Here is a 70,125-nt window from a genome sequence, read left to right on the forward strand (position 1 = left end):
TTTCTTTATACAGTATTTTCAGACCACCAAGTCATGGGAGGTGACAGCTGTAGTAAATCTCGTGAGCTCTTTGGTCTGCAGCCACATCTTAATGGAAAGGACTATTTCTGACTTTCAGTTCACTGCAGTTACAAATGTCAAAGGCAGACCTTTTCCCTCCTCCCAGGCTCCCTTCTGCCTCTGCTGTCTTTAGTCCCACCTTCCTGTCCTGGGGTTTGCTTCCTTGTAGATAAGTGACTGCTGATGAGGTGTAACTGCGGGGCACTGAAAAGTCCCTGACCTAAAATATCTTCCTCTGCCCGCCAGGGTGGGGCGTTTCATTGTGCTCTGAGGTTGGAGCAAAGGGGCTTGCCCTCCAAATCCAGGACTATAAATATGCCTTTGGGTTAGGACTGTGAGTCAACACCAGTCCCTGGATAAACCACCCCTCCTGGGAGTGGGGGATTAACCCATTATCTTCCCAAACTCTTTGGGAATACAGGACAAAGACTGAGGATTTTTTTTTTTTTTTTTTTGCGAGGAGATCAGCCCTGTGCTAACATCTGGCAATCCTCTTTTTTCGCTGAGGAAGACTGGCCCTGGGCTAACATCTGTGCCCATCTTCCTCCACTTTATATGGGACACCGCCACAGCATGGCTTGCCACGCAGTGCGGTGCGCGCCCGGGATCCGAACCGGTAAACCCTGGGCTGCCGCAGTGGAGCGTGCGCACTTAACCGCTTGCGCCACCGGGCTGGTCCCCAGACTGGGGATGTTTTAAGGAGAGGCAAAAATGAGAAGCCTGCAGGCAAATCTGACCAACAGTTATGTTTTGTGGGGTGTATGTTGTGTCTTAAAGTTGTTTTTTGAGTGACTTATCAATATTTTAAAACCAGGGTATTTTATAACTTCTCTTGAAAAACAAAAACATTGAAATACAATGATGTATACCTGAAATTTATATGCTGTTATAAACCAATGTTACCACAATAAAAAATAAATAAATAAATAAAATTTAAAAACTTAGATGAATAAAACAAAAACAAAAACACAAAAATAGAAGCTCTAGCAACATTTTCTTCAACCCCACAAAATAACAGCTGTCTAAGGTGTCCCCAGCCAGCTTACCCCCCTGCCCATGGGCCTCTCAGCTTGGGTGGAAAAGTCGGGAGAGCAGGCCTGGGCACCTGGGATGCATTTGTTCTATCACATTCTAATTAAAATATTTCTTTTAACCCTACCAATACAAAAAACAAAACACAAATACAAAATATTAAAAAATATAGCTGATACAAAGTAGCATAAATAGTCCTTGCCTTGAAAGAACTTAGGGATTTATTTATTTATTTATTGTGTGTGTGTGTGTGTGTGTGTGTGTGTGTGTGTGTGTGTGTGTGTGTAAGATTAGCCTCGAGCTAACATCCGTTGCCAATTCTCTTTTTGCTGAGGAATACTGACCCTGGGGTAACATCCATGCCCATCTTCCTCTACTTGATAAAGGACGCCACCACAGCGTGGCTTGACAAGCGGTGCCTCGGTGTGCGCCGGGGATCAGAGCCTGTGAACCTGGGCCCGCGAAACAGAGAGGGCGAAATTAACCACTACGCCACCAGGCCAGCCCCAGGGATTTATTGAGAAAACAAAAGATGCATATTAAACTTCAAATAAGGATACAATTCTTATGTTTTAAAAGCATTTATATTTTCACTTCCCTCATCTCTTAGAGATAACAGTTGCTTCTGTTGAGTCCAATACTTACCTCCCTGTGGCTGTCTCCAACTGGACCCAATTCCTTGAGGCTGGAGACTGTCTTCTAACTGTGCCCCCAGCACGAAGTGCAAAAGGTGCTTGAGAAATGTTAGGTGGGAGCATCTGAGACCCTGCTATTCTGTGGGGATGCAGAACACTGTTGCTAGAGCTTCTATGTTTATGTTTTTGTTTTTCAAGAGAAAATGTAAAGTATCCTGGTTTTAAAATATTGACAAGTTACTGAAAAAAACAAAAGCTTTAAAATACTGAGTAGATCCAACAATACATGACTGTGGTTCATGAGTAAATGGCAAAAAAAAATTAAAAATAGTAGTGACCATTTATTGTCTACTCATGTCAGCCATTTGATATACATTATTTATTTTTTAACATAACTGATAACACAGATAACGCTTTTGGTTAAAAATTCAAACAACATATAAGCATATAGAGTAAAAAGTGAAAGCCTGTTTTTCCCTCCCCCAGCCCCACACCCCTCTCCAGGTGTCACCACCAATTCCGAGTTTGGGTTGCATTCTTCCAGACATAAATAAATAGAGAGACATATCTCCAGACCCATCATATCTATCAGATTGGCCCCATTTTACAGATGAGGAAACTGCAGCACAGAAAGGTTGAAGTATTCATCCAAGACCATAGAGCTGGCAAGTACTCGAACTGAGATTCAAATCTAGATCGTCTGACTCTTAAGTCAGCGCATTCCTTTCGCTACGTTCCCGGTGTACAATTTTATGGATGAAGAAAGCGAGGCTCACAGACGTCCCCGAGCAGTCAGAACCATGTGGTTCACAGCCCAACTTGGGAGAGGCAGCGATGTCTGGGCTTGCATAAGAGGCTGCGTGGAGGAGAGGGCCTCGACCGACGCGGATCTGGGGTCGGGCGGGACCGTCTCGGGACAGAGCGCAGCCCCATCTGGGGCCCGGCGCTCAGCCACGCCGCTCGGGTACAGGCGCCACCCAGCCCCTTGGTGCCCCTCGCGGCCGCCCCGCCTCGGCCCGCGCAGCGCTCGCACCGCCCACTCGGAGCCGGTCGGAGGGCCGGGGTCCCGGAGTCCCGAGCGCCGATCCGGCCCAGCGCACCGGCCCAGGGACAGTGCCCGGGAGCGACGGCTGCCTCCGAACCGGGCTGGGACCCCTCGAGCCATCGGCGGGCGCCCGGCACGCAGGGGTGGCCAGGCCCGCAGCCCCGGCGTGGGTGGCCCTGGGAGCAGGGGGTTTGGGGTGGGCCGCCCCCACCGAGGGCCGCCGAGGGCGCGGGCTGGGCGCGTGGCGGGCGGGCAGACAGGCGGGCGGGGCGGGGGCGGGGCGCCGGGGCGGAGCCGGGCCGGAGGCGGCCGTGTCCGGAGCCCGGCTCAGGGGCCGCGGTGGCCGCCGCGGAGCAAGGCTGCCTCCAGAGAGCGCCCGGGCGCAGAAGGGTTAACGGGCCGCCGGGGCCGCGCAGAGCAGGTACAGACCCTCCCTGGGACCCCCGGCCCCGGCCGCCCCCTCTCCCCGCCCGGTTAGACCACCCGCCCCGCGCGCCCGCGCCGCCGCCGCTCCCTGCGCCCTGCGCCCCGAGGTCGGCCCCCAGCCACGACCCCGGCCCCAGCTCTTACAGCCTCGGAAGATCTTCCAGTCCCTGGGGTCGAATTCCTGGGGAGGGGGTTCTGATCCCTTGGAACTCTGGCCCCATCACCCAGGCGGAGAATCAGCCAAAATTCCTACTAAGTCACATAGTAAAAGTTGGCAAACATACTACTCAGGACCTTCCTGCACGCGCCTCCTGCGCTCCTCTAAGGATGTGTGCCCCCCGGGACCCCCTTCAGTCCTGGAGTTGGGGGACGGGCGCTTGGAGGGATGCAGGTGGGTGCCCTTGATCTAGCTCAGACTGATAACTAGAAAGGATGGACACCTGTTGGGATAGTCCTCCAGGACCCAGGAGTGGAGCACACTGTGAGGAACAAGGAGTTCTGACCCAGGATGGGGACTCCATGCCAGCCCTGAAACATGCTGTCCAGTCTCCTCCCTTGCAGCAGCGACCCATTTCCCAGAAGGAGGTCCCTCTGGGGGTGAAAGGTTAGCCCTGCCCAGGTCTCCTCCTTGATCCTCAGTGGCCAGTGTGGAGGTATGGCCAGGAGGGGCACAGGTTTGTCTAGACCAGTGTCCAGCCTGGCACCAGAGTAACCACTTCTGATCTCTCCTTCCCTCACCAAGGGCAGTGAGACACACCAGATGAGGGACATGAAAAGGGGTGAAAGCACAAACGTGTGTCTGTTTGGGCAGTGGGGGGGGTGTCGGCCCCCTGCCTAGCTGCGCAGGAGGGAGGTGGGACTGTTCCAGAGAGGGAGCCAGGCCTGGCTGCGGCCTCAGGAGCTCACGTCACCCCCATCCCCCACCCCTCACTTCTCCAGGGAACTGCCAAAGCCAAACCCAGCTCAGGATGGGATTATGTGTACTGGGTAGACCCATAGGAGAGACAGCAAGATATAGACCTGGGGGAGCGGAGAGAAGCAGAGGCAGAGAGGCAGTGGAGAGAGGACCCAGCAGCAGAGAAGGGTCAGACAGTGACCATCACCCCCATCTCTCCTTCCCTTCAACCTCAACTAACAGTCAGGCAGAGAGCTGAAGGTTTGGGTGGAAGGTTGGCTCTTCTCTGGAGCCCCTACCCTCCACCCCCTCCATCAGGGCAGAGTTGCTGACCTCAGTAGCCAGCCCAGCGAGAGGAAGGAGCAGCCATCAGCAGCCCCCTTCCCAACCCGAAGCAGCTGAGGTGACCCTGTGGGCTCAGGCTCAACCACTGTGATCCCTCCCTCAAATTCTCAAGTCCCCGGGTCTCGGGTCTCGGGGTGTGGGTTGCTACCCCCAAGCACATTCCTGCCCCTCTCTCTGTCATTTTTCTGCCCCTGAGCTGGCCCACCTCCGCATTAGCTCCTTGGATTCCTCTCCTGGGTGCCTTTCAGATCCAACAGAAACATTTTTTTTTTTTCCTGGAAAGCAGAACCAAGAGCGAGATGAAGGGTGGGGGTGGGAAGAGCTCATAGTGAGCAGGAAGGGGCTGGAGGGCAATGGAGGGTGGTGGGGAGAGTCAGGCTTTGAGACCAGGGGAGAGTTCCAAGCTCCACTTCCCCAATTATCAAAGCTGGACTTCAGGATGGACTTCCCGGGGACCCACGACGGGCAGCTCTAGCTGCAACTCTGCTTCCCAGGTTCCCCCAGCCCATCGTAGTCACGCCTGAAATAAGCCCTCATTGAACCAGTGCCGGACGCTGGCCCCTAGAGGGAGGTTAAATCGCAGTGGGAAAATCACCTACTTCTTTAAAGATTAAACCATCAACCCACTTAGTTTATCCCTTGGCTAAAAGTGTTTGAGGCAGGCAGAGATGTGCCTGAGTGTTCCAGAAGGAACTTAGCTGAGAAGGGAAGAAAAAGCTGGGAGCAAGTAGGAAACAGAAAGCCCAAGGGACTTCTTTTAACTCCTCAGAGGGGCTGTTTGGCATGTTGTCACCGGAGCCTCCCCCTTCAACTTTCCAGGACCTCTGGGAGGGCAGGAGGGGGAGTCAGATGCAAACCATCTTAAGAAGGATGCGTGTGTGCCTGAGCTGGCCTACAAACAGTCCCTAGCTGGGACTAGGGAGGAGCTGAGAAGTTCCTAAATTGAGGGGAGGGGCCAGAGCCTGAGTTGGGAGGCTGAGGTCAGACCCCCACCCTCTAGCCTCAGCAGATGGACAAGGGCAGCATTCCTTCTTGCTCTCACCCTTAGGATCTTAAAGGGGTGGAGCAGTCTTCCCCCACCCCTCCAGCCTCAGTCTGAGATGTCCTTCTGAGGAGTCATCCCTCCCAACCCCCAGCTTTCTGGAGACTGGAGAGGTAACCACCAGGCTTCTGTCCCTGCAGAGTGCACCCCCTCCACGCCCAGATGCCTGAGTAGTGTGTTTACTTCCGGTCCCCTCCTCCCTTGCCCCATGGCAACCAAGGGAGGAGCCATGAAGGAGTGGGCGGGCAGGTAAGAGGTGGGGCTGGTGGGTTGGGGGGAGGGATAGCTCTGTCCCTGGAAGTGAGGGAAAGGAGATCACTGCGAGGGGCTGGTGGAAGTGATAACTTCTGCTTTCTGAGAAGTTATCATCAGGATGTGGGGAGCCTGCTAGGGGTGAGGGGTGGTGTCATAACACTTCCTCTGGTTCCCATCTGACACTCACACTCCTGCCTTTGGTTTGCAGGCCCCAGTTGTATCTGATGCTGCTTCTGTCCCTCCCTCAGCTCTGCCTAGATCAGGAGGTGAGCCAGGGACAAGAGGCTATGATCCTTCTCCCTCCACCCCTGATCCCACTTCTCCATTTTCCACAGCCTCGGATGAGCCATGGCCTCTTTCTCTCACACTTGGCCCTCCCAGCACCACCCCCCCAACTCCCTAACTCCTTGTAAGATAACATCTAATCCCACCTCTGCTACTGAATGTGACCTTAGGCCAGTAACAACCGCCTCGAGCATTGGACTAGATACTCTGTACAGTTCCCTCGAAAATCATTCTAATTTTGTCTGACCTTTTTGTCCACATAGGTGTTATCTGGATACTCTCTTCAGACACCCCCTGAGGAGGGCCAGGGCCCTGAGGGCGTCTGGGGTCCTTGGGACCAGTGGGCCTCTTGCTCCCAGCCCTGTGGGGTGGGAGTGCAGCACAGGATCCGGATGTGTCAGTTCCCTACAGCTCAACTCCACCAGGGCCTGCCCCTCCCACCCCGGCCCCCAAGACATCCAGAAGCCCTGCTCCCCCGGGGTCAGGGCCCCAGACCCCAGCCTTCCCGAGAAACCCTCCCCCTGTACAGGCCAGAGCCTCGGGGAACAGGTGGCCCACTTGGAGGTCCTGTTTCCCAATTAGGGAGAGAGGAGGCCCAGGAGACTCAAGGAGCCAGGAGGTGAGGGGTGGGGCTTTGAGGGAAGGGGCGGGGCTTGGGATGAAGGAAAGGGGAACAAAGGACACATGGCTTGGGAGGCTTGTTTTTAGTGCTAGGAAGTGGGCTGGGGAGGCAGGGTCAGAGATGCTAGAGCTGTGACCCCATGTCTGCAACACCTTCTCAGGTCCCGGGTTCGAGACCCCATCAAGCCAGGAATGTTTGGTTATGGCCGAGTGCCCTTTGCTTTGCCACTCCATCGGAACCGCAGGCACCCCCGGAGGCCATCCAGATCTGAGCTCTCCCAGGCCTCAGATCTTCCATCCCTGACTCCAAGGGCAGAGCCATCCTCTCCAAACCATACCCCTCAAACTCACCTCCCTCCTACAGAACTGTCTGCCCACACCTTGTCCTCCCCAGCAGAACCCACAAGCCCCGAAACTGCTCAGACAGAGGTGCCCTCTAGAACCAGGCCTGATCCCACACGGCCCCACCCCAGAGCCCAGGCCTCTGGCACAGAGCCTCCCTCGTCCATCTTTTCCCCAGGAGAAAGTAGCTCCTTCCACGTGTCCCCTCAGCCAAGAATGCCAAGTTCCCAGAGTTGGGCCAGTCCCCGGGTGGCAGAGAGACACCCTAATCCTTTCCTTTCTGTCCCTCGGGGCCGAGGCCAGCAGAGCCGGGAGCACTGGAGACCTGGGGGGAATCTTCACGGGTCCCTCACAGAGTCTGCCCCGTACCACCCAGATGGCTGGCTGCCTCTGCTGAGTGCTGGCCCCCACTCCAGCTCCCTCTGGAGCCTCTTTGCTCCCGGTAGCATTGTCCCAAGATGTTCTGGGGAGAGTGAGCAGCTGAGAGCCTGCATCCAAGCGGTGAGTTCTTAGACTGCCCCCCACCCCCCGTCTTCCAATTCTGCTTCCCTGACCCTGAGTCTGGGTCCTCAGCTTGTCAGATCTGGACCTGAGGGAGAAGGGCCTTGGCATCTGACCGCCTCAGGGTAGGGCCTTGGAGCTCTTCCATAGACCTGACCTTCCCTCCTACCCCCCACATCCAGCCCTGACCCACACCCCCATTTTCCTCCCCAGCTTTGACTCCTCTGTATCCCCCCACCTCAGCCCTGCCCCCCTGAGCAGCCAGACCCCCGGGCCCTGCAGTGTGCAGCCTTTGACTCCCAGGAGTTCATGGGCCAGCTCTACCAGTGGGAGCCCTTCACAGAAGGTGAGGTTTCTAGCCCACTCCCTGGACAGAGGGGCTTGAGATTGGGGGATGATGGGGAAAGGGAGACACCCAGCCCCTCTGTTTCTCTTTTGTAGGGAAGAATTTGTATTTCTTCTCTGGGTCATATTTTCTTTTTTATTCCCCAGGGTTGTGGTGAAGAGAGAGCACAGGCCTGGCAAGGGGGAGGGGGTTTCAGACAGGGCTCCAGCTGTCAGATGGTGGTGGATGGTCAGTAGAAGGGTCAGGCCAGGAGAAGGATGTGTCCATAGGTGCCCCTTGACTGACTTCCTCTGGGAAGAAGTCCATCCCAGGAGGTGGGGTGGACATGACAGAGGGGCACGGTCACAGGGATCCTGTCCAGTGGTGACAGCAGGGCGGGGTGTGCCATGGATCCTGGGTAGTCTTACATCACTTGCTTCCAAGTTACCATCCACTTGATTTTAGGCCTATGTCAACTTGATGCCAAGACAACCCCTCATGAGCTCTGAACTCACTTAATCATGGTTTCAAGTATCTCTCCTTTCTCAGAGTTCACAATCCCTTTGCTGGTCTCAGTGACCTCAATTGACCTTACTCAACTTTTGTGTGACCCTCAAACCAACCTTTTTTTTTTAAATTTTTTTATTGATGTTTTAATAGTTTATAACATTGTGAAATTTTGGGTTGTGCATTTTTGTTTGTCCATCACGATATATATGTCTCCCTTCACCCCTTGTGCCCACCCCCCACCCCCACTGCCCCTGGTAACCACAATACAATTTTCTCTGTCCATGTGTTGGACAAACCAACCTTTTAGAGTACGGAATTGTCATGTTCCCTTCATCACAGTGACCTGGGAAACCTCAGGATGCCCCATGGCTAATATAAGCCAAGCTGCTGTCTGGGCCCTGGGGTCTTTCCCAGTTAACCTCCCGGCAGGGACCCGAGCTAATCACCCTTTGACCCTGTCTCTTAGTTCAGGGCTCTCAACGCTGTGAACTGAACTGCCGCCCCCGTGGCTTCCGCTTCTATGTCCGTCACACCGAAAAGGTCCAGGATGGGACCCTGTGTCAGCCTGGAGCCCCAGACATCTGTGTGGCTGGACGCTGTCTGGTGAGGGAGGATGGGGTGCGCACACGCACATACACACAGTCTCCTCTTCATCATCACAACAAAACACCAGACTAAGTTTGCAAAGAGGAAAGTTCTCACCTGCCAGGCTGGGCTGAGTAGAGCCAAGAGGTGAACTGAAGAAGGATCCCTTCAGGCACATCCAGGCGTCCCTGAGGCTGGCTGGGGTTCGGGGGGCTGACAGAGAAACACATTCTCACTTGTAGTACAGGATCCCAGGAGGACCAGGCTGGGGTGTGAGGCGATGCCTGGCTTCGAGCTGCCCCTGCCTCCCCACTTTCTCCCAGAGCCCCGGCTGTGATGGGATCCTTGGCTCTGGCAGGCGTCCAGATGGCTGTGGAGTCTGTGGGGGTGATGATTCCACCTGTCGCCTCGTCTCGGGGAACCTCACTGACCGGGGGGGCCCTCTGGGCTATCAGAAAATCCTGTTGATACCTGCTGGAGCCTCCCAGCTCCAGATTGCCCAGCTCCGGCCCAGCTCCAACTACCTTGGTGAGCTCCACGGATTCCCTGAGTCTTGAGTCCCCATGCCATTCCTGGTCTCTTGGTTCTGCCCTCCACGCCCCCATTCAGCACAGCAAACAAACCAAGCAGGGAGAAGTCAGGGGCTCCCCCTCCCTCCCTCATGGAGGCAGTGAGGAAGCCGAGAGCATGGTTTGTCTGGGGCTCCGTGCGTTTAAGGAAGTGGTGGGATATGAGGACAGTATGACTAACCTTGTGTCCTGATCGCCCACCTGCAGCACTTCGAGGCCCTGGGGGCCGGTCCATCATCAACGGAAACTGGGCTGTGGATCCCCCTGGGTCCTACACGGCCGGTGGGACCATCTTCCGGTACAACTGTCCTCCTCGAGAGGAGGGCACGGGGGAAACTCTGTCAGCCGAAGGCCCCACGACCCAGCCTGTGGATGTCTACGTGAGCTTGGGGCTTGGGGAGGCTGGGCTGCTGGGGAGGGAGGCCTTTCCCTCTGAGAACAAAGCTGTGGGTCTCAAGATGGGGGAGAGGGCTAGTGGTATGCCCCCCAGGCCACCCCCAAATATTCATTACCTTCTCTTTTTCTCCCCAGATGATCTTTCAGGAGGAAAATCCAGGTGTTTTTTATCAGTATGTCATCTCTTCACCTCCTCCAAACCCTGAGAACCCCACCTCAGAGCCCCGTATCCCCCAACTCCAGCCTGGTGAGATTTTGATCCCTAGATCTAGAAAGAGGGGGAGAGGCTGAACAGGGAGCTCCGAGGCAGTGGGGATGCCTCTGATTTGCCTACTCCACTCTCCCTGCACAGAGATGTTCAGGGTAGAGCCCCCACCCGCTTCAGCACCCCGCCCTGCCCGGACCCCAGGCACCCTCCAGCGTCAGGTGCGGATCCCCCAGATGCCTGCCCCGCCCCGTCTCAGGACACCCCTGGGCTCTCCAACTGGATACTGGAAACGAGTGGGGTACTCTGAGTGCTCGGCATCCTGTGGAAAAGGTGAGACTTCACGCACCAGTCTGTGTTCCAGGCACTAGCCCAAATCCCCAACTTGGCGCTCTTGATCTCATACCCTGGATCATGGGTCCACACCTCGACGCTGTGCCAAATCAGACTCCAGTGCCTGGGACCCCACTGACCATCCCGCCTCCCCTGGCTTCCCTCTCATCCCCTTCAGGTGTTTGGCGCCCCATCTTCCACTGCATTTCTCGTGAGTCAGGAGAGGAACTGGATGAACGCAGCTGTGCCATGGGCGCCAGGCCCTCAGCCTCCCTAGAACCCTGCCACGGTCCCCCGTGCCCCCCATAGTGAGTATGACCCACAGGGAGGGTTAGGGTCCTCAGTTGCCCTGGGCAAACACATCCTTGCTTCCCATAGAATATCACCTGGACTCGACACTCAACACAAGATCTCCTGGCTGCAGAGAGACAGTATTCGATTAGAAAGGCTGACATTCCATAGATAGCAAGAAAACTCTGGCAGCCTGAGCCCCACAAGGGAACCCAGGCTCCAAATGCTAACTATGCCCACTCTCCTCTGAGGGGTCCCCACCCCGAGTCTGTCATCCTTCTCCCTGCACATGGCAGCCCCACACATCTTCTCTTTTTCGCCATCTGTGTCTCTCTTCTCCCCGCCCTGCCCATGCCCACAGCTGGGAGGCCGGCGAGTGGACGTCCTGCAGCCGCTCCTGTGGCCCTGGCACCCAGCACCGCCAGCTACGCTGCCGGCAGGAGTTTGGGGGAGGCGGCTCCTCAGTGCCTCCGGAGCGCTGTGGACATCTGCCCCGTCCCAACATCACCCAGCCCTGTCAGCTGCGCCTCTGTGGCCATTGGGAGGTTCGTTCCCCCTGGAGCCAGGTGAGTGGGACCAGGCAAGGAGTCTCTCAGAGTGGGGAGGACCCTAGAGGAGGGGGCACAAGTGAGCTAGAGCAATGATTTTTCAAACTTCTTTTTTTTTTTTTTTTTGTGAGGAAGATCAGCCCTGGGCTAATATCCGTGCTAATCCTCCTCTTTTTGCTGAGGAAGACCGGCTCTGAGCTAACATCTGTTGCCAATCCTCCTCCTTTTTTTTTTGTCCCCAAAGCCCCAGTAGATAGTTGTATGTCTTAGTTGCACATCCTTCTAGTTGTTGTATGTGGGATGCGGCCTCAGTGTGGCCGGAGAAGCGGTGCATCGGTGCGCGCCAGGGATCAGAACCCAGGCCGCCAGTAGCGGAGCGCGTGCACTCAACCACTAAGCCCCGGGGCCAGCCCTCCAACTTCTTTTTATTTATTTATTTTTTTGTGAGGAAGATCAGCCCTGAGCTAACATCCATGCCAATCCTTCCTCTTTTTTTTTTTTTTTTTTTTTTGCTGAGGAAGACTGGCCGTGAGCTAACATCCATGCCCATCTTCCTCCACTTTATACGGGACACTGTCACAGCATGGCCTGACAAGCGGTGCATCGGTGCGCGCTCGGGATCCGAACCTGGGCCGCCAGCAGTGGAGCGCATGCACTTAACCGCTAAGCCATGGGGCAGCCCCTCCAACTTCTTTTTAATCAGCAGAAACTTTTTATAAACAAGATCTCATATGGAACCCCAATCTATCAGTCAGCTAAGAGACTGAACGAGGACTAGCGGGCCCTGAGCCCCAGGCTCAGCCTGCTCGTCAGGCCACAAAGCCATGTAACCCCTGAGCCAGGGATCAAAGGCAGATCTGGTTCAAAAGCCATAGAGCTGGAGGCTGGTGAGGAAACCTGGGAAGCCCAGCTCCTTGGATCCCCCTCCTCTCCTCAGTGCTCTGTGCGGTGCGGGCGCGGCCAGAGGAGCCGGCAGGTTCGTTGTGTTGGAAACAACGGTGATGAAGTGAGCGAACGAGAGTGCGCATCAGGCCCCCCGAGGCCCCCCAGCAGAGAGGCCTGTGACATGGGGCCCTGCATCACGGCCTGGTTCCACAGTGACTGGAGCTCCAAGGTGGGCCCCACACCCCCTTAGCCAAGTCCCACGTCTCTGGTGCCCCACACCCAGGATACCCCCTCAGAGCCTTTCCAACACAATTGAATAAACACTTATTGAGCAAGCACCTACTGTGTGCTAGACACTGCTTGCTGGGAACTCAGAGATAAGTGAGAAAAACTTACATTAGGGTTCTGGACCCCAGGCAAAGGTTCCCCTTATCTGGCTGGTACCCGTGGGGCATTCCCTAACTCCTGGGATTGAGATCCAGGACGTGCCTGTCCTCAGCCCCCTGCTCTTACCCTGTTTGTCACCAGCAGCCTCCCTTCACTCAGCCTGCTCTGCTTCTCAACAGTGTTCAGCTGAGTGTGGGACAGGAATCCAGCGACGTTCTGTGGTCTGCCTTGGGAGTGGGGAGGCCCATGGGGTGGGCCAGGAGGAAGTGGGAGCAGGAACCAGTGAGCAGAGCTGTGCACCAGGAAGCCGCCCCCCTGACATGCGTGCCTGCAGCTTGAGGCCCTGTGAGATGACATGGTGCTGGTACATGGGGCCCTGGACTGAGGTGAGCTAAGAGCCTGGGAGGGGGGTGCCCTTCAGTGGGATTCCATGTGGGCAACTGGGAGATCCCTGTTCTCCCCCTTACACACCCTACCCTTCCCTACGTCAGTGCTCCTCAGAATGTGGCTCTGGCACACAGCGTAGAGACATCATCTGTGTGTCCAAACTGGGGGCTGAGTTCAATGTGACATCTCCTAGCAACTGTGCCCACCTGCCCAGGCCCCCTGCCCTGCAGCCCTGTCAGGGGCAGGACTGCCAGGACCGATGGTTTTCCACACCCTGGAGTCCGGTGAGTGCCTAGCTCCCTTGCCCTGCTCAGTGTGGACTTGAGGGAAGGGGAGGCTTCTCTCACTGTACCCCCTTCTATGCCCCAGGATAAGGCCAGCTGCGGTTTAATATTGTCCCACTTCCTGTAGACTTGGAGGACAGGTGGCCCCTCTCCATGTGGGATTTCCTAATGCTCCACACACACTCCTTTCAGAGGAGAAGACCTAGGATTCAGGAGGAGCCTGGGGCACAGCAAAGGTCTGATATGAAAGCTGGGGTCTCCCCAGTGTTCTCGTTCCTGCCAGGGGGGCATGCAGACAAGGGAGGTCCAGTGCCTGACCGCCAACCAGACCCTTGGCATCCGATGCCCTCCTCACCTGCGGCCCTCCAGGAGACGACCCTGTAACAGCCAACCCTGCAGCCAGCGCCCTGGTAAAGAGCTCCTTCTCCCCAACCCCCAATAGAGTGAAGTTAGCTGAAGTGTGGGTGGAGATGAGAAAAGACCAGTGAGAGTGGGCAACACTCCTCCAGAGGGATGGGTCTTGTTGAACATCTTGTGCCCACTGGCCTCCTCTGTCCCCAGATGATCAATGCAAGGACAGCTCTCCACATTGCCCCCTGGTGGTACAGGCCCGGCTCTGCGTCTATCCCTACTACACAGCCACCTGTTGCCGCTCTTGTGCCCATGTCCTGGAGCGGTCTCCCCCGGAGCCCGCCTGAAATGGGTCCAGGAGACCCTCTCCTCATGGTTTTCTCATGCTACCATCAGTCACTCATCAATCAGCTCACTCTGTACCCTCTGGTTCTCCAGCCTGTCCTAGTCTCACCAGAGATGTCCCCCAGGATGGTTGAAGGTGGCAAGGTGACTGACAGTGACTATCAAGACATGTGGTTGGGTCTGTGTGGTGGTGTGATGGTGTGTGTGCACATATGCCCCCAAATGTGTATCTGGGCCTCCACGGATGTGTGTGCACTCATATGTGTGTATCACTTCTCAAAAGGAAGTTAAACAGACTGAGAAGGAATGGAGAGGGGACAATGCCTGTGTCCCTGAGACTTTTCAGGGCTGAGAGGAAAGCAAGTTTGCAGCTCCTCAGTAATCTGAGCTGCTTAGCGACTGGCTTCTGCATCAATCCTAACTTTGTGCCCTAAACTTCATTTCTCATGTTCAGGCCTCGTATCTTCTAAACCACCCTTTTGTCCTCTGACCCATCTCCCCTTACCTAGTCTCTCTGTCCCTACCTTTCATAATTAGCTAGGGATGGGGGGTCAGCCACTGCCAATCCTGCCTTACCCCAGGAAGAGAGCCTACCTCCTGAGAGCAGGAACCAGCTGGGCAGAGGAAGGAAAAGAGAAAAGTTAGAATAAGATACCCTAACCCCTGCTCCACTCCCCACCTCCTAAAACGGTTCCCACCCCAGAACTAATTTATTTTTTATTAAAGATGATTATGACAAATGAGAAACAGGCTGTTTACTGTCCTCATGGGAACCCAGCCATACGGGCCACCTAAGCAAGCAATGTGAGGTCAGAATGAAGGGTGGGAAGGGGAACAGCACTCAGAGCCCAGGCGGAGAAGTTTGGGCCCAGAAAGGCAAATGAGTGAGCCCCAGTCACCGCCTTGGTTAGAGGGACAGGATCCTGGCTGACCCTGGCCCTGCAGGTTGGTCATTGACCACTAGAGGTCACCACTTCTCCCAGTTTAGGTATGGAGTTGGGAGCTTGGGTCCGGAGCCGAGGAAAAAACTGTGTGGTCTCTGGTGGGTTTCTCGGTAGGCTGAGGCTTTCTGTCAAGTCTCTTGGAATCTAGTAGCACTTCTTTCAATTTGTGGCTGAGCTGAACGGCAGCTGGCTTTTTAACTCTTTTTTCCTGTTCCCTTTATTTCGCCCTGCCTTCCTGCCTCCCCCATCCTTTCTGTTATTACCCATTTCCTTATTAAGCTCTTGGTTTATTGCTTTTCACTGGGTGAGGGGAAAGGAAGTGATTTCTGCCCCCCCCTTCTCTCAGCGGTAATCGCTGGAGAGGCGGGGCCTTGCCTGGCTCTCCGGGACTTGGGAGGGTGTAGTTGCGGGAGCAGCCGCGGCAGTACAGGATGTCCTGCCAAAGACACATTCTTCAGAGATGTTTCACCATAGTCTCCTCCCTCCCCACCCATTTCATCTCTCAAGGTAAATAGCTTGCTAGAGGTGGTGTGAGAACGGACAGCCTTTCCTATAATACACATCCTCTCCCTGACCCCTACAATTCTGAGGTCTGAACCCAGGTCTCCACTTCTGGAAGCCATACTTCCCAGGGGTCCCTGTGCCTAGGAAGGGGGGCAGTGCAACAGAACCAGACCAGCTTCCTTCCCCCCATTCCTGCACCTCCACAAGTCTGGCTGAGGAAGACCATTAATAAAGGCCTGCAGCAACAGTTGAACTGAGTGACTACTATTTCCTGAGCACACCCACACCCTGTGCAAGACACCAGAGTTGCCTGAGGAGACAAGACTTCTCTACGCTGGCAGCTCCCTCACATCATACTGTTGCCCAGGCTTTCCCTGGGTTGGAAGTGGCTGAGAAGGAAGACTTTGGACAACACCTTGGGAGGAGAGTGGTTAAGGAAGGAGGTAAAGGGAATGGAGGGAAAGGAAAATGAAACTGACTTTAGCCCAGAGAGAGGAAAGAGGGTACAAGGAAAGCCATCTCAGTGTCTCTGCCCAACCCAGAGGAGGTGTCAGACGTGTCCCTCTTTTTGGTGAACCTGTTAGGGGATCAAAGATGTGGGGAACAGGGAAGTGGGACCTGAGCCAGCCCTGTAGATACTGAGAACTGAAGGCGGAGTCCTAAAACTGAGGGAGGCCCTCCCCCAGCGATTCCTGGAAGCTTTGCTGGCTGGGGCGGTGGCCCCTCTCAGCTGACTTCCCCGAACAAAGTTCCGCCTCCCTCTTACAGAGCCTCTCAGGGCTGTTGCTGGGCAGGCTGGAGTTTGGCCTCAGCCTGAGAACCAATCACAGGTGTCGAAAGCAGCCACAGCCCCTCTTAGGGCTCCCCCAGCTGCAGCACCTCCTTTCTCTTTCTGATAGCCCCTGAGCTCCCTCCCGGCCTCCAGCCTCTGACTTTCAAGGAGGTGGGCTTTCATCTGGGGATTTGTCCCCTTTCCCCTCTCACTTTAAAGCTAAGGGCCAGTGCCACCCCTAAGGAGTCTTTCCTCTGGTCACTGAAGTCAGTATGGGGTCAATGTGGAAGTTCTCAGGAAGGGGAACCTGACCCCAAGCAACCCCTTTTCCTCCCTGGCTCCTTAGGGGGGAGTAGTGTGGCCATACACCTCTTTCTTGACCTCTGAAACCATCTGGAGGGCCTTGGGAGAGAGGAAGCTGCAACCCAAGGCCCAGGAGATGTGGTGGAGGGGCCCCTAGGTTTGGTGCACTGAGGGGAGTTTAGGGAAGGACTTAGAGGAACTGGACCCCTGAGAACTGAGGTGGGGGTGGGATGGTGATAGGAACAATCTTGATATGCACAAGAGAGATCAAGCGTGCAGAAGGCCAGCAAATTGCTGAGGGCTCCTCATTTCTGAGTGCTGGGGGAAGGGGATTGTGCTTCTCTATGAGTGTACTTAGGAGTGAACTTGTGAGGTCTCAGTTCAGCTGGGTCAGAATTCCTCTCCCCTCCCCCCTCCCAGCTTCCCCAGGGTAATTACCCACCCAATTAAGCAGCAGCCTTCAGACTAAATTTAGCTCCTAGACTTCCCCAACCCCAGGGCCTCCCTGCAAGCAGGTGCTCACAGCTGCAGGGCTGGGTCTGTGGAGACCTGTACTCTACTCACATAGATATGAGTCAAACTCTCTGGTATAGGACTGAAGCAGAGCACAGGAACCCAGTTGCCAGCCAATGGCATGAGTGTCTTGGCCTTAAGGCACCCTCTCTCAGGAGCCCTTTAGTGGCGCTAAGGTCAAGGATCTGGGTAGACCTCAAGCAGGAGGAGGGCAGAGGGATTAGAGTGAGAATAAAATGCAAGGAGACGCTCCCCTCAAGATTCTCTCCAACCAGAGCTTTCCCCTTCTCCCCAGTTTTACAAATAGAGACTTCGTTTTAATACCCTCCTCCACCAGAGTCAACTGAATCAGGGAGAACTCTTCTTTCCTTGACCCATGAAGAATCATGCTAGAGATTATAGCTTGGGGGGTGGGGTGAGGCTGGAGATTCCTACGTTCCCACCTTCTCTCCTACCAACATCCCTGCAATCTCTGGTGCTGGGAGGCAGCTGTGTGGGGATGTTAGAGAAGAGGGGGCTTATTTGTCACAGGCAGGTGATGAAGAGGTGTCAGCTTTAAAGGGTGGGAGGCACCTTCTACAGGAAGTAGTCTCAGGAAAGTACCTAAGTCTAAGTCTGTCAACAAGAGAGATAAACAATTTGGGTTAACCTCAAACTAGACAGCACAAATCCTGAATCTGAATTTGGGCTCCTTGACCCAGGAGACTGGGGAAAACTTTAGAGGAGGGTGTTTCAGGGCTGAGGTCTGAAGGTAGACAGGATCTGAGGGAAGAATGTGCATGACTTGTCCATAACAAGGTACGCATGAGCCATGGCAATCAGCCACATGAGCTGAAGGGGAGGTGCAGAGATGGCCAGGAACCAGACAGATGGAGCCTTTTCTCAGTGGGCCCCAGAGAACTGTGTATGAGTGGCCTGGGAAAGCACCTCAGTAGTTAGAAGAGGGATGAGTTCACTTTCAGGAAGGTCCCAGGGTGGGGTTAGGATGGGTGCTGTACTCCTCTGAGCCTTGCCTGAATCTCTTTAAGAGACAGCTCGACAGAACTTGGAGGAGGAAAAGAAACTGGGGGAAAGAGGGTGGGGCTACTCATAAAAAAGGAGCAGACTGTGTCCCTGGGATCCCTAGGCTAAAGGGCAAGGTGCCCTGCCCTTGATGGGAGGGGCAGTCAGTCTGCCCCTGGAACCAGAGTACCCCTTCTTTCATCTCTTCCCCTCTCCCCTCCCTTCTATCGATTCTTGGTTGCCTGCCTCTTTCATCACATAATAGGACTCCTTTTTAGCTCTAGCAGAGGAGCGGGCAACCTTTTTCTCTAAAGGACCAGAGAGTAAATATTTTCGGCTTTGCAGGTCGTAGAAGCTCTGTTGCAACTCCTCAGCCCTGCTGTTGTGGCACAAAAGCAGCCACAGACAATATGTAAACAAATGGGCGTGGCTGTGTTCCAGTCCAACTTTATGACACTGATATTATAATTTCATATAAATTTAACGTGTCACACGTTATTTTTTTCAACCATTTAAAAATGCAAAACCATTCTTATCTTGCGGGCCATACAAAACCGGTCGCTAGGGCAGGTTTGGCAGGCAGGTAGTTTACTGACCCTAGGAATTTTTTTTCCATCTGGCTGGACTTTTGCTCTGGCCAGCCATAGAAAATCCTGTTTGTGTCCCCTCTGAGCTTCAAAATACAGCTGGAGAACCTTTTAATTTAGCCTCGTATCTCCTGATGCCTGGTTCTTAGTGGCTTCTCCCAGGGAAGTCGTCGACTTGGAAATGGCTAATAGAGTAAACCTTGGAGGGAAATTCCTTACGTTTGTCTAGTGCTTTAAGGTAAAGCACTTGTCTATATCCTGTCTGTAAATCTTCACAATAATAAGACAGGGAAGACAGTACTGTTAAATCTAGTTTACAGGGGAGAAAATTAAGTCTTGAGACCTAGTCTAGCCTTTTCACTTTTAAAATTCTACCTAATTAGCTTTGTTCTTTTAGTCAACTTCACTCCCACAGGGCTCCTTCTATAAAATACTCAGAAACTGGGACCGCAGTGATCCAGACCTTGGATGGTTTTGTTTTTCTTATTGCTTTCAAATGTCTTTCATGACTTTTCAGCATTTTAGGAAAATCCTGTCTAAATTTTATTAATTAAAATAAACATACATACGTGGTCTTTGTTTAAGGTACACTGTCATGCAAACACAGGCTTATGTATTACTAATTGAGTCACAGGTTTTTTCCTAGGACAAACTATCACTCACAGTGGTGTGTTATGTTAATATATTCTGTACTTAAAAGCAATGCAGCTGCATTTCTTTTTTAAATAACCTATATCAGGGATTGCTTACCAAATCCTTATTCTGTATTAGAAGTTTTCCTTTCATATCCTTCATGGTTCACGCCGGAGAAAGGAAGACACAGAGACCCATATCCTGTTGGGACCTGACCCCAACTACCAAACTTTGTGGGGGAAAGAGGCAAGGAAGCAGGTGACCAACTGCTCCTCCCCACCGTTACCAAGCTCCTCTGTAGAGCTGTTGTTCCTTAAAACTGAAAACAAGCCACCTCATTTCAAAACACACACACACACACACACACACACACAAAACTTCATTACATTTCGACACGAAGTTGTTTCCCTCTTTCTGTTTCTCTACTTTGCCTCATGAGGGACTTCTGAGAAACAAAAAAATGTCACCTCCCACAGCCTCAGTCTGCAGTTTTGTTTTTATAAATGAGGAGGAGGAGAGGGTTAGAGGAAAGGAGTACACAGCTTAACATATACTATTAATCCAAAACCTCACAAAGAGAAATGCCCTTCCATAGCCCTTCAGCCAAGGTGGGCCCCACCTTGCCCTAGATCTGGGCTTTCAGCGCTAAGGAAATAAACAAGCTATCCTCCCAGGAAATTTCAGAAACAAAGCAGTGAACCTAACAGCTGCTCCTTGCAGCAGCCCAGCTGTCTCTCCTACGCCCCCATTCCCACCAAGCACAGGAGATAGGTGGGAACTGCTCCAGGCAACCTCAGGAATGGAGGTGTGAGCCGAGGATGGAATGCCTGAAAGATCTGGGCATCGAGATTCAGAAATAAAAAGCATATGAAAGGGATGTTTCCTAGGGAAAACCCCTACCTCCCCCCAAAATGAACACCTGAGAGTCATATCAGCCTAGGAGAAGACTTTGGAGACTGTGAAATGTATAGCAAAATTTTCAAAACTAGCTTCTCCTACTAGACAAGAAAATTAACCTTTTTTAGGGGCATAGAATTGAAGGCATTTCTTAATTAAAATAAAGTGGAAAATTCATCTAATCCAGGATGAAACCTAATGGTTAAACATTCTTGTCTGCTTCCTTGGCTCTTTCCCAGCACACCTTGTCCCAGGCTAACTTGAACAAACATACACATGTGACCACATGAGGGCAGGAAGAAAACCAAGTGGGGGTGGTGAAATTCTGAATGGAATGCAGCCCCAGCTAGTTAGGGGGCCTGGGCTGAGACCTCTGGCACTGTCTGTGGATTTATACAGGCAGAGAAGCCCAAACAATGAGCTCATGGCAAGAATGCAGCCCGTGGGGAAGTCTGGGCAGTCAGAGCAAACTGGTTTTTTGAACCAGGATGGGAACAGCTGTAATTGAGTCTCCCACGGGAACAGGATTAGGGAGAGTGGAGCCACCATTCAGTATCTTGGGGTCCAGTTAAATAACTTTTGGGGTCAAATTCAGAATAGAATTTGCAGAAAATTCTGTTCTGCAGGGAGCATAGGCACTGTCAGGTCCGTATTCAAAAACTTGGCTCCTTTCCCTGGTTATGTGAAGCTGGGTAGGTGAAGGATGAGATGGCTAGTAAGATGCGTGATAGAGCTATCCTAGGTGATGCTCTTAAGACAACTTTATTCAAAGCAGGTCTGCTAATGATAGCTCCACCACCAAGATTCAATGATGGCTATGATCCTGAGATTGTGTGTTCAGAGCCACCACTTTAACATGATAGAGGAAACAATCAATGGAGTCTATCTTCTTTACTTTCCAATACACACAATCCACCCAGCTGTGTGTCATTCACAACAAATTCAGACTTCTAAAACCAAAGAGAGATATTTTTTTTCTACCAGTGTTTTCCAATATTTTTCTATAAGCACCCAAATGGAAGAAACTGAAGAGATACTGTAGTCACTAGCCATGTACGGCGAAGAGGAAGGAAGGGGAGGTAAAAGGGAGGGAAGATGAAATGATAAGCAATTATCTACAAATCTCCCCCTTCCCCCTAGACCCCCAGAGGTTCTTTCCCAACTCCATGCTTTTGTGCACGTTTGTTTCCTACTCTTTTTGTGTGTGTGTGTGTGAGGAATATCAGCCCTGAGCTAACATCCATGCTAATCCTCCTCTTTTTGCTGAGGAAGACCGGCTCTGAGCTAACATCTATTGCCAATCCTCCTCCTTTATTTCCCAAGCCCCAGTAGATAGTTGTATGTCATAGTTGCACATCCTTCTAGTTGCCATATGTGGGACGCGGCCTCAGCATGGCCGGAGAAGCGGTGCGTCAGTGCGCGCCCGGGATCTGAACCCGGGCCACCAGTAGCGGAGCGCGCACACTTAACCACTAAGCCATGGGGCCGGCCCCCCTACTCATTCTTTAAAGTCCAACCTCAAATGTTTCTCTTGAAGCCTTCTTGACCACCTTCTGCTTTCAGAAGTTGTCACCCTGCTTTGTCCTATCCCTTATAATACCTTCATTATAGCACTTTATGCACTATATTCTAATTATTTTTGACAACGCTATCACTTCTACTAGATTCTAAGGTTTAATGTTTTGCCGAAATTGGTTTCTCATTCTATGGATTCATTATGCATAAATTCTGCAGCACGTACCTCCTAAGAACAAGGACATTATCTTGCATACCACAATATAATACACTCAAGAAACTTAACCTTGATACAGTACTACCATGTTAAAATTTCCCCAATTGTCCCCATTGTCTTTACAGCTCTTTTCATCCAGGATCCAATCAAAGATCACCCTGCATTTAGTTGTCATGTTTCTTTCCACTGTTCCCTAGTCTTTTTTGACAGTTTCTTAAGGGGAAGAATTATCCTCTTTATAATTCCAGCATCCAACAGTGCCTGGTACATAGTAAGGAGTCCACTGCCATGAAATGGATAAATGAAGAGACTTAACATCTGGCTGCCTAGAGCTCATTAAATGTCCCCGTTCATCGTAGTGTTGAAACATAAACTAAGGGACTCCCTGAACAGGGGTTGAGGAGAGAAGGCAAAGTGAAGAATAACAGACACAAGCTACGGTTATAGATACTTGGAAGGGGTAAAATCCAGACTAGTGTTCTTGGCCCCAATGCACTTCCCAACAGTCAGGAACTATTCTTCTATGCAGATAAAGAATGGTAAGGCAAAAGAGAAACCAGGTATAGTGTAGGAATAAAAGCCTGCCACGTGTGTTCTTTTTTTACCTCACAAGAATCATCATTAAAGAACACTTAATTCTCAGAGAGGTTGGTTACATCTGCCTGGAGGCAGATCGCCAACCCTCATGGTTCCACATGCTTCACATAACTAAGATAACATTGTAACAACTTTGAAACTAAAGAAGAGGGACAGAATTAAGTTTTCAAATCTTGAAACTGAGAAGTCTTTGAACAGTGTGGGAGACAAAGTTCTGTAATCAGTGAACAAGTGGAGCCAAAAAGAACTAGGATAAATTAAGAGACTCAGCTGATTGTCTTGAACTGCAAAATTTATGGCCCATGCTCTGGGCATCTGGTTGGAGCCATGCTACACAGCAGTTGCACAAGTTATTTCACTTTACAATAATTTTTGTAAAATCCTCCCTCCAGCTGTCACAACTGCTTTAAAGTTTTCTGAAAGGGAACGGTGCGAAGAGCTGGCTCTAAAGTTGCAAAACAGGAACTGAAAGAAAAAGTCTGGTTGAGTCAATTGAAGGGAAGTGTTGATTATTTTGACTCCCTCAGTGACTCATGTTACCTGGTTACCATCTGACCCGTTTTTAAGGTGTTAAAACTAAGGAACATTGCCACAGAAATGGCCTCACATCACATCAATGGGATTAACAGTACTGCGCAGAACTGGACTTGGGCCAAGATTTGGGCCCTTGTGTCCCGTGCTACCCTCCCTCCACCCTCTGCTTCGGAGTGCACTTGTACAAAACAGCTTTCTTTGTAATGATAATAGGTTGCTGTCTTCTGGTAGTTAGGCTTAAAGAAAAAAAGGGGCTTCTAAGCAGAAATGCGCTTTTAAATGCACAGACAAAACCTGAATGAGGGAAAGCAGAGTACTGTTTGCATGATTAGCATTTGGTGCTCAGGGCTTAAAACCAACATGCAAACCTCATATTTGCACATTTCCATGGTGATTCCGCTCCCTTTCAAAGCAGCTGAAAATAAAGACAGGATAGGGTTTCTGAAATTGACTTGCTTAATCTCACCTCCTTTTTGGGAGAGGAAAAGGTATAAGTACTGAAACATTAGCACCAAAAACCTATCAAAACTCGTTGGGTGTTAATTCTTCTAGCTCCTTCATCTCAAAAGGATGAGTGAGATGGGGAGATAGAATAACTGCTGTAATGAACCCTCTTAACTCAAAATTATACCAACATTTGGTGGCTACAAGAAAAATCAGGACAGGGATTTTGAATTTTGTATTAGAAAGTAGAGGAACTACTCAAAGTACAGCAGTAATACAATTTAATTAAAAACCTAACACCTCTAATTTGAATGAAAGGGGTTATTCTGAAGGTAACTGTCACTTGCTCTAAGGCAAATCAGCTTTTTGGGGCTTTTGTTTGTTAATTCACCTATACTTATTTGCTCAGCTGACTTCCCTAAAAGGCCTAAGAGGGGGAAGAAGACAGGCATTGATTAGAAAACACCCATATCACACCTTGTATTTGAAAAAGATTTATTATTCTCTTCTCAGGAAAAACAGGAAGTTAGGGAAACAAACTACATTTTACAGCCCACATTAATTTGTAGTTGGTCCTAACCCTTCCTGGCACAGCTGTCAACAGCATTAGCTGTTTAACTAGAACCAAGGTGTTCACCCCCAACAGAATGTACACAGACAACACTAGAGTACTGTATGTTTTTCCCTGAGAGAAGCATAAGACAGAAGTTGCTGAGAGAGCCATCTTTCCAAGCAGCCCCTCCCTTTCTATTTTGGAGGATTTGCCTGAACTATGCGCTAGTCAGCACTTAGAACACGTGCCTCCTCTCCCTATAAAACCACCCACTCTTCCCCAAAGCACTCGGGCTCCCTAAGCCCTCACCACCCGTGACCCAAAATATCAACTGAGGTCCTCATCCCCATTGCAGCAGTCACACCTAAGTCAATCGGGAAGTGAGGCTCCTAAAACTCCACCAGTTTACCTCTGTGTGCTTATTTCCACAACTGGATACGGGGAGACAGGCCTTTTAGTCACCTTAACCAGATCTTAAGATTAATTAAAAACTACATAAAGTGCTTTTAGGTCCTTAGAGATAGATATGATATAAATAAGTGGTTTATGATCAAGAACAATAAATACATGGGTAAAGTTAGCTCTAGCTAGATGACCTTATGGCTCTGAGATGGGCAGGCAGGGCAATTCTTCCCTATTACATTCTTAGTCATTTTATTCATGTTTATTTTTATCTGGAGTCCACAGACTAAAGATCACATTCTGAGGCTGAAGCTTTCAAATAACCCTAGTTTCACTATAGAAGCTTTCTTCAGTTTACCAGTAGCTTTTATATAACTACGAGGTTGAACAGAGCCCACCTGTTTCTATAATTTTAAATGATCATATTCAAATACAAAGGAACCTAGAGAAAGTCACACAAAATGTTGTACACTTCTCTGAAAATTCCTAAGGGGACTTTTGAAAACTTCCCCCCTAAAGACAGGATAAAGCAACAACCAAAAAGATACCAGTCCAAAGAAAAAGGACTCCTCCCATCTCATGACCGTTACTGTCACAGCACCCACTGTACTACCACTTCAAAGATGAAGGTCTGTGGACTCCTCTGGGGGTTACTTAAGGTTCCTAGTTGGGGTTCATAGTGCCAAAAACTAAAAGGCCTAGTAAGAGTTCAGGGATGGCAGGATAAAGACATGGGAACTGATATATCTGTAGAGGGAGCAGAACAAGCAGCAAATATTTCAAGGAAGGATAGGAAATAAACGCTAAGTTTGATAGAACATCAAGTCTGAAATCCAAAGGGATGCCAAGGCAAAAATCTGAAACAAAGTTTGGGAATCATTAATAGAAATGAAACAATATACATTTGTTTTATTGACATACTAGGCTCAGACTTGTGTTTAACAAGCCAGGCTAGTAATAGCACCATGGTTAAATTATGGCCTGCTTTTTTCAAGCCATCATTTTACAACTTATTAAGCAAACAAGGGATCAAATGTCTCTCATCCACCTGATGTGATCTTTTTATACATACTGCTAGTAAGTCCCACTTGGAACAGCTGAAAGTCTTTTAGCAAAAGCTTTGAAGATGAGCTCATAAACTCAGTTTAAATTTCACCAGTTAAATTAGGTCAAATGAAAGAAACTCAAAGGAGTAGCTGCCCAATCAGAGCCCATTATTTGTAACTCATCAGCCTGCATGTGCCCACCCTCCCTCCCAAAACCCTTTAAAACTCCACTTTGACCCAATTATTGAAAACCTACATGTAACGAAGTGAAAGGATTAATCTCCAGCCCTCAGTTTCTCAGTCCCAGGTTTAAAAATTAAAAAACCTAAGAAATACTTACCAAAATCAGATAGGAAAATTAAAGCCTGCAGTTATCAGAATTGTTCCACTACAACCAGGTTGCATACGATTACATCAATTGGTTCTGTATACAATCTAGAACTGGCCAAAACAAAGTTCAGAATAGAAAAACCATAAGAAATAGGTTCCTAAATACAGAAGTTGTAATTTTCAAATAGGTATGAAAAAACCAATGTAAATTCAAGATTCTTCTCCCTTTACATTTCAAAGAAAAAGGCTTTCTGTAAAAATATATACAATTTTTACAAATACATTTACAAGCTATTCCATATTTCGGTCATCATTGTGCCTTAAGTCAAGTACTCTTGGCCATTACTAGGCTAATAAACTAAGAATCACTCAAACCAAGAAAAAGTAGAACAGATATAAAAGTCCTGAGCACTTGGACTTTCTATTCTTCAAGAAGTATGCCTGGGAAAGCTAGAGAGAGAAAAAAAGCTTCCCTTCACGCTCTGTTGTACAGGACTCAGGCTTCTAGTCATAGTTCTATCCCTATAGCTTAAATCCATTTTACACAGACCACTGACATTGTTAGTGCTTCTCTTTTAACACTATAGGAAGTTAATTAATTCAGTGGGTGTAGTTAATGAACTCTATGACTAGCCTGGCTACTGGCCACTCTCCTGTTCTAGACAAGGAAATTAAGTCTCTCCACCCTACCATCTTGACTAAATCTAAAAGTCCTCCTCCATGGCCTCCCAAAGTTTGCCCGTTCCTGAAACTGAACTTTGCTTCTTTCACACAGTGACTCTTCAAGGGGAACTACTTTTCCCATGTATTTATTCCTGTTAGCCATAGTCCTTTTGCCATGTGCTTTTCTATGTTGCTCCAGTAGAACTCCTGACAGCCTGGACATCTTCAAGTCCAACTTCATAAATATATTTGATTTCACAGCAGACTGTATTGGTTTTGGGTGGCTGGAGTCAGTTAAGAGTCAATTATTGCACTTAAAAGACTATCTTATTAGATATGCCAAACCAGCTCCTACTCCAGCAACACCTGCACAAGCCAGCAGCACATTTCTGATGCTGCCTTCTAGGTCCTCTACACGGAAGAACTCCACAAACCCATCCTAAAAAACAAAAAAGAAAGGCATATTTTCAAGTATGGGTTTATACTGGCTTAAAAACACTATTCACAGAGAAAAGATGAATTAAAATATCTAAGGTTCCCCCCAAAATGCAATGATGAACCAACTATTATACACCCTCTGGGGCTGCAAGAGACACATTATTCAATTAAGGAGGAGGGAGGCGTGCTCAGCAATGTAGTTTACTATTATCCCCAGGTGATTCTTATATATGCATAATTTGAATCTACTAGTGTAAAGAGTACCCAGCTGAATTATAATAATATATCAAAAGCAAAAGACTCAGCAACCAGTAAAATAGCCTACAGGCTTTTTTAATGCAACAATTTAAGACAGTAATACCACTATCTCCATGGACCCACTACTTAAATCAACATCAAGCAACCAGAGGTCCATAAGTTAGAGCTTGAAAACTGAGCTGTGCATCACAAAAACCTTTAGATATCTCCACTTTATAAAATTCTCCATTCCATTTCCACTCTAAGGTCCCTCTTCAACCCGAAAACAAACTTACCCAGCCTCTTTGTTTGACTAGCCAGTCTCGTTTTGTCCTTACTAGGACATCTGTGATGCTTTCTGCTAATGGTTCGATGCAGCTTTCTTGGTTTATACTCTTCAAGTGTTTGGCCACAAAGGCACCAAAAGAAATAAGAGTCACAATCCTGCCCCAGTTTGTTACTCCGTCACTGAAAACGTGGACCATCACTCGAGAAATAGATTTGACATCGTCTTCATTTTTGATGTCCAGTTTCCGAAGCATGCCTGAGAGGGAGAAAAGCATGCAGGTTCTCACGGCCTCCTTTGTCTAAACCAGGCACGATTCGCCCGCCCACCCACGGCGGGGGAAATCGCTATTTGGGCTCTATAGAACTCAGGCCGACCCCACTGGAAAACTGACATCCCACCCTTTCCGGGCTTTGAACAGAGCTGCCATTTCCAAAAGAATCAAGATGGGCGGAAACAATGACTCAGGGCCAGAATATTCTGGTTTCAGAAATAGATGAGAATCGTTTCAACACTGACTCGTTTCGGTTTCCACCCACCCAAGACGGGTGAGTCCAGGGAGAGATGAAAAAAGGGCAGTGCGGCTTCGTGACTAACCCCCTTACCTTGGAAGGCCGTCTCGTGGTTGCGCTGCACTCCGTCCCCGACCCGTCGCAGGGTCTCTAACGCCTTCCGGCTGGCGGCCCCAGACCCGCCCATTGGCTTCGTGTCCTTGGCGCCGGTTGCCTGTTCCCGAAGGTACCGAGAGATGATCTCCAGCGATTGCCGGTACAACTCGTCCTCCTCCTCCTCCTCTGCTGAGGGCGGCGTCGAGGGGAGTGAGCCGTTCGTGCAGAGGCCATTGCTGGCTTCCCGGACCAACTGCCGCAAGGGCAGGACAGCCGGCCGCTTCCCCAGAGGCTCCGGCTCGTACCCATCCAGCTCCTCCTCGGGCGACATGATGGCGTCGGCGGCGGGGGCTTCCATTCCTTCAGGCGGCGACGCGCAGCGGGTGGGCGCGAAGAACAGCAGCCTCGCGGGGGGCGCGATGACGTCGGGGCCCTCGGCGCCAATGGGCGAGGGCCGCGCGACCTTCAGGGCGTCCGGCGCGAGAGTGGCCGGGGGGCTCGCGCCGGCTTCCCCTCCCCCTCCCTCTCGCCGGGCCGTGGCCTCCTTCCCCGCAGCCAAAAGCCGCCCTCCCGAAGAGGAGGCGCCGCCGCCGCTGCCGGCCGCCAACCCGGCGCCCCCACAGTAGAGGTTGAGTCCGATTACTGCGTTTCTTTTGAGGCCAAACATTGCAAGCCCCTGCAGTCTCCTTCGCCGCCGCTGCCTGGGTGAGAAAAACGGAGGAGGCTCTGACTCCTTGCTTGTAGGAAGCGGAAGTACCCAGTGAGAGAGGTGCTCCTAGATCACGGTTTTAGGGCCAGTCCTACGCGGTGGCGTCAGCAACTCGAGAAGAAAAAAAAAAAAACTCCCATAAAAGGGAAAGGGGCGGGAGCTTCCGGAGAATTGCGCACGGCGTCTAACCGCCGGGACAAGGCGGGGCCTAGGGCTGGGTGGCCTTCCGGCTCTCGGGCCTTCCTGCGGCCGCTTACGCAACGGCCGCTCGGGTGCCTGGGCGGTGGGCTCGAGCTTTTCACGTGGGCGGACCTGGGCCTGCTCACCGCTGCTTCGGTGCTTTTCTGAGTCCCGATTTGCGAGCCCCTGCTGTGGCTTTTGTGCCAAAGGTTTTTCCATAGCAAAGTCTTAACCATTGAATCACTCAGAGATTGAGGAAAGGGCATGAGGAAGTTCTGCCATGAATGGGGAACAACAGTCTTAGATAATATGGGTAAATAAGAGGGCACTGTTGGGGACCTGTAGTTATTTTGCACATCCTCGGCTCTTTACTCCTTCCAACAATGTTTGGAAATGGGAATGCTCCCTGGACTGCCCTACAGAATCATTTATATTTAAGTTGACTAAACGAAATTTGTTCTGCCCCAGCTAAATTTTATTCCAGTCTCCCTAGTTGCTTTCTCCCATTCCCATCTCTACTCCCCAGTCTCGGGTGCTGTTTACACTTAGGCCTTACTCTATTAGCACCTCTTCTGAGACTCCTGACACCATTTATTTTTGTATTGATAATAAGACACATTTGACTCTAGGGATAAACCTCTTGAGGACAAGGATCCTGTTATAATGCCATATATGTGAGCTAACATTAATTGAAGCAACCTCTTTTTGTTAAAAGATCTGTAAAAATAAATAGCTAAAATTCAAGAATAAGGCATTTGAGGGACATAAGCAGGAAAGGTGAGCAAGGTTCCTATTTCCGCAAATATCAATTTAATAAGGAGCTAGGGTGTCCACACCACACAATTATGTATTTGGACAGGACCTAGAACCACAGGGATTTATAATATGTGGCAGAGAGGATGGAGAGAAACATCTGTGGTTGTAGTGAATAAGAAATGGTTTCTCTATTTAAGGAACTTCTAATCTTGCACAGCATCCAACCATAATGTGAGATGGCATATATGCTCTATAGGAGGCATCAACAACTTAATATTAGAGTTGAGAGGTTGGAAAATTCACTTTGGGCTAGGAGAGCTAGAGGAAGACCTCATGGAGGAGGTAGCTTTTCTGCTGGGCTTTCTAGGATACGATTTTATCAGGTAGTCAAGGGGAGATTGAGAAAATAGCAAGTGCAAAGGCTTTTTCTTTTTCAGAGGCTGAAAAGGAAATGCACTGCAAGTTTCACTTTAAGTTTACAGCCAGAGATCTCAAGTGCTCAGCAATCCTGTTGCTTTTCCTTAATCAATTCACTGTCCTTTGATCCAAGATCACTATTACACACCTTCTCTTCTGTCCTCCAGTATTCCCTCCTCCCTTCCTTACTCTCAGCTGTTAACTTACTTCACTGAGAAAATGGAAGCAATCAGGAGAGAAAAACTTCATTTCTCACCACCAAATCTACTAATTTACTCCTTTCTGTTTCCATTCTGTCTTTCCTATGGTTAAAATAAATGAGCCTCCCCTGCCATCTCAGATCAGCCTCTTCACTTGTGCATTGGATCCCATCTCCTTTGCCTACTCAAGTACTTGCAGTTATCTTTTTACATCTTGCATCGTCAACTTCTCTCTCTCTATTGAACCATTCCCATCAGCATAGAAACCTGATGTTCTCTCATATCTTTAAAAAGCCTTCCCCAGAACTTAAATTCTTTGATGTTCCCCTTTATAGCAAAAATCTTCAAACTCCTTACCCCCATTTCTCTCTTGAACCCACTCTAATCAAGCTTTCATTCCCACCCATTCTTGTCAATGTCATCAATGACCTCGACGTGGCCAAGTTTCAGTGGTTAATTTGCAGTCCTCGTTTTACTTGGCCTCTCAGCAGTATTTGAGGTGGTTGATCATTCCCTTCTTTTTTTTTTTTTTTGTGAGGCGGATCAGCCCTGAGCTAACATCCATGCTAACCCTCTTTTTGCAGAGGAAGACCGGCCCTGAGCTAACATCTATTGCCAATCCTCTTCCTTTTTTTTTCCTTTTTCTCCCCAAAGCCCCAGTAGATAGTTGTATGTCACACATCCTGCTAGTTGCTGTATGTGGGACGCCGCCTCAGCATGGCCAGACAAGTGGTGTGTCGGTGTGTGCCCGGGATCTGAACCTAGGCCGCCAGTAGCAGAGCGCGTGCACTTCACCGTTAAGCCATGGGGCTGGCCCTGATCATTCCCTTCTTAAAACACTTTCTTCATGTGCCTTTTAGGGCACCACACTCTCCTGGTTTTCTTTCTTCCACATTGGTTACTCTTCAGTTTTATTCATCTCTTCCACTGGCTGTCCACTTGATGAGGACACTTATCCTGTTTCCCTTTGTAACTCTAGCCATGCCTGACCCATGGCAGACACCCCATTGTTTAATGGATGAATCTGAATGTTTACTAATATGTGATATATAAAGGCTAGAAAAGTGGGATGCGGTCATATTATTGAGGGCTTTGAAAGCCAGTCAAAGAGCTTTGAACTTTTTTAGGCAGTTGGGAACCACAGAGCACTAGAGTATATGCTCTAATTTAGGTTCATTACCCTAATTGTGGGTTTTAGAATGGATTGAGGAGAAAGGATTGGAAGCAAAGAAATAAATTAGGAGGGTACTGCAATATGATAGGCAAGAATTAATGGTGACCTATACTCAGGTGGTGGTAGTGGAAGGAGAAAAGATAACATGAAGAGACACTGTGGAAGCAGAGTCTATAGGGCTTGATGACTAAAAGGATGACAGAACAGAGTGTGACATTATCATAAATAAGGCGTCCATATTACATAAGATTAACAGGTAGTTCCAAACTCCCATGGACTGCCCTAGAGAACCACTACTCTCACTAGTAGGGGAAAGGGTCTGTGCAGCTTAGAGGCAAGGAGTCAGCATGTCTCCAGGATGTCTGGGAGGTCCTGTCCTCAGGGAATTTTAGTTTACTTAGGAGGTCTTTTGATCCTTAGTATTATTCAGAGTCACTGGAACCTCTGGATTTGTGCATACTACATATCAAGAATGGCTCTTGTTCTTAGGATGACTATATTGGCCACAGTCCTGAACCTCAAAAGAAAAGCATTGTTGACATCCCGACTGTGCCAGTCTTTCTTGTAGGCATGTATTGAATCCTTTGAAACTTCTCCAAACTGTGAGCACATTTCCTCCTCAAAATGTGCCTTTGTTTCAGAGAATTCATTTACATCATTTCTTTCAAAATAGAAAAAAAAAAAAAAAATTAGGTCCCAGTGTAGGAACTAAGATGTGCTATAATAGCCTTGTTCTCCAGTCTTTTGGGGCCTGAAGTTGGTCATACTTAATATCTCATGTTACCTGTCCCCTTCTCTAATTAAAAAACTCTTGCTCTTATCCTTACTGCCTCTCTTAATTATTCAACCCTTTTATTCCTCAGCCTAGTAAAGCAGTGTTTTGTTTGTTTGTTTTGTTTTGTTTTTAGGCCCTATATATAACTCGAATTTTGGGAGGCTCTCCACTTTGCTGGTAGAAAATTCCAGAACTACTGGAACACCCTGTTCTCTTTCTCTAAGCTGAGGCTAATCTTTTGCTTTTAAGCTCTAAGGCCTCTTCATATCATATTCTTTCTTTCCTTCCACATATCAAAATTTTATTTTCCTCAATAATGAAGGAATCAACAGAATGACAAAGCTAGTTCTGTGAAGATATGAGAAATTGGGATTTATATAGTCAATAGGAAAAGATGCTGACCAAAGATACTAAGGGACAAAAGCAGTTAATGTCCTATAAGGCAATAAACTATAACTTTTAGAGTTATCATCTTTAGTAGACTAGAAAAAAATTACTATACCTTATTAGTTTTCTACATATTTACCCTCTAACTTTTTAAGGGTTGTAAAACTTCTGGGTGCTAATCAAACAAAATTACATTCTCCAAGATAATCTGATGACCCTCAGTCAGACTTATTTGAAAATGGCTCTAGCAAGATATTAAAAGATCATGTAGTCATCTTTTTGCCTTGTTCCTAAATGTGCAAGATTTTTCCTAAACAATCCCCCCTGTGGCCATAAATAATCTCTAAAGATTATTTTGATCACATACTCTCATCTTTTTGTGTCAAAATCATTAATTGAACTTGTTGCTTAATTGGCTATTTTCTACACTTCTTACTGCATACCATACTCTTCCATACTCTTTTCATACTGTGCTTCCCATCACAATACCATAATTATCATTTCTGCCTACAAGATCATAATTTCAGGCCCTAGTCTCCACAGGTAACACTAGCATACAACTAGGGTTCAGTAGCCTTTCAGAAGTTGTTGACAGACATTGCTAGTTGCCTTATCTAATATTCATTCTTCTTCCTTTCAGATAGAACCCAGAGTTGGCATGGTGGTTCCATAATGATGAGGAACTCATATTCCTTCTATTATGTTCTGCTATCCTCATACATGCTTTTCTACCTTATGGTCCAAGATAACTAGCTTCATCCATGTTATCTGCATTCCAACCAGCAGGAAGGAGAAAAGGGAAGGCAAAGGGTATCTAGTTTCCTTTAATGATACTTCCCAGAAGTTACATACCCTTTTTGTTAATATCCTATTAGCTGGAAATTGGGTTACATGATCTCCTAGCTGCAAGAGAGGCTAGGAAATATAGTCTTTATTCTGAGTGTCTGAGTCTCCAGCTGAAAATTGGGGATTCTGTTACTATAGAAGAAAGGAAGCACAACCAGCAGTCACTATGTGCAAAACTATATGGAGAAAATTATAAAACTCTATTGAAATACATTCAAGAAAAACCCAAATAGAAACATACACCACGTTCACATATAGGAAGGCTCATAATTGTAAAAATGTCAGTTCTCCTGCAAACTGATACATAGATTGAATGTTGTTCCAAATAAGAAACTGGATAAGTTAATTCTAAAACTTACATGGAAGACCAAAGGGCCAAGACTAGCCAAGATACTCTTGAAAGAAAAAGAAAAAAAAAAGAACAACAACGAGGGGACTAGCCATGCTAGACATCAGGACATATAAGTCTACAGAAAAAAAAGACTGTGATATTAGCAGGGATAGACAAATGGATCAATGTAACAGAATAGAGAACCCACAGATAGACATATGTATATGGAAACTTGACAATAGAAGCAGCATTGCAGATCAGTAGGAAGAAGGTGGATTGCTCAATACGTGCAGCTAGGACAACTGGATATATATATGGAAAAAAAGAAAACTGGATCTCTACCTCATACCATACATAAAAAATAAATTCCAGGTGGGTTAAAAACTTAAAAAATCATATGTATATAATATTATATATATATATGTAGTTCATATATATATATGAACTATATATAATACATATTATATATGAACTCAGGGTAGGAAAGAGTTACTAAACAAGATATACCATAGAGGAAAAAATTGACAAATATGGCGGCATTAAAATGAAAACATGTTTGGTGCCAAAATTAGACTTATGAGCAAAATACATAAGCACATAGAGGAGGGAACAGTTAACTCTGCCTGGGGAGAAAGTGATTTTGAGGTGGGTATTCAACTGTGTTTGAGTGTTCACCAGGAGCACATGGGACAAAACGTTCTAAGCAGAGAGCAGAGCATATGCAAAGGTACAGAGCCGAAACAGTGTGGTGTATTCAAGGAACTACCATGGTGAAATATACAGTAGAGAGGGGCTGCATGAGAACACAGGCTTTCAAATCAAATCAATCCATCCCTACAAATTAGATCAACCCAGCCCTACCTATCACTTACCAGTTCAGTGACCTGGGCAAATTAGTTTTCTGAGTGTGTTTGCCCACCTGTAAAGAGAGTATTCCTACCTTAAGAATTGTAATGATCTAAGACAGCAGTTCTCAAAGTGGAGTCCACAGACTCCTAGAGTCCCTGAAACCTTTCTGAGGGGTCTGTGAGGTCAAAAATAGTTTCACAATACTAGGATGTTATTTGTCTTTTTCACTGTGTTGACAGTTGCACTGATCATGCAAAAGCAACGGGGGTAAAACTGCTGTCACCTTAGCATAAATCAAGGCAATGATACCAAACTGTACCAGTAGTCATGTATTCTTTACTGCCACACACTTGCAGTGAAAAGAAGGGCCAGTTTCATTTACAAAATCACCTTGACGAAGCAGTAAAAATTATTAATTTTATTAAACCTCAACCCTTGAGTACATGGCTTTTAATATTCTGTTTGACAAGATGAGAAGTAAACATAAAGTACTTCTGCTTTGTATCAAAGTATGATGGTTGTCTCCAGGAAAAGTATTTGTGAGTTATTTGAGTTAAGAGCTGAATTAGCTGCTTTTTTTAATGAATCACCATTTTAACTTGAAAGAATGACTGATAGTCAAACTATGGTTATTTAGACTTGAGTATTTTGCATTTTCTCAAAACTGAACAAAGTGAGCCTGTCACTTCAAGGAAAACAACTGACAGTATTTGTTGCCAATGATAAAATCTGAGATTTCAAGCTAGTCTTCTCCTGTCTTCACATGGTCTTTCCTTTAGGCATGTCTGTGTCCTGATCTACTTTTATAAGGACACTAGTCATATTGGATTAGGGCCCCACTCTCATGACCTCATTTAACCTTAATTACTTCTTTAAAGACTCCAAATACAGTCACATTCTAAGGTACTGGGGATTAGGACTTCAACATATGTATTTTAAGGGTACACAATTGAGCCCGTAACCCTCTTATGTTTTCAGGCATCCATTATTTTCCTTCACAGCATATATATCAATTTTAATTATGTCTGTTTTAATAATAATTTTAAATTATTTTAATTATTATCTTAAATTTCTAGAAATTGATTGTACCTTTTAAAATCTTGTCTTGTCATTTTTAATTTTATTTATTTATTTATTTTCCCCCAAGTAGCCCCAGTAGATAGTTGTATGTCATAGCTGCACTTCCTTCTAGTTGCTGTATGTGGGACGCCCCCTCAGCAGGGCCAGAGAAGCAGTGCATCAGTGCACGCCCGGGATCTGAACCCGGGCCGCCAGCAGCGGAGCATGCGCACTTAACCACTAAGCCACGGGGCCGGCCCCATGTCTTGTCATTTTTATAGTTTCTTATTCTTTAGTCATACTTTTATTACTTTTTTCCTTTAAATATATTAAACACACTTATTTATATGCTGTATTATAATTCCAGTATCCAAAGTCTGCTGTTTATAACTTCTGCTTATTCTCATTCATGGTGCCGTATTTCCTGTTGCCTTGTTTTGGGATTTCTATTTGTGAACTCATATTTGAAGGAACTTGATCTCTAGGGATTTTTTGAGGTCTGGATTGAAGGTGCCTTTCTCCAGAGAGGATTTGTGTGTGCTTCTCTCAAGTACCTGCAGATACTACCAACCTGTGACTACAGTACTTTAAAATAAATTCTGGGCTTAAAGTTTTTCTGTTTATTTGGGTATTGTGAATTCAGTCTATAAACTCATGAGAAGACTAGCTTGTGAATTCCCAGGGGAGATCTTTTTCCCCTGATTCAGAGCCAAGACTGAGATAGGGACATTCCTTGTTGTCTCTCTTATCAGGGTGGGTATTTTCTGGTTCACCCTTTCACTTAGGGTGGAGCCCACAGGAGTCCTAGCCTTATTCAGGGGGTTTCCAATCCAGCTGCTCTTTCTGCACAAGCCCTAGGCTTTGTGTACCGTCCCCTGGGAAACGATTAAGATAGAAGCTCTGACTGCCACTGGGGATTAGCATATGCCTCTAGAGTAGCCACCAATTTCAGCCTTATATTTTTGGATTTGTGCTTCTGCTTTTTATATTTGAGCTGGTGTTTTGTAGTAGAATAGTTGTCAGGGTATCTAGTCTGTTATATTGCTGGGAACGGAAGTCTGATTCTTTGTTGAATGTTTGTGCCCCCATACCCCCTCACTGTAAGTTCCATGAGAGCAGAGGCTTGGTCTATCTTCTCACTGCTATATTCCCAGCACCTAGCCCTGTGGCTGGCACACAGAAAGTGATCAATAAATATTTATTATAGACTGTATGAAGGTAGAAAGTTAGGAGTTCCCAGAAAGGCAGGAGAGGAAAACATTCAGGTAAGGACTGAAAATAGGGCATTGTACTTGGCAATTAGGTTGTTTTGAGAATGGATTTTATAAAATAATGAGGGCAAAAGCTGAATTTCACTGGGTTAAAGAGTAAATAGGAGTTGAAAATTTCATTTTCAAGAAATTTGAGAATGATGAGAAAGCAGAGGGTGGTTGGGTTAAAGAAAGAAGAAAGATTTTTTTTAGAATGAGGTATTCAAACATATTTGTAGGTTACAGAGAAGGATCTTATGGAATGAAAGAAATGATAAAGGAGAGAGAAGGGACAATTGATAGGGCACAGTATTCCTGAAGAGACAGATGGGAGGGCAAAGACTCAAGGTAAGGAGGATCTCTGTAAGGAGATCCTCTTCTTTAGCCAAGCAGGAAGATACCTCACAGGTCAGGTCAGAGGTCAAGAGGAGGAATGCTGGGGAATTTGGCACTTGTTTGTTGTCCTTTTGAGGTGGAATGCAAGGTGGTCTACAAAAGGCAGAGACTGGGACTATAGAGAGAGGTGCTTGAAGAGAGCAGCTGTGAGAAGTTCACAAGGCATCTGGCTTCCTGTGAGGACTGCCAAGTTAAGGCTGGAAACACACACTGGTACCAGTTCTAATGCTCTCCCATAAAGCAGCAGCCAACAACCAGAAGTAGAGTAAACACACCTCTATCCCCAGTACCTAGAACAACTCTTGGCACATCAGTAGGCACTTGATAAATATTTCTTGAATGAATAAATAAACATAAAGACTAGACTGATCTAGAACTGGGGAGTGGTGAGGTAGTTGGGACCAAAGAACAAAAGATAAAGGTAATCGAGGGTGTGGTAAAAGTGTCTGAAGATCATTATCCACGGAGCTTAAAGTGGACAGGGAAAGAAGTGAAGCCACAAAGGATCTGGTAGACTGCAACTGTAGCTGGCCCAAACTAAGTGATAAAAAATTGAAGAATAAATGACAATTTATAAGTTTTTAGAAAATCTGTGGGTTCTGAAATGGAAGAAGCAGATCCTTAAAAAAGCTGACCCAGATGACAGAAGCCCAGGAAAGGGGTAGCAAACTTGATTTACAACTCCATTTCTTTCTTTTTTTTGTTTTTTTTTGTGAGGAAGATCAGCCCTGAGCTAACATCCATGCCAATCCTCCTCTTTTTGCTGAGGAAGACCGGCCCTGAGCTAACATCTATTGCCAATCCTCCTCCTTTTTTTCCCCTTTTCTCCCCAAGGCCCCAGTAGATAGTTGTATGTCATAGTTGCACATCCTTCTAGTTGCTGTATGTGGGACGCCGCCTCAGCATAGCCAGACAAGCAGTGCGTCAGTGTGCACCCGGGATCAGAACCCGGGTTGCTAGTATCAGAGTGTGCACACTTAACTGCTAAGCCACAGGGCCGGCCCCCTACAACTCCATTTCAATTTTTCTCCTTTTGGCCTGGGACATGGAACTCAGACTTCTCTTCTGTGAAGTCTGACAATGGGGCCTGCAGCTGCAGGTTCCAATTGGACCAGGTTCCTAATTGCTATGGCTGAAAAGATAATGTGAGCAATACCCAGAATCCTATTAATTGATAATGTATTAATACCAAATTAGAGGTCTCTAGTACATACCACCAGGCTCTGACCTGGGTGCTATCCTGTTGAATGTTTGTACCAATGGTTTAGTTAACATTGGTGACAGATGATCACATCTATCGATATCAAGAATATGGGAGGGATGTGGCTTAGCAGTTAAGTGTACGTGTTCTGCTACTGGCGGCTCGGGGTTTGGATCCCAGGCCTGCACTGATGCACCCCTTCTCCAGCCATGCTGAGGTGGTGTCCCACATAACAGCAACTAGAAGGATGTGCCACTATGACATGCAACTATCTACTGGGGCTTTGGGGAAAAAGAGGAGGAGGATTGGCAATAGATGTTAGCTCAGAGCCTGTCTTCCTCCGCAAAAAGAAAAGGATTGGCATGAATGTTAGCTCAGGGCTGATCTTCCTCACAAAAAAAAAGGGGGGGGGGAGGGATAATGAATATGTTGGAGAGCAGAATCAAAATGCAAAGAGATTGTGGCAGGCTAGGCCAAATCTAACAAGATTTAGTTTAAATGGGTTAAATGTAAAGTCTAGCACAAAAGTTTAAAAAAAAAAGAAAGAAAACTATATGAATGACCTAGGAGATATGGTATAATATGTTTTGAAAATTACCTAGGAGACCCAACAGAAATATGGGCAAAGTAGGCAATTAAAATAGAGGACATACAGAGGCTGGCCCAGTGGCATAGTGGTTAAGTTCGCACGCTCTGCTTTGGCAGCCTGGGGACTTCGGGTTCGGATCCTGGGTGTGGACCTACACACCACTCATCAGCCATGCTGTGGTGGCGTCCCACATACAAAATAGAGGAAGATTGGCACAGATGTTAGCTCAGGGACAATCTTCCTCAAGCAAAAAGAGGAAGATTGGCAACAGAGATTAGCTCAGGGCCAATCTTCCTCACCAAAAAAAGAAAAAAAAATAGAAGACATACAAATGGCATGTACATACATACACACTTATACCTATAGATACATACACATGTATGTATGTATGTTATATATGAGATGACTTTTGTTCACCTTTCATATTGACAAAAATTTAAGATACAAAAAATTTGCTAATACCAAGTGTTAGCAAAGGTAGGGGAAATGGCTAGGGTATTCTCACAAGGTTGGTGGGAATATAAATCATTTTATGGCCATTTTTAAGTATATATTAAAATTTTATTTTATTTATTTATTTTTGTGAGGAATATCAGCCCTGAGCTAATATCCATGCCAATCCTCCTCTTTTTGCTGAGGAAGACTGGCCCTGGGCTAATATCTGTGCCTATCTTCCTCCACTTTATATGGGACCCTGCCACAGCATGGCCTGACAAGCGGTATGTCGGTGTGCGCCCAGGATCCGAACCCGGGCCACCAGCAGCGGAGCGTGCGCACTTAGCCGCTATGCCACGGGGCCGGCCCCTATATTAAAATGTTAAATGTGCATACCCTGTGACTCAGCAATTGAATCTCTCAATATTTATCCCAGAGAGATACTCCCATATAGCACTAAGAAGCATAAAGAATTTTCAATGAAACATTGTAATAGCAAAAAATTGGAAACAATCTATATGTCCAAAAACAGAATGGTTAGATAAACTGTGATATATTCATACTATGGGATACTATATAGCAGTTATAAAAAGTATGAGTTATATGTACTGATATGAAAAGTTCTCTGAAACATGTTAAGTGAAAAAAGATGTAGAATAATACAAACCATCTCATACCATTTATGTTTTATTTATTTATTTTAATAATTTTATTTATTTATTTTTACCCCAAAGCCCCGGTAGATAGTTGTATGTCATAGCTGCACATCCTTCTAGTTGCTGTATGTGGGACGCAGCCTCAGCATGGCCGGAGAAGCGGTGTGTCGGTGCGCGCCAGGGATCCGAACCCAGGCCGCCAGCAGCAGAGCGCGTGCACTTAACCGCTAAGCCACGGGGCCGGCCCCCATTTATGTTCTAAAAATCCCACACAACTACACATTTCTACATGTAAATATATATCCATGTAAAGACAGAAAAATGTCTGGAAGGATACATAACCAAAATGAAACAGTGTTTATCTCTGGAAGGAAAGCACCAGGATTTGGGATAATGGTCGAAGAAGACTTTGGCCTTGTCTGTAGTTGTTTTGAATGAAGATTTTAATCTCTATAATCTACAACCAACCAGGTGATGGTTTAGTTATCCTTGGCTCAGCCAGACCACATCTGGACCAGACTTAGAGAGGCACATTTAACACATTTGAGTTCATCCAGACAGCAGCCAGGGTGATACCAAGAGTCCACACATATCAAGGAGCAATAACTGAAGGAAGGGAGAATGTTTAGACTAGTGAAATGAGATGTAGAGTGAAGTGGTCCTCAAATACTTGAAGAGTTTTAATGAGGGTGAAGATAGTAGTAAATTCCAAGACACTGGAGTTATTCAAGAAAAGACTAAATGATCACTTACCAGGGATGCTGTGGAAAAGATAAATTCAGGAGGAATTAGTTGGAACTAGATGATCTTCAAGGTTTCAACTAACTTTTGAGTCTAACTTTAAATGCCCTTGGCCTCAGCCAGATTTGCCAAACTCCAAATCCCTAAAACTCCTTTCTTTTGAGCTGTTTTATTATGGAGAGGATGTTAACCTTTCAAAGGTACTTTGGCACACAACAAACTGGAAGGAATAGTCTCAATTCCATGAGTGCCAATTAAATGCCTCAGAGAATACAAAGGTGATTATAACTGGAATGCTTAACAAGTACCAACTGAAGGGATGTAATAAAAATTAAAGTATAATTTTGTCTCCTTCTGCCTCGGCAGAATTTATTTCAGTGGTAGAGGTTTTCCTCTGACCTGGATGAAAATTCCAGCATCCCCCCTAACATTTCATTACCTTGAGGTAACAGTCTTACAATCACTTTAAGTAGCAAAACACACTCTTGATTAATATTAACAGGGCCGGCCCTGTGGCTTAGCAGTTAAGTGCTCACGCTCCGCTGCTGGCGGCCCGGGTTTGGATCCCAGGCACGCACCGACGCACCGCTTCTCCAGCCATGCTGAGGCCGTGTCCCACATACAGCAACTAGAACGATGTGCAGCTATGACATACAACTATCTACTGGGGCTTTGGGGGAAAAATAAATAAATAAAATTGAAAAAAAAAAGAAATATATTAACACATCAGTCTCCATCACGGGTGAGAATATCTCCACCCTACAGCTAGGGTCAATATAGCCTGCCAGCTTGCCTTTGTGGAAGAGGGGTAGTCAGCTTCTCTTCTCCTTTTGGTACACTTCCTCCTCTACTTCCTAGATGCTGACACAGACACCTCCAGGAATGGAGCAGAAGGAAGGAGGAGGAATGTTCTTGGTGGCTTCATGCTCTCTAGGCCTGGCTGACGTTGAAAGCTGACTGTCTCATGGGCATTTGTATGGATCCATCAGAGGCTTCCCTGCTGGGTCTTTCCAATGGCAATGTCAGCTTCCCTAAGTGAGATGATGCCTTGTATTTCTATGACCATCACTCCCCCCTCATCCTTTTGTTTTTCAGAGGTCCATTCTACACAGGACCCTTTGTGAAGAGTCCCACTATGCTTCTAGGAAGTTCTCTTGAGTAGGATTTAAACTGGCTTCATACTTGGTGCCCAGGATTCATGTGTATTTGACCCTTTGTCAGAAGGGAGTGCAGTTACTTCCAAGACGTAGCTGTCTACTTCGTTACCTCAGGCTCCGTTGTTAGCCAACCTTTGCCTTGAAATTCCTCTACCATGGGTCATACAGTCAAACAATCATTCCCTACCCAGGAACAAAAATCAATTGCTTCATTGGTCCCTTGAGGCCCCTCTTTCTAGGTTTGAGGAGAGAAGAGTGAAGTAAGTACTCCCCACCTCTTCTCCTTGAGATTGGATGCAGCTCACAACACGATAGTAGCTCTCTCCAAAGAAATCTCTTTTGTAAACCCTATGTCCACTTTTTATACTCTTGAAATGGGTGAGGGGGTTTAAGAATTATAGAACTGCTCCTTGGTAATTTCCTTTAAACTTCTGCATTTCTGTCTGGTGTCTCCCTTTGGAATTTCATATCTATTATATCTTGGTACCCCAGCTAAGTATCCAATTTAAAATCTTGCTAAGTGTAACATAATCTCCTTTATCAATCCTTCTGTACGTTGTTCCTCATGCCCTATCTGGAGTCCATGTGACTTAGTCATACTTCACAGGCCAAGTCATAGGGTAGTCATCAAGTTGGTCTGACATGGTCTGGTCATGCGCCACTTTAGTGATAAAAAATCCAAGCCAAGGCCTAGGGCCCACTACAATGACCTCACTGTCCACGAGAGGGAAAGCTCAGGACTCCTTCTTGGCTCCAAACCTAGTTCTCCATCACCTGAGATAAATTACCTTTTCTGAGCTTCATTAAAATTTTGTAAAATAGTCTTACCTTTTAATTCAATTTTTAATTACACAATGCATAAATATTCTCCTTGTAAAAAAGCAAAACATTAGAGACCAAATTTCCTTTGATTACTACCTCTAATCCCACTCTCCTAACTGTCCTCCAGATGTAACCAGAATTCTCCATTCAGTATTTATCTTTCTAGTCCTTTTCCAGTTGAATTTTTTTACCTGTAAAAACAGGATAGTGTATCTATTTTATCGGACAGAACAGACGCGAAAATGCAAGGTGCATAATGTTTTCTTTTTTCTATTTCCTCAGTGTGTTGGGGGGAGCTGAGACCTCGTGCGGGAACACAGCTCTACACTAAATTCAAACTGAAGAAGAGAAATCTTACCTACTTCCAAGGGAGGAACTACCTGTCTTCTATCTGGTGTTAGAAAATACCAGTTCTTTGTTTATTTTTTTCCAAAAAGTTCAACAGACGTTATGCACAGGATTTATATTAGGAACAAGCCTCAGTCTGCTATACTGACACAGCCAGCCTCCTCTTGGCTAGGGGTCTGCTGGAGGAGGGTAGCCAGAGCCAAAGATCCAGAGACCATTCTGCCTCCTTTCTACTCTTCCATTTTAGCCAGGCAAAGATGATTTTGTCTTGTGTCTTCTCTTCCCTGTGGCTTTCACTTCAAATTGCAGAAAGGAACAGATCATATGCCCAGATTTTCCCCCAAAACAGCTTTCCAGCTGAGTACAACAAAGAAAAAACAAAGCAACACTCCCTCCCCCACAATTCTGCTCTTCCATCACTCCACAGGACAAGGGACACTCCCACACCAGCTTTTTCCTACTATCAGAGAGGAAGCACAAGCCAAGATTTCCAAAGGCACCTGTGGTTGGTTCCTAGGTGCCCCAGAGCAGGACTTGACTTTAGCATAAGAACAAATTCCATTTATTTATTTATTTATTTATTTATTATTTTTTTGTGAGGAAGATCAGCCCTGAGCTAACATCCATGCCAATCCTCCTCTTTTTTGCTGAGGAAGACTGGCCCTGGGCTAACATCTGTGCCTACCTTCCTCCACTTTATATGGGATGCCGCCGTAGCACAGCCTGACAAGCAGTGCGTTGGTGTGCGCCCGGGATCCGAACCTGGGCCTCCAGCAGTGGAGCGCGCACACTTAGCCACTACGCCATGGGGCCGGCCCCCGAACAAATTCCGTTTATTGAGCATCTACTTTGTCAGCATGATACAAGTTTCTTTACATATATCTAATTTAATTCTAAAAAAAGCCATAAAAGGTTTGTGTTATAACTATTCTCATATTACAGATGAAGGGACTGAGGCTCAAATGGTTAAGTGATTCTTTTCTTAAATGGTGACTTCCTGAAGCAAAAGAGATGTTTAAGAATAGTAGTGGTCGCTGGGAAGTGGCATCTGGGAGCAGGACTGAGAAGCATGGAAATATGGGGAGAATAGAAGAGGCAGGGTAACAGCAAATTAAGAGGAAGAAAAATGCATGTCCCAGTAAGAACTGCCATTCACCCTTACCACTCAGCCTGGGCCATGCTCTAGGGGTGTGTAAACAAATCTCCATAGCAACCATCTGGTTTCTGTCTTTCTATGACAGCACAGGCTTGCCGTGTCTAAATACTGGCACTGGTGAGGATGAGTGTGGGCTGGGGAGGGGAAGTAGGACTGCTGAGTCAAGGGGAAATTGTGCAGAAAAGGCAGATTCCATCGGTATGCCCTCATCTATCCCTCCGAGCCCACCCCAAGGTGAGAAAGGAGCTTAAGGCCCAGATCTCTCCTTGATTCACAGCAGCCACAGTGAACAGCTGAGCCCTGCATACATTTTGTCTTATTTTAACCAATTATGTAAATTCCTATCTAGTCAGGGGGATCCCCTTGGTGCAAGAGGGGAAGAGTAGAAACTTTTGCTTCCCATTTTCAACCAGGTGCCACTTTCGAGGCCACTGAGGGAAGAAAGGTTGGAGGATCTCATCTGATGAAGGTGTGGTAGCCCCAGAGAGAAAGATGAGGGAGAGAAACCAGGCACCAGGGGTGTAGGAGTAAGAATAGGCACTGCTGAGAGGATTAAATGGGCCCAGGCCTGAGTTACAGAGCCCTTTCTTTAAGTCAGCACCGTGGTTCTCAACCAGGGGACCCCACGGAACATTTGGCAATGTCTGGGGACTTTGATTGTCCTGACTAAGCATCTAATAGGTAGAGGACAGAGATGCTGTTAACATCTTAAAATACACAGGACAGCACCCACAATGAAGAAGTACTATCTAGTCCAAAATGTTAATAGTCCCAAGGTTGAGAAACCTTGAGTTAGAAGATGCTGGTCCTACATGAGTCCTCTCCTTGGTCCACTGCAGGAGCACCAATGATAGGTCAAATTACTTGAAGGGAATACTGTGAATACCAGCTTGTTCCCCTGGGCTCTAAGTTCCTCTCAAACTTCCAACCCAAGTATTTAGTTTGTTTACTTCTAACAAAAACAAATCTAAGCCAGAGTCCCAAATTTGCTGTGAAATGAGCTTCTTCTAAAGAAGAGAGCCTTGGGTATAGGAAAAGCTGCCTGACAGAGGCTGTGCAACTGGATAAAAGGCACAATCTTTTGGCTTCAGTTTCACCATTTGTAAAATGAGTACACTGAACTCAATGATCTCTATTGCCCCTTTAGTTCCAAAACTCTGTACTTTTGGATATTTCTTGTATGTAGTTGTACCTAGTTTGGGTCAATGGAAAAGGAAATGACTCAGAAATGCAATGGAGGGAAGTCTGAGGGTGACTCAGACTTTCTTAATCATAAAAGGCACTACAGACACAGACCTTAGTGTCAAACCAGGACTCATGATCACTGAATGATGCCAGGACTTTGCTTTGTATATTTGTTTTTTTTTATTTTTTCCCCCCAAAGCCCCAGTAGATAGTTGTATGTCATAGTTGCACATCTTTCTAGTTGCTGTATGTGGAACACGGCCTCAGCATGGCCGGAGAAGCGGTGCGTCGGTGCACGCCCAGGATCTGAACCCGGGCTGCCAGTAGCGGAGCGCGTGCACTTAACCGCTAAGCCACGGGGCCGGCCCTGCTTTGTATATTTGACTGGGTGGTATCCACATGGGGTGATTTTAGCAATAGTAAGTTGCCTCTGTCAAAAAAAGTTCCCTCATGGGTCTGCTAATGTTTGAATTTCTACCATGAGTTTGGTTTTTTTTTTTTTGCTGAGGAAGATTTGCCCTGATCTAACATCTGTTGCCAATCTTCCTCTTCTTTTGCTTGAGGAAGATTAGCCCTGAGTTAACATCTGTGCCAATATTCCTCTATTTTGTATGTGGGTCACTGCCACAACATGGCTGAGTGGTGTAGGTCTGCACCTGGGATCTGAACCCACAAACTTGGGCTGTGGAAGTGGAGCACGCCAAACTTAACCACTAGGCCATGGAGCCGGCCCCTTTACCATGAGAGTTTTATCTCCAGTTAAAAATACAAATACTGGGGCTGACCTCTTGGCGTAGCGGTTAAGTGTGCGTGCTCCGCTGCTGGTGGCCTGGGTTCGGATCCCGGGCACGCACTGATGCACCACTTGTCAGGCCATGCTGTGGCGGCGTCCCACAAAAAGTGGAGGAAGATGGGCATGGATGTTAGCCCAGGGCCAGTCTTCCTCAGCAAAAAGAGGAGGATTAGCATGGATGTTAGCTCAAGGCTGATCTTCCTCACAAAAAAAAAAAAAAAATACAAATACTCTGGGGCTGGCCCAGTATCTTCCTCACAAAAATAAATAAAAATTAAAAAAAAAAACCCTACAAATATTCTAGCATAGGTATCAGTTTGATGTTACTAATTGGGTTTGGGACTAATTGGGTTTGGGACTATAAGGTAGGTAGCTGGCACTAGATCAAGAATGATGCTTATTGACGGGTATGTAGTCCTATTAGCTAATACAAATAATTTGAGAAAAGTTTGTGTACTGTGTAAATTGTATTCAATCTTTTCAATCTAAATATTATAATAAAGATTTAATAACTAAGAGTTCATATTTTGTATCTATCTCTAGCATCTATCCATGATAAATATATGTCAAAACAAGGTTCAAAAAAAGTCCATCTAAATACACTAAGTGCCTCTGTCTAAACTTCTGTTTATAGCAAAACTTTTCTTACCTGAAGGGGCCACTTTACCACAATGTGGTTATCAGTACTTAGTGCTCTCTTCCTGTCATAAAGAGGCATTTTAACGTCTTAGAGAAAAAGTCATTCTTGGTTGATAACCTGAGCACTTGGCCTTTACCTGTTCTTAGTCATGTGGCTCATCTAAAAGTTTTCCAAAAGAGAGACCCAGCTTTGTGTGGAGAGTAACCTTCCAACGTTGTTCTCACATTAGGGGTTTCATTTCCCTGCTTATCCACTATTGCTGCCATTCAGAGACTATTTAAAGAGGTCAAGGGCCAGCCCCATGGCTTAGCGGTTAAGTGCACGCGCTCCGCTGCTGGCGGCCCGGGTTCGGATCCCGGGCGCGCACCGACACACCGCTTCTCCGGCCATGCTGAGGCTGCGTCCCACATACAGCAACTAGAAGGCTGTTCAGCTATGACATACAGCTATCTACTGGGGCTTTGGGGGAAAAATAAATAAATAAATAAAATTATTTAAAAAAAAAGGTCAAACTCTTTATTTTTTCTGAATACTTATAGGTTAATCTGAACATAAGTTAGTGAACAATTGATTCTTTCAACAAATATTTATTGAACGCATATTATGTCTCAAACACCATTCTTGATGCTGGGGATATAACAAAGAACAAGACAGAGCCCTGGTAGGAGTTCAACAAATACTTGTTAAACGAGTGAATGAAGGATCCTCCTCCAGTTGTTTGCTTGTCTAGCTTACGTCTTCCTCTTTGTAATCACTGTTCAAACTACTGCTCCGTTCTCTTTTCGTAGAATGTCTTCTCATAAGTGGAATGCTTAACCTACCACTCAGCACCCTGAGAAGCTGGCCTGAGGAGACTGGGCTCCATAACCTTCTGGGGCCTTCAGTCAAGACTGGTACCAAACAACTTTTAAACCAAAGTTGGGAACCTAATTCATTGCACAAATAGTTCTACAATCTCCGTATCCAGCCCAAATGCAGAACTCTCCTACTGACTTATACTTTCATCCCTGTTGCCTCATTTCTCTGATGCCTCACATAGAAACTCCTCTTTAGAGAATTTCCCTCAACCCACTCATTCAAATTACACCTAGGTTTCCCCCAAGACACTGATTTATTTGCAGCCTTATACGGCTTTTTCCTCCTATATCAGAAATTGGGGGAACTGAAATACTCTTAGCTCTCTCGTGTCATTTCAGGCCATTATTCTTATAAGATATTTGCATGCAGCTTCTCCTGCTTTGAAGTTCATTCCATCAGGCTAAACTCTCCTTCGTATTCTCTGATATTCCTGGTCACTCCTACACCAGGACTGGCACTTGGCTTCATCTTCTCCTCCCCAGTCCTGCATAATTCTATATTCATTTAAACACCCTGCTTTACTGATCCAACACTCCAAGCCCATAATTCCTTTTAGTGGTTGCTGTTTTCTAAGCTAGGCACTTTAATTTTCCTTTTATATATATAAAAAAATACAGTTGGATTTAACACGACATAATAGAACAAAACTCCAAATACATGAGCTACCTACCTTCACAAAGAACTCCCTTAGTTCTTTTACACGTCAATGACCTTTACCTTTACATCCATTCCCATTGCCCTTGTCATTACTTTGGACCAAGAGTTCAAACTCTAAAATCTTAAACTCTAACAACATTCTGAATACTATGTCCTGAGCTTCCAGCTTAATAATTTCTTTGACTTCCAAATCATCTGCTCTTTGACCTTATCAAAACTTCTCTTGACCGGAGTTTATTATTACCTTTCTCAGACTACCTTCTTACCAAGTCTGAATCAGATGGATTCCTTGAACTTTCACCAGCACCTTCAATCCCCTTGTTCCCTTCTCAGTCCACTTCCTGTGTCTACGAATCATGATCCAGGATCTACACAATAACATATGTGACTTCTCTGCTCTTGTACCCAGGCAGCTGGTGTTGCTAGAGAAAAGAGCAGAAATATAAGGATTGGTACCATTCCAATGGATGACACATTCATGGTTTCTAATCTGTTAGGCCCTCAACACCGCTCCTTAACATTTTTCCTTAGTATTTTTTGTCAGCTCTTTTCCATTCCCCTCCTTTTCATCCTCCTCTAAACTATGGCCATTCTTCTTAAGCCCCCTGTCCAACTCCCACTTCCCTAACTCTCAACTAGCAACTTCACATCCTACGCCACAAAGAACAATAAAGCTGGTAGACAAGGACTCCCATGAATTACCTGTGAGTTTACCCATTATTATATCTTCACTTTGAGGTATACATCCTGCTTGAGACCAATTTCTTACTAAGCTGGCTTCCCAACTAGACTAACCCCAGCACCTCACCTTGTACAGTGGCTGGTACATAGTAAGTGCTCAATGTTTGCTGAACTGTTGTTTACTTAACCACATGCCCCTGAGCTCTTGTTTCCATCCTCTCCTTTCTCTTCAGAACCCTGCTTTTTGGTTATCATCCTTCTCTACTGAGTTTCCACTTTTACTTGTTCCTTTCACTCAGTCAATAAATGTGCCTAAATTGTTCCCATCCTAAAACAACAACAAACAACAACAAAACCTTCCCACGCCACTCAGTTCTACAAGCAAGATTCTACCTCTACCAAACTATTGAAGCTGGTGTCAAAAAGATTACAACCTGCCAAATCAAATGGATACCCATTAGTCCATTTTTTTAAACATTTTGTGATTATTGTTTTTAGAATTAAAGTTACCTCTAGTTATCAAATACATGCTCATTGCCAAAATCTTGAAAAGTACAGAAAGTGGACACACACACACACACACCCTAAACCATAATCCTGACAGAGTTATCCACGATTTTGGCACATTTCTTTCCTGAAATTTTTGGGTACTTTTATTACACAGGTGAGATGGTCTCATTTTCTACTTCATTTAACCACCAACAGCATTTTACACTATTGACTGATCCAGTTCCTCCTTTAAACTCTGTTCTTGGGCACCACATCTTCCTGATTCTCCTATTTTTTGGGCCCTTTTCTCTATTCCCTTCAGATTTTGGCTTCATCAGGGTCAGCTCTCCAGTCTTTCTGCTCTATATGCTTTCACTTCCACAGCTTTACTAATAATCTCAAAGTTCACAGAACCTGTATCTCCTATCTTGACTTCTTCTCCAACCTCTAGACTCATAAATCCAATAACTTACTGATCATCTACTCTTGAAGGTCCTATAGGCCCCTCTATCAACCATTCTGCAAAACTGAGCTCATTATCTTCCTTGCTAAACTTGCTCTTTAGTTGTATTCTCTATCTGGGTTATGGCATCATCATTTACCCAGTAAGCCAGGCCAGAAACCTGGGAATTTTTTATTAGAGTCTTGTCTCTTTGCAAGTCCTACATCCCACATCAAGTTCTGTTGATTGTACTTCTCATAAACCTCTTGAATCTGTCCACTCTTCTTCATCCCTACTATCATTATCTTCTTTAGTTCCTAATCATATCTAACCTACAGTACTGTAGCAACATAATAGTCTGTCTTATAACTCAACTAGCCCATGGTAATAGTTTACTAAGTGGAGTGTAATACAGAATTCTCCACTTATGGAGAGTTACTTCAAACTTATGCCACAAAATTGAACTCGTCCTCTTCCTCTTCACAATAGCCATAACCCCTTCTCAACTTTTCCGTCCCATTAACAGCATCTCTAATACCTTAATTTTACCCTCTCCAATCTCTTCCCCACAGGGCAGTCAGAAAGACTATTCTAAAGAGCTAATTTGATCATGTCATTCCCTTGCTCAAAATCTTTAAACAGCAGCTTCTCATTGCCTTGAAGATAAGACAAAGAGCTCTTTGTGATCTGACTCTTGCTTCCCTCCACCCATCTCTGGCCTCATCCCTTCCATGCTATGCTATAGCTACTCAATTATTTTAAGTTTCCAGAATGTAATACCTCTGCATCTTTTTACACACTATTCCTTCCACCTGGAAGGCCCCCTTTCCCAATCTAACCCCTTTAACTAAGTCCTACTACTCCATCAGATTTCAGGTTAGAAGCTACTTTCCATGAAAGGATTTTCCTGACCTTCTCCTACCTTCCCAAATTAGGTGAGTGCCCCTACTCTGCTTCCAGAGCATTTTGGGCTTATCCCTATCGTAGCATCGAATCCTTGCATTCTGATTGTCTGTCTACCCATTTCTATTTTATCCTCCTCTAGTCTGGAAGCTCCTTGAGGGCAGGAACAATATCTTATGTGGTGCTGTAGTCCCTGAAGTAATGGCTTTACATGCTTTTTTTTTTTTTAATAATTTTTATTTATTTTTCCCCAAAAGCCCCAGTAGACAGTTGCATGTCATAGCTGCACATCCTTCTAGTTGCTGTATGTGGGACACGGCCTCAGCATGGCCGGAGAAGCAATGCGTCGGTGAGCGCCCGGGGTTCCGAACCCGGGCCGCCAGCAGCGGAGCGCGCGCACCCAACCGCTAAGCCACGGGGCCGGCCCTGGCTTTACATGCTTTGTCTTGTTTAACCACAACAATCCTTTATGGTAGGTACCACATCATTCCTATTTTACAAATAAGCAAATTAAAGCAAAGAGAGTTTAAGAAACTTGTACTGGGGCCGGCCCAGTGGCGTAGTGGTTAAGTGCACGCGCTCCGCTGCTGGCGGCCCTGGTTCGGATCCTGGGCGCGCACCGACGCACCACTTGTCAGGCCATGTTGAGGTGGTGTCCCATATAAAGTGGAGGAAGATAGGCACAAATGTTAGCTCAGGGCCAGTCTTCCTCAGCAAAAAGAGGAGGATTGGCAGATGTTAGCTCAGGGCTAATCTTCCTCACAAAAAAAAAAAAAGAAAGAAACTTGTCCTGAGTTATCAAAATATATCAAAATCAGGATTTTAAAACCAGGCAGCTTGACACTGGAACCAGTCCATCACTAAATCTACAATCTTTAAATTCCTTCTCCACACGATTTGGCAGTGACCTATTTAAAACAGATCTGACTAGATCTCTTCTTTGTAGTCCCTCAATGGTTCCCAGGCCCGCCTGCATGCCATATCCCCTGTAATCTGGCTCCTGTCTACCTTCCTGGCCTGGTCTCCAGTCACTCCCCAGGACTGCTACTGCAGAACCACCACAGATTCCCTATTGTCTCATCCTTCTCTAAGTGTTGGTCCCTCTACCAAGATGCCCTTTCTCACCTTACCTTTTTGGAGAAATCCTGTTCATCCTTCAGAACTTAGTCCATGAAACCTTTCCTGACCACTCTTTTTCCCCACCCCTTTGCAGGCAGTGGAGTGAATCTTGCCTTCACTTGCAGCTGTTTCACTTGGGTAAGTTACTGTTTAAGTTTTCTCATTTGTATAATGGCAATAGTAAGACTACCTACTTTACAGAATGGTTGTGAGGATTAAATGAATGATGTAAGTTAAGTGCTTAGCATGGAGCTTGACACATAGTAAGCACTCAAAACATTTAGCAATTATTATTAAATGCTCGTCCCTATTTCTCTATGTCGCCAGGCCTCTACTGCTGCAAGTTGAACACTGTAATATGATTTGCTCATGTGTAGTTTCCCCACCAGAGTGCAATCTTCTTGAAAGCAGCACCCACATATCACTCATCTTATGTTTTAACACACTGCCTAGCATACTGTGGGCATTTATTAAACGATATTTGAACTGGACTATTTAAATACTACCCATCTTTCAAAGCCCAGTTGAATTTCCATCTCCACTGATATTTACCTAATGATTCCAGCCCTTCGGATTGTCCCTTCTTAAAATTCTTTTACCACTGCCTGACTAATCATATGCTGTCTTGCACTATCTGTAGAAGTGTTGTCTTGATGAGTCTTCAAGTTCTTCCAGGGCAGACACTATCCCTTACATTGTTTATCTGCCCAATAACAGCTAATATTCCTAATCGCAAAGTCAGTGTTCAACAACTACTTGTGAATTAAAATACTGCTGCCCAAGCATGGGAGGCCTTACCTCATCTTTATTAATGTCACCCATTTCTAAGAAAATTCAGCTAACAGCTCACCTCCTGACTCTCCTTTCCTTAGTTCTTGGAATTCTGCTTAGAACTACATAAATTTGCTTTTATTTGTATGCCATCGTCATGTCTTAGCTTCCCAAGGGAAGAGATCCTCCCTTTCCTTGCTAACCTCCCTCAAGGCCCAGTAAAGGGCACAATACATGTGAGGGCTGCTTGTGTGGGTGCTGCTGGCTCGCTGTAGATATATCCTCAATGGCAACTCTCCGAGCTATTTTTCTTTGCCTGTGTTTTCCATGCCCAGGCCACATCAGCTTAAGATAAATGCTGCTGGACAATAATGGTGACTTCATCCCTGCCACCCTGCATATCAGATGGCTCAACTGAGAGGCTCGTCAGCACAATCATCACTCAATCACGTTGGAGGAGTGGAAGAACCCTTGACTCCACTCTTTGGAATAAAGGTGTTAGAAAACATCTAGCTAAAGTAATGGCCAGGAATAGCTATCTGAAGCATTGCAGAATCAGTCTGCCCTGGTTGCCCAGCTCTATAGTATAAGAGTGAAGGAGAAGCAATGGCAAGTTTTAAACTAAAATAGAGATAGCCATAAACATTTCTTGGCACCCCAGGATTCCTAAGGCTACAGCTTAAAAGAGGACCAGGGAAGCCAGGATTAATGGACAAAAATCATATAAAGCCTAGATACTAACTCAAGCTCTTCAGTAAACTAGCTTTGCCACCTTATACGTAGCTGACTTCCACACCTCAACTTCCTTACCTGTGTATTATTGCACTAACTGAATGATCCCACATACAGCCTCACTGACTTCATCCCCAGGCTGTATCCACCTGGTAAACATACACTAGGGATGACATGCTCAAAAAGAAGTCATGGGATTGGTTTAAGGGGAATAGGATGAGAAGGCTCACTAACCCCACCACAGTGAACACTCCACTAATGTGTATACACACACACACACACACACACACACACAAACTGGCTCTGTCTCCTAACTTTGAGTTTATACCTTTTGAAGTGGACGAACTTTTTCATGTATTTTTTTCTAGCTAGACAATAAACCTCACAACGACAGGGAATGCCTTTCTTTAATATATCTCCATACCACCTGGCTCACTCATTGTCTAGCATGCCGTTCAGAAAGGCCGAGGGGTAGGAGGCATCACAGTCCCCTGGCTAAATCAGGAGAGAGCAACTCAGTAACATCCTGAGTAGCTGAAAGCTTCTGACTAAGGAGACTGAAGGAGTTAGATACTGAGAACATCATCTCTTCTTCAGTTCAGGAGTACCCTTCCCCTCAATATGATGGAGATTTCTCTGGACTATCTATGTCTCCTGGACCTTGTTTATCTTCCTCGATGCATACTTATTTGAGAAGCCAATCACTTTTGGGAAAATATCATGATAAACTCTCCTAATCAAACTTGGGCAAAATGGGCAAGTAGTTTCAGTCTACTAAGTGTGAATGTTGGCGTGGGAGAGGAAGAGACAAGTGTGAGTTTGTTTCTCCTGTGGTGACATTTCTTTTGTATATTACATTCACAAGTAGTTTTTAACTTTTTTCAGTGGCAGGATTCCAGTGATGGCTGAGACGTCATAAGGAAAGAAGTCACTCTGCCTCCTGCTGGCCACAAGCAGAAAGGCTTGAGTTCCTTTTGGCTTATTTATTTTTTTGTGAGGAAGATCTAACATCCATGCTAATCCTCCTCTTTTTGCTGAAGACCAGCTCTGAGCTAACATCTATTGCCTTTTGGCTTATTACTAGAGGTTACATTTCTCCTTCACAGACATGAGAACTTGTGAAGGAATGGAAGACTAAAAGGGAAAATGAAGAGTGGGCTTCCTTTTTTGCTTAGACTGGACTAAGCTTTAGGTGTCAATAAATCATTTAGATCAAATATCTCAAATCCCTCATTTTGTGAGCCAAAACCTGAGGTTGCTGCATCTTCTGCATTAGTTACAGAAACAAAAGGATGGACAGGAAAAAGCCCTGGTCTGTATGCCAACACCCCCGCTCCCTCTCCCTAAGTGATGGAAAAGGGAAGCTCAGCTACAGCCCAAATTAAGGGCTCCTATTCCCTGGAAACTCAGGGCCCCACACCAGTTTCTCCCCTGAATGGTGTCTTCAGTCTTATTTTCTTCCCTTTCCCCAAACCCCAATAAAACACACCAACTGCTTCAGAGTATTTCTGGGTTGGGTTTTTTTCATGGGTCTTCTTTTCTTTTTTATTTCAAATACTGGAAAAGTCCCCTGGGCTCTGTGGGGCTCCCCACGCTCATGGCCCCTTCTCCCCACACTCACTGCCCTTCTCCCCACAGCAAATCTATTTCAAGGACAGCACTTTTTTTTTTTTTTAACGAACAATTAACATTAATTGAGTTCTCAGCTTGCTCTGCAGAACCAGAGGAACTGTGTGCATCTGTCATATTTAGATGGACAGTTTGTTTTATCTGACACCAGATCCCCAGCCACATCCAAGCAAACAAGGCATTTTTCCACAGAGCTGAATTAGAACCCCTCATCTTTAGTCTGCTCCACTTCCTCCCCCTCATACCCACCCCACACCAGCCATATGGTTAAGAAGGAGGATAGTCAGGAAAGTTTTTATCAACTCCAAGCCCTAATTCATATTCCCAAATCTCCCACCCCCGCCCTCAATCCCCCACCCCCACCCCCAGAATTTCACTGAGATTTCTCCCAACAGTTATTTGGAAAAAAAGAAAAACAAAAAAGGTTCAAGGTCTTGGTGCTCAGCCCAAGGGGCTCCATGCGCTGGGACACCGACGGGCAGGGGCTTCTGCCTCTCCAGCCCGCGCCCGAGCCACCTCCTGACCCCTGGCTGCAAAAGCAGGAAGGGGCAGGAGCCAGCAAAGGACCCAGGGGGGCAGCGTCTCAGGATCTGGTGGAGCCCCGGGCAGCATCATTCAACTTGGCCACTGCAGACGAACACAGAAGAAGAAAAAGAAAACAGTCAAGTAATAAGGGAAAAAACTCTCAGTTCCATCCCAGTCTCTACCCCATCACTCTTTCACACTTAACAATCATTCAATCACTAGGCTAAGTGGCACACGCTTCAATCCTATCCATAAAGTTGTGGGGGGAAAAAAAAAAAAGAGAGAGAGAGACTTTCAGTCTTTTCCTATCCACAAAACAAAATGTTCTCTGTCTTTTGGAGATATCATGAAAACAAAGACAGAAAAACAATTCTTTGGACAAGATCAAAATAACTGGAGCTTTGCAGGGGTGTAAGCTGCCTGGCTCAGAGCAGGCTCAGTTTCAGAGGCCTGGCCACAGCCACTTGCAGGGGTGGAGACTGACTGGGGGCACACAGTGATGAAGTGGTGGACCGTGTGGAGGCCAGGGCCAGACAACACACAGGTTGTTTTGAGTGGATTTAATAAGCTAGGTTTAATCAAAGCGATTTGGATTTGGATTTTGAAATGATTCTTATTTGCCATGGAAGCTATGTACTTCATGCTGTGGAAACAGGTGGCAAATACAGAATGTAGTTTTTTTTTTTTTTTCCTTAGCCTTGAAAATAACCAGGTGGAGAACGAGACCAACAGTTTTTCTGATCTCCCTATTTCTTCTATTCCTTCCTAAAAACGAGACTCATTGTGACCTGTCTTGAGTATTCAAACTGACCAATAGAGAAAGCAGCTTAGACAGAAAAGAAAAAAGTACAAAATTCGAGAAGATCGGAGATGAAGAAAACGTACAAAATTATATATATATTTATATATATAATAACATGACATATCTATGTACAGCATGGCTGGGACAGTTCAGGAAACTATACAAGGATGTTCAGCATTTTCCCCTTCCCACATGGACTTTAGACTAAGGAAGACAGCATGAGGAAATGGAGCAAGAAACACAAAAATTATATACAATTATAAGTGACAGGGAGTGTGGGGGCCAGGGAATCCAGGGATCCTGCTCTCTCCATTCCTTCCTCACCAACTTTTTTCCTATCCAGTCTGAATGATAGCCTGAAAAATGAATGGCCAGTCAAGAGAGAAGTATATACGCACACCATCTCCCCACGTGCGCATCAGCAAGTTCATCAGTCATTCTCATCGGGTCAAGTGTTTGGCCTCTCAGAATTGGTGAGGTGAGAGGATTACACACTCTTGCTCTCTTGAACAGTTCTCTCCCTGGCCCTCTCCGTCATAACTAGCAGGCTGCATTCAGTAAGGTTCAGGCCCAGCTAGTGGTAACTCGATTGAAGATGCTGGCCACCTGCAATCCCCTCCCTCTACCTGTTCACCAATCAGCATTGCTACTTCTCCTCACACAGGAGCTGGGTTACTGAGCTCCAGGAAGGCAGAAATTTCTCAGTGTTCCTCTTCTCTCTCCCTAACCACCTTCTCTAGCTTCCTCCAGAGTGAATCATCTCCTAAGAACCTGCTGCTCCTGCCCTGCAGTAGTGTTAAGCCCCGGAGGCTAGCTCAAATCATCCCTTCTCCTCTTGTCTCCCTAACAATACACCTGGCATTGGATTACATCTGAAATGTGGGACTCCACACGTGCATGACTGAGCATGTTTCCTCAGGCCTACAGCTCAGCTGCAAGAGCAGCTTTTTAGCAGCGAAGGCCTACATTGTAAGCCAGGAAAGTGGGTGGGGGCAGAGGCAAGAAGCTTCCATGGCTAGCTTCTTAGAATTTTTTTTCTTGACCCTCAAAATCATAATACTTATAAGGCCCTCTTGCCTGAATTCATAACCCCCAAATGTCAACTTCCTCTCTCCCCATGTAGTCTTCAGATGGTTCCCCTCTGTAGGCTCACCCATGGGCCTTCCTCACTTTTAGTTTTACAATGAATAGCACAGAGCTTTTCAGTTGGCAGTTACAGGATTTAAAACTCAGAATCAATCTTATCTATATTCAACTCTATTTTACAAATGAGGAAACAGAAATCCAGAGAGGTTAAATGACTTGACTGAGGTTACACATCAGTTCTGCTGAGACTGAGTAGAATTAGAACCCAGATATCTTGACTCCTAAACCAGTGCTCTTTCCACTATCCCCTGATACTTTCAAAAGCAACATGCTGGAAGAGAGAGAGAAGGTGCCCATTGTATGTGAATAATGTTCTCCAATCTATTTACATTATTTAAAAGCCAGGGCAAACTGTAAGAGACATTGACTAAGTAAGGGAGGTTAAGTGAGCGTTGTAGTTTTAGGCAAGCAAATCAGTTTTTCTTTTTGAAGATTCTCTAAACCTGCCATAATGGAAACATGAAGCAATAGCAGCCTAAGGGACAAAACACTTAGAAGCACAGAAAACAGATCTCAATCAATCTACCTATCCCAACTCTGTCAGGTTAGCCTTGGGATGTTAAAGCCACCATATTATTCCCAAGGCTTAGCCTAACTAATTTGGGGATAGTCTCTTCCAAAAGGAGAAATCACATCTCCCCAGTTTTTCATACAAAAGAAAAAGAGAGTTTGCAGCATTATCCAATCCTAGTCTCCTATTTCTGGGCCCCTACCTGGGCTACAATGAGGGTGTGGAAATCTTAATTTAACCAAAGAAATGAACTCAGACCCCCTCTTCAACTCACATTACCTTCTCAGCAGCCCCCAGCAGAATCACAGTCATTTCTGGCTAGCAAGCTGAGAAGATCTAACTAGGTGCCCATTCCATCCCTGCCTATGATATATAAAAGTCCAGTGGGTGAGGAAGGGGAGGAGAAGGGGGGCCCAGGTTACCCCGCAAGCTTGCTGGTGACGAGCGAGGACTTTCTCTGGGGCAGATCCTGTGGGGTGGGGATGTGGTCACCAGTCACCAGGTTCTTGTCTGGTCCTGCACTTGGCAGCTGCTTATTCTTCATCTTGGCTTTGGCCATGTTGTAGTCTCCTGAGTCAAAGTACTTTTGCTAAGACACAAGAGAGAGGTTTAGGTGAGTGAGGAGCTCTGGCCTTCCTCAAAAGCAAGGAGACTCACATCCATTATGTACCCCCATCCACGCTCAGATCTTTCAAGTCTTCTTTGATTAATCTCATGCATACATAGCTTAGCATTAATCACATTTACTTATGTCTTCTCCCCAATGCATTCTGGCTTTTTCGGTATGTAAGCAATTTCCCAGCTAGGAGTATAGATTTTTGGAGTTAAGAGATAGCCCTTACATCCTTTGTAGCCCCAGCAGTACAGGATGGTTCAAACAAATTACTGACTTTATTCATAAAGGCTTGCTGAGGACCTATTAGCCTCCAATGGGCTTGGTGTGGGGGAAACAGAAGTGAGTAAGAATACAGAAGGCTCAATCTGGGGCTATCCTAGCAATCAGCAGGAGATCAACCTCAAGCCAACAACCTCAAAATTAAAATTTATTCTCTCGGACCATGAATAGAAACTGGGCTTGTTCGTGAGGATAATGTACTTTCTCTCTGACTCCCACCACTCCCACACATGTTCCATGGCTGTGACAGCTTGCCCACGCTTGCCTTGCCTACAGCAAGGTAAAGTGCAAATCAGCATCACATCATCATCTGTGACTAAGACTCAATAACTAAGATTCTCCACAGGGATCTGTTTCCCTCTCCATTTCATCCACACAGAGGACCACACTCCAGTTTAATGACTTACAATCCCTCAGTCAGCTTTAGGTACCTCTGGGGACTGAGAAACCTGATCAGGAGCTACATGGCTATGAAGGTAGACTCTCCCTTGGTGAGGAGGACCACTCTGGACAGGAAAAATAAGTCTCTTGAGGGAGTATAGTTAATGTCTGGTGCTAAATTCAAGAGTCTGAAGAAATCCACTGTTCATTTCAAGTTGAGGAGTTCTGTAGGACAGATAGTTTGATCTTTTTCTGAAATGATGCACCCCCAAATTTAGCTCTAATCCTAAAAGTGCAGTCCTAGAACTCTCAGCATCCAAACAGGCAAATGCCTGGGGGCAGTCAGCATGCCAGCCTCCAACATCCTTGCCTCATTCCCCCAACTCCCCATACCCAAATGCCCCGACATTAAGCCTTAATTTCCTATATGGGAAACAGAAGATAACTGATACCATATCAGGGATTGACAATAACTTGCCTTGCTTGCTCTTTACAAGTTTCTAATTCCTCTCTACCACTGCCCAACAACAAAACCTCCAGATCAGTCTTTTTTTTTTTAAAGATTTTATTTATTTATTTTCCCCCCAAAGCCCCAGTAGATTGTTGTATGTCATAGCCCCACACCCTTCTAGTTGCTGTATGTGGGACACGGCCTCAGCATGGCTGGAGAAGCGGTGCGTCGGTGTGTGCCCGGGATCCGAACCCGGGCCGCCAGCAGCGGAGCGCGCGCACTTAACCACTAAGCCACGGGGCCGGCCCTCCAGATCAGTCTTTAGTAGACTCTCTATAGATCTCATCCCCAAAGCCCCCTTTAGCTCCAAAGTCAGAGAGTAAGATTGAGCTCCATACCCCTTTCTGGAGTCTCTTCATAAGGAAGTCGGAGCCTCCAGGCTTTTGTCCTAGGCTTGGATATTTGGCCTTTAGCTTTGCCTCCTCGGCTCTCTCAGGCAGCATACCTTCTTTCTCCTGTGTGTCCTGGAGGAAACAAACGGGCCACTAAAATTAAAGACAGAGAAGCAACTACTTCTAATATCTGATAACCTTTATATTATCAACTTTTCCTGGAGATCTACCCACTTGTAAACATGCTGTCTCCACTCTGCTCTTAAATAAAGCTAGACCTTTGTTCAAATCCCTAAAGCTAAGATGACTGTACTGGGAGAAGAAAAAGATAAGCTGCTTCTCATGCTATGTCCAGGGAACCACCTCAGTGACCTGTGAGTACTGGGTTAAATACCTAAACACAATACTCTAATCACAGAGCGAGCCATTGCTCACTCAGCACAGAAGACAGAAAGCTAGCAGGGCTTCTGGTGATACAAGATGAGCAAGAAAGTTCCCTGGCTGTCCCTAACACACAGTACAGGTCAAATAGGAAATCAAAAGGGATAATTCTGCTGAGATGTTCCCTCCTTATTCAAAGTCTAAGATAGTCATCTGAAAAGTCTTTCTGTGGAGGAGGCTACTAGCTATGCAGCCTTTTCCAGAAATCTCCACCTTAGTAATGGGACAGCATCGCTTCAGCATTTCCATAAACATTGTGGTAGGAAGGTGATGGGTAAACAGAAATGAAAATAACACTGTTTTTAACCTCAGGAAAATAAAGATACAGTAGGTTCACTAGTATTTACCCACGAATTTCTGCCAAAAAATCAACACTTTCCCTAGTAGGGCAAGCGATGGAAGTTTGGGGAACATGCCAAGAGCTCAATTAGCCTGCAGAACCTCCCATGTTGTTACTTTCTTCTTGTCTTTTGTGGGCTCCGCTGCCCTTTTCTTTAATGACTTTTTTTAAAGGACCTAAAGCCAATTTGTGGCTCCTTATTTAGTGAAATTACACTCCCTTCCCTTGAAAATCGGGCACAGATATAACACCAGGTGTATTTCATGAACCCCTGAGCCCAGTACTAAATGTTATAAATACAAACTCCAGGTTTATTTGGCGTGTTTTCACCACAGAATTGCGGGTGAACTAAGTCCCACTACCATGGAAGTCTGGGGGGTATAGGGTAGCGTCTTTCTTGTCACGACTCTCTTGGCGTCTTTTCTAGGTTAAACCTCCGTTATTCTGTATGGAACTCCAGTCTTCTTCAATCTTGTTCGGTCCTCATAGAAGGTGGGCAACAGACCATCCTCAATCATCAAAATAGGTCTCTAGAGAAAGTTGCCACCTTAAACTAGCCATGATAATAATTACTCTTCTCCCTTCCCCCAGTGCTGCTCCTTTTTAAACGTCTTTACCTGGACCTGCATCTTTCTGAGGATTTAGCATGCGGGCCCCAGCCTGGCTGTGGGGTCATTTACCCCTACTAATCAATAACACACGTCGCATCCCGGGGACCACCAGCCCCCTTTCATTCACCCAGTCTTTCCAAACACCCGCCCCACACCCGAGCTCAGCCAATTATAGCACAGCTTTACTGAGCTCAGCGGTAGGCTTATTGGCCAATCAGGAAGGGTAGGCACTGACTGACAACCGACCCAACTAACCAGCGCCAAGGCAGCACGCCGTGCTGAGGCTCACCCTGCGTGACGCAAGAGGTGGCCAACCCCTGCAGAGCCTGAGACCATGGCGACCAATCCGCACTGGAGGGAGACCGTCTCCCGCCCCATCACGGTCGCCCTCGGCTCGCCCGTCCGCACCCTCTCCGATTCACCTGCTTCTCCTCGCCGGTCTCCTCCGCAGGGTTCTCCTCTTCTTGTTTCTGGGACATGGCGGGACTGTGTAGTGTAGGGGCCCCGGGAAGTCAACCGGAGAAGGGAAGGGGGAGGGGAAACGGGGACAACCTGCGCTGCTGCCTCGGCTCCTGTCACTAGGATTGCTCAGTCAAAATGGCGGCCCTTGCCTGTGACGTTGCGACCGCCCCTTCGCATGGTAGCCAATGGGAATAGGATAGCTGAAGCAATGACGTAACTATCTACCAATAGGCGCTGGCTAAAGGTGGGTTTTACGGGCAGGCTGGAACACCAATCTGGAAAGAGAGTGAGGCACAAGGACCAATTGGAAGCCCGTGGGGGATGTTAGGGGGCGGTGCTGCTAGCTTAGGCATTTTTGCTCCTTTGGTGGGATCCGACGTCCTTCATTTCCACCGCCCGGCGCCTGGGAGGCTTTACTGAACTTCAAACTGGAGGGCGCAGAGATGTAAACCTTTTATTTTCAGGTGGAGAGGATTAAGCTTTGCCCAGTGTCAGCAGAAAATTATCGATCTCCAGAAAATAATTTGGAGGTCAGAATGGACTTTAAAGTGGTACTCAATACTATTCCGATGTGTCATTTGGTGTGTGGAGCGGAGAGACTGAGTCCCCAACCCGAGTCGTGCAGAACATAAACGGTTTACGTTCCACGATTTAACTCTTACGTACAGTTTTATTTTGTTCAGGGTCATCCCGTGAGGACCAACCTCCTTGAAACAGCGCAGTTCTAGGTACATGGTAAACATTTGATAAATATAGTTAACACTATGTAGTTAACCTATGCTGAGTCGCAGTTCAACAATATTTCTTGAGCGACTGTTTGTAGATGGTACTATATTAGTTTTACAGAGGATACGTATATGGTAAAGCAGTCTCTGTCCCTGCAAAGCTTAGTTTAGTGGGCGTGTGAGGCGAGTTTTCACAGTGTGCGGGGGTACCCTAAATCCCCAAGATTAAGTAGACATATCTTCCTGGAGTGTTAGTCAAAAAGCATGGCATTTTTATATTAAAAACAGTCTAATACTAGTAACACTGAAAAATTCATATTAAATTTTAATTTTCTGGGGAACTTCTTGTGATAAATAGCCTTGGGCATATCTGTTCATTTTTCTGTATAATTAGGTGCACTTCTAATGGAAAAGTTTGAGAAGCACTGGAATACACAGATTATTCTCATACAAGGCAAAATCTGGTAAGCACTGAAATAAAAGTGTTATTACAGTGCTATAGGGGTTCAAAGGAAGGTTCATATTCAGTTTAGGGACTAAAAAAAAAACACTTCATGACTGAGGTGGTATTTGAAATAAGCTTTAAAGAACTTATGAGTTTACCAGGTAAAGACAAAGGAAGGAAGGGTATTCAAGGTGATGGGCACAGCATGAAGGCTAGAAAAACAGAACTGAGTCCAGAACATGGAGGGCTTCAAATGCCAGGATAAGGAACTTGTGAATAATTTAGTAATCCAAGAAAGACATTTCAGGTTTTTAGACTAGAGAGTGGAGATCAGAACTGCTCTTTAGGAAGATGAATCTGATGGTAATGAATAAAGATAATTCAGAATTCCAAGTAGAAAGATACTAGAGGTGGGCAGTCTAGGCAGGAGTCCACTGCAATACTCTAGGTGGGAGATAATTAGGATTTAAACTAGAAATGTGGTAGTTTAGAATAGAAAACAATGAACCTAATTGAGAGAGTCTGTGGCAATGGAATCCGCTAAATTAGCAGCCGATTGAATATAGGGAATGAGGAGGCTGTGTGCCTCAAGTTGACTATTTGTAGAAGCAATAAATTCAGGAAGAGGAGTCGATTTGGGAATGGAATTGGAAGCAGACGGAAAATGGGGTGTTCAATTTTGAAAACACTGACTTTTTAAAAGCTGGTGAGCCATTTGGTGGAGATATCCAGCCAATGAAGACCTAAAGCTAAATGGCCTCTGAGATCTCCATAGCTGAAATTCTAGGGTTCTAGGAAATATAGATCTGGAGGTTGGGAGAAAAGTAGAATTTGAATAAAATGAATACAATTTTGGCTTCTTCACATAAATATAAGTAAAATTGTGGAAGTAGATAGGATCACTGAAGGAGAAAGTAGAAAAAAACGTCCCAGGGCAGAAACCTGGGGAAAAGTTGGCAAGGAACACAGAGACAAATGACCAGAGTGGTCAGGAGAAGAACCAGAAGAGAAGTGACAGGGAAGTTAAAGAGGGAGGGGACAAAAGCTAAAAGTTAAAGAGGGAGGTTAAAGAGTGAGAAGGTGGTAGCAATATTTAACAGTAAAGCAAAGAAAGGAATTAGGGCAATAAATTGAAGAGAAAGCAGCAGCAGATTTTCTTTTTTGGAGGGTAGGCAAGACTCAAGCATTTTCAGGAAAGGGGAAGGGGCTAATTGAGAGAGAAAAACTAAAAATACAATGATCTACTTTAAAGAAGATATAATGAAAGAATTAAAGTCTCAGAGGAGATCATTAGATCAGGAAGGAGAGAGGCAGACAGGTTGGTTTTGGCAACTGTAAATGAAGAGTGGGAGGCAAAAGGTACAGAGAGATTTTGAAGTGGCTAAACATTTAGGGAAGTCACATTCAATGGCTGTGCTTTTCTTTTTTTTTTTTTGTGAGGAAGATCAGCCCTGAGCTAACATCCATGCTAATCCTCCTCTTTTTGCTGAGGAAGACCGGCTCTGAGCTAACACCTATTGCCAATCCTCCTCCTCTTTTTTTCCCCTTTTTCTCCCCAAAGCCCCAGTAGATGTTGTACGTCATAGTTGCACATCATTCTAGTTGCTGTATGTGGGACGCAGCCTCAGCATGGCCGGAGAAGCGGTGCATCGGTGCGCGCCTGGGATCTGAACCCGGGCCACAAGTAGTGGAGCACGAGCTCTTAACCACTAAGCCACGGGGCCGGCCTGGCCGTGCTTTTCTGAGGTCAATCTTTTGAGAATAAAAAGGATGCCGGGGCAGAATAGAGGATCTAGGAAAAATGTGGGTAGAAACAGCACCATGGAAAATAACAATGATTCAAAATAGCAAGAAAGATCGACCTGAGATTAGCTAAGTATGAATTTGTAGTAGTCCCAATCAGCATGGCATGGTCAGTAACTCCTGGCTGCCTTGGAATGGAGAAAACAGACAGCCTGAGTTAACCTGGGCAAAGGACTGATAAAGAAGGAACAGTGGAGGGAGGACAATGAGGAAGTCTGGATTGGCTTGCCAGTTTGAAATGGCAGACCATGGCATCTAGGTTCTTTAGGAAAGACAGGATGAGATTGATGAACTGGGAGAATGGGAAAGAGGTGAAGAACTGGCAAGACAGATGAAGCTCAGATTTGGTGGGAATGACTGAGACAGTCATAAGAGTAGGAGGTTGCAGTGAGAAGGAAGCTTCAGTTTGTACCTAGGAAGGTGGAGAAATTATAGGTTATGGTGAGCTCTAGCCTATAATAATCATAATTGGTGGCAGATATGGCATGACTACAAGAGTCACTGATGTTAATGTAATCAAGTAAATGTGAAGTCACAAATGTTGAAGTCTCAGAGCATAATGATAGGGAAGGAGGTTAGGACAGGGTGACTGTGACCCATGTGTTGGGAATGAGCTGTAGGTCTGCAACACATGTATTTAAGTATGTAAGGCACCACATTGTATTCCTTACATTGTGTAGAAACAACTACACTGTTAGGTAATATATGACACTTAGCAAATGAGTTGTATTTATAGATATTTAAAGGATCATTTCTGGGTGAGCTGGTGAAAGAATGTTTCAGATGAGGTAGAACCTAAGCTGGGACGATGAGGATGAATAGAAGTTTGGAGATTGGCAGGGGAAGAGAGAAAGAAGAAGACAATTTAGAGGACCACCTGTCTTATAAAAGATTAGAGGGGACTGACCCCTGACTAAAGATAATGAGAAAGGGAGAGAGAAACTATAGCAGGAGTAACAACTTCCTAGAGGGAGTAAGATCTCGTTAGCTCAGCAAGACTCTTCTTTCATCCAATAAACTGTATTGAGCACTCATGGTATGTGCTAGATATTGTGCTGAGCACCGTGGATGCAAAGATAAAGGACAGTTTCTTCACGTTGTTCACAGATGAGTGAGGAGATAAGAGATAAAGACAATTTACACTGGGAAAGGATATCAAAGGCAGCTTCCTGGAGGGGATGACATTTGACGGCAGTATGGGAACACTCAAAGTAGAAAAAGAGGGTGGAGAAACACTTGTCAGGCAGAAGGAGCCTCATGTGAAAAGACTCAGAACCCTAAGAAACTCCATGTACTAGATCCTTGGTTATCAAACTTAGTTGATTAGAAATTCTTAGAGAACTTTATAAAAATACAGGTTTCCTTAGCTCTTTTTCACCCCAGTTGAATCAGCATCTCTGGGCTGGGGCCTGGAAACCTGTATTTTTGAAAAGCTCCCTAAGGAGAGACTGCAAATAAAGCTGATCTGGGAACCTGTGTGGAGCAGCAAGACATGAAGCTGTTCAGGCTGCTGCGGCCCTGAGGAGACTTGTAAGTCAGGCGACGTATTGGGGTTCATGAAGACAAAAGGGAACCTCTGATTTCAAGCAGGGCAATAATATGGTTAGATTTGGGATTTGGAAAGATTTAACTGTGGTAGCCATGTGGGAACTGGACTGGAGGGGAGAGGGAGACCAGCTGGATCTCTGGCTGTGGTAATCCAGGCAAGACTTGAGAGGCCTGATCAAAGGCAGAGGCCGTGTGAGTGGAGATGAGCTGATGAGACAAATGATAATAGATGTGGAGAATAAAGGTGAGTGAATTCCGAATTCCTGAGTGAAAGGTGCTCCCATTTACAGAAGAGCAAATACATGGACAAGAGCAGATTGAAGCGGGGAAAGTAAGGAGAGAAGAGGACCTGAACTTCTTACATATTTATTCCTCATCTTTCAGTCTTTTTTCTTGCTTATGTCTGAATTTTTCAGGGCAAGACATAAATCTTTTCAGGGTGTGAGATGACATATCCGGGAACAACACTGTAAAATTTATCAGTGCTTAAGCCACATTCTATAGAAGAATGGCCATGAAAAATGGGGGGACTGCAGGAATATCTAGGTTTAAGACACATATCATTAGCACCCTCTGATGGGCCAGACTGAGAATACCAGAAATTAATCAGGTTCTAGCCTCTCCTTGCCTCCTTTACAAATTTATACTCTTAGGGCTGGGCTCAGGTGTAGCCTGGGGTGAGTAGCTAAGTGATCAGAACAATTGTGTTAAAGATAATTTTCAAAAAAGTAAAATCATAACTCACGCAAATGAGGGAACTAGTAAGATGTTAAACTGATTCAAAAGAGAATCTGAAGACCAACACATACATGGGCAATTAGGAATGTAGAAATATATATATATAAAATATATATTTTATATATATTATAAATGATATATATAAAAGACATTTCAAAGTCTTTTATAATTTTTCCTCTGAGAACAGAAAAGCCTCTCTTCTTATAAATATCTCACCTCTGCCTTCCATTGCATTGAAATTCCTGGTTAAAGTGCAAATATATTACCCAGAAGATACCAAATCAACATTATCAGTTGCCACTTTAAACTTGGATTAAGTAATCAGATCAAATTTAGTTGACAGCTACACTGTGAAATACTGGCTCAGGGAAGGCCCTAAAGAAAATCACAGAAAGATGGGCTGGCCCCGTGGCTTAGTGGTTAAGTGCGCGCGCTCCGCTACTGGCGACCCGGGTTTGGATCCCAGGCGCGCACCGATGCACCGCTTCTCCGGCCATGCTGAGGCCGCATCCCACATACAGCAACTAGAAGGATGTACAACTATGACATACAACTATCTACTGGGGCTTTGAGGAGAAAAACAAGGAGGAGGATTGGCAATAGATGTTAGCTCAGAGCTGGTCTTCCTCAGCAAGAAAACAGAGGAGGATTAGCATGGATGTTAGCTCAGGGCTGATCTTCCTCACACACACAAAAAATCACAGAAAGAAAGGAAGAGAATTTACTTAGCACCTATTATGTGTCAACCACTGATAGCAGCTTACTCCTTGTAATATTTGTATTTAAAAAGTATTCAGCCAAAAGGGGGCAATTTTAACCCAAAAGAATGGATCACTAATGAAATTTAATGTGCCAACTTGCAACATTAAAATCCTGTCAGTGGGGGTGGGGTGGGGAAAGAGGTGGAGGCTGGAGCAGGGGAAGGAGAGGGCAAGCTTAAGAAGAGTATCACAGTTGGATTTCTTGGGCAGCCAACCAGGTAGCATGATTCTCTCTTCAAACCTCTACTTTCTCTCCCTCCCCTGCTCATTCCCTCTCCTTTCCTCTTTTCTTCCTCCCTTCTCCCTTTTCTTTTTTCTTCTTTTTAGATTGTTTAGACCTCTCCTTCCCAACTTCTTTTCATTTTCATTTCAGGCTTCTAAGATGAGCTTTTCCTCCATCTAAGCTTTTTCCATTTATCTGAAAAACTCTGTTAAGTTATAAGACTGGTCAGAAAGCGGGAGATCAGTTACCTGTGGAGGGTAGTGCCTAGGAGCACAAGGTGGGGTTTCTGAAGTGTTAGTAATGTTCTGTTTCTTAATCTTGGTGCTGGTTACATGGGTGTGTTCAGTTTGTGAAAACTGAGCTGCACAGTTGTGATATGTGCACTTTATGTATATTTCAATAAAAGGCTTAAGCGAAAATGAAAAGAATACAAAATAAATAAAAACCTCCTCTGTTTAAGTTTCAGCTGCCTCAGGGAAGTGTGCAGATAATAAAAGAGGGTATAAAGGAGTGCGGGAAACGATCTTTATATATTTGCCCAGAATCACCAACCACTGCTAATTTTCCAAGGTCTAATGATTCCATTTTTGGCTTATTGACAAAGGGCAGTGGCAGTAGGAATGGAAGGGCACAGAAGAATGAGGCATATTAAGAACTTAGACTGACAGAACTTGGTAACCAGTTGAATGTATGGCCCAACTGGATATAGGAAAGGGATAAAAGAAGGCAGTTAAGTTCAAGGTAGGTCATGTGGGGAAAGAAAATGGAAGCTATTGGTCGAGTCAGGTTTGGGCAATTATGGTGAAAATATATTATGAATGTGTTTAAGAGATTAGTTTAAAGATCTAAAAGAGGAAAAAGTTCTTTTGGAAATCACTTTGTGATACAAGCTAACATATTTCTAACTCCAAGCTCTGCTTAAGAGTAGTATATAAAAACTATGATCGCTAAGGGAATGATTTAAATTACACTTTTACCCTTGACATAGCTAAATTGCTGAGCATTAGAAAGGGTGGAACTTAGAGTAAAGCCAATAAAAAAAGAGTGAGGTTTCACTAAAACTAGCCCAACATCTGGGGTATAAGATGTGCTCAGTAATCTATTTGTGACTGGGCGGGAGGAGGTGATAATTTAGACAGAGTGATTAGGGAGGACCTGAGATATTTGAGCAGAGATCTGCATGAGGTGGGGGAATGAGCGAAGCAGCTATCTGGAGGAAAACTGGTCCAGACAGAGGCAACAGCAAATGTAAAGCTTCCAAAGGAGGGACATGTTTTTAGTGTACTTGAGAAACAGTAAGAAGGTCAGTGTAGCTAGAACCAGAGTAAAAGAGGAGATGTAGGCAAGGATCAGATCGCTTTTGGCTTTTTAGGCCATGGTAAACACTTTGGATTTTATTTTTTGCACGATGGGCAGCCATTAGATGGTATTGAGCAGGGGTGTAACACGAGTTGATTTATGTATTAAACTGATCACTCTGGCTGCTCTGTGGGGGCCACGAGTGGAAGCAGCAGGAAATCAATTAGGCTTTTATAACAGTTCAAGGAAGAGATGATAGTGGTTTGGACTAGGTGGTAGTTACAGAGAAGGTTGAAAATGGCTGGATGTGGAATCTATTTTGAAGGTACAACCAACAGAATTTGTGGTTGTGAGAATCAATGATAACTTCAAAGTTTTTGGCA

The 70,125-nt window shown here is 45.9% G+C and overlaps 3 protein-coding genes across 9 annotated transcripts; 1 reads left to right on the forward strand and 2 right to left on the reverse strand.

Annotated features, from left to right (window-relative positions):
- Positions 1 to 3,084: 3,084 nt before the first annotated feature.
- ADAMTSL4 (ADAMTS like 4) lies at positions 3,085 to 17,884 on the forward strand. 5 transcript variants are annotated; one of them, XM_058539058.1, is made up of 18 exons: positions 3,085 to 3,193; positions 5,621 to 5,729; positions 5,944 to 6,001; positions 6,284 to 6,639; positions 6,803 to 7,484; positions 7,728 to 7,830; positions 8,786 to 8,922; positions 9,228 to 9,432; positions 9,681 to 9,853; positions 10,005 to 10,116; positions 10,222 to 10,407; positions 10,586 to 10,715; positions 11,060 to 11,264; positions 12,184 to 12,360; positions 12,698 to 12,904; positions 13,010 to 13,189; positions 13,455 to 13,599; positions 13,751 to 17,884. In XM_058539058.1, exons 2-18 carry the CDS (start codon positions 5,689 to 5,691, stop codon positions 13,885 to 13,887), a joined length of 3,234 nt encoding a protein of 1,077 aa, XP_058395041.1. In that variant the 5' UTR covers positions 3,085 to 3,193; positions 5,621 to 5,688; the 3' UTR covers positions 13,888 to 17,884. The 5 variants fall into 5 exon arrangements, with proteins under 5 accessions (XP_058395041.1, XP_058395037.1, XP_058395038.1 ...); XM_058539054.1 differs by having other exon boundaries at positions 3,116 to 3,193; positions 5,487 to 5,729; XM_058539055.1 differs by lacking the exon at positions 5,621 to 5,729 and adding an exon at positions 5,487 to 5,593 and having other exon boundaries at positions 3,116 to 3,193.
- Positions 17,885 to 23,825: 5,941 nt separating this feature from the next.
- MCL1 (MCL1 apoptosis regulator, BCL2 family member) lies at positions 23,826 to 28,683 on the reverse strand. Its single transcript, XM_058539059.1, has 3 exons — positions 27,908 to 28,683; positions 27,313 to 27,560; positions 23,826 to 26,780 (listed from the first exon to the last, which is right to left on the reverse strand). The coding sequence occupies exons 1-3, from the start codon at positions 28,575 to 28,577 to the stop codon at positions 26,664 to 26,666; spliced, it is 1,035 nt and encodes a 344-aa protein (XP_058395042.1). The 5' UTR covers positions 28,578 to 28,683; the 3' UTR covers positions 23,826 to 26,663.
- A 26,909-nt stretch (positions 28,684 to 55,592) lies between these two features.
- On the reverse strand, positions 55,593 to 62,345 carry ENSA (endosulfine alpha). Of its 3 annotated transcripts, none has more exons than XM_058539060.1 (4): positions 62,161 to 62,344; positions 60,353 to 60,499; positions 58,650 to 58,816; positions 55,593 to 55,870 (listed from the first exon to the last, which is right to left on the reverse strand). In XM_058539060.1, exons 1-4 carry the CDS (start codon positions 62,215 to 62,217, stop codon positions 55,855 to 55,857), a joined length of 387 nt encoding a protein of 128 aa, XP_058395043.1. In that variant the 5' UTR covers positions 62,218 to 62,344; the 3' UTR covers positions 55,593 to 55,854. The 3 variants fall into 3 exon arrangements, with proteins under 3 accessions (XP_058395043.1, XP_058395045.1, XP_058395044.1); XM_058539062.1 differs by having other exon boundaries at positions 60,353 to 60,478; positions 62,161 to 62,342; XM_058539061.1 differs by lacking the exon at positions 55,593 to 55,870 and having other exon boundaries at positions 56,640 to 58,816; positions 62,161 to 62,345.
- Positions 62,346 to 70,125: the final 7,780 nt, after the last annotated feature.

Source organism: Diceros bicornis, chromosome 4, assembly GCF_020826845.1.
Source record: "Diceros bicornis minor isolate mBicDic1 chromosome 4, mDicBic1.mat.cur, whole genome shotgun sequence".
In the NCBI taxonomy this organism is placed as follows: Eukaryota; Metazoa; Chordata; class Mammalia; order Perissodactyla; family Rhinocerotidae; genus Diceros; species Diceros bicornis.

Excerpts from the sequence above, each read along its gene's own strand:
- ADAMTSL4 (XM_058539058.1), top strand. The coding sequence starts at position 5,689 with ATGGCAACCAAGGGAGGAGCCATGAAGGAGTGGGCGGGCAG. Across the intron at positions 7,831-8,785 it reads GTGGGAGCCCTTCACAGAAG|TTCAGGGCTCTCAACGCTGT; the intron begins GTGAGGTTTCTA and ends CCTGTCTCTTAG. Across the intron at positions 10,408-10,585 it reads CTCGGCATCCTGTGGAAAAG|GTGTTTGGCGCCCCATCTTC; the intron begins GTGAGACTTCAC and ends CATCCCCTTCAG.
- MCL1 (XM_058539059.1), bottom strand. The coding sequence starts at position 28,577 with ATGTTTGGCCTCAAAAGAAACGCAGTAATCGGACTCAACCTCTACTGT. Across the intron at positions 27,561-27,907 it reads CCACGAGACGGCCTTCCAAG|GCATGCTTCGGAAACTGGAC; the intron begins GTAAGGGGGTTA and ends TCTCCCTCTCAG. Across the intron at positions 26,781-27,312 it reads TAGTCAAACAAAGAGGCTGG|GATGGGTTTGTGGAGTTCTT; the intron begins GTAAGTTTGTTT and ends TTTGTTTTTTAG.
- ENSA (XM_058539060.1), bottom strand. The coding sequence starts at position 62,217 with ATGTCCCAGAAACAAGAAGAGGAGAACCCTGCGGAGGAGACCGGCGAG. Across the intron at positions 60,500-62,160 it reads AGACCGGCGAGGAGAAGCAG|TGGCCCGTTTGTTTCCTCCA; the intron begins GTGAATCGGAGA and ends CTTTAATTTTAG. Across the intron at positions 58,817-60,352 it reads TGAAGAGACTCCAGAAAGGG|CAAAAGTACTTTGACTCAGG; the intron begins GTATGGAGCTCA and ends CTTGTGTCTTAG.